General features: G+C 47.2%; 4 non-coding genes across 4 annotated transcripts; all 4 read left to right on the top strand.

The window, feature by feature from the left end:
• Positions 1-53,235: 53,235 nt before the first annotated feature.
• TRNAA-CGC (transfer RNA alanine (anticodon CGC)) lies at positions 53,236-53,307 on the top strand. Its single transcript has one exon. It is a non-coding gene; the product is annotated as a tRNA-Ala (tRNA).
• A 425-nt stretch (positions 53,308-53,732) lies between these two features.
• TRNAA-UGC (transfer RNA alanine (anticodon UGC)) lies at positions 53,733-53,804 on the top strand. Its single transcript has one exon. It is a non-coding gene; the product is annotated as a tRNA-Ala (tRNA).
• A 974-nt stretch (positions 53,805-54,778) lies between these two features.
• On the top strand, positions 54,779-54,864 carry TRNAY-GUA (transfer RNA tyrosine (anticodon GUA)). The gene is given in 2 exon segments: positions 54,779-54,815; positions 54,829-54,864. It is a non-coding gene; the product is annotated as a tRNA-Tyr (tRNA).
• A 506-nt stretch (positions 54,865-55,370) lies between these two features.
• Positions 55,371-55,442, top strand: TRNAD-GUC (transfer RNA aspartic acid (anticodon GUC)). The gene has a single exon. It is a non-coding gene; the product is annotated as a tRNA-Asp (tRNA).
• Positions 55,443-72,089: the final 16,647 nt, after the last annotated feature.

Below are 72,089 nucleotides of genomic sequence, written 5' to 3'. Positions count from 1 at the left end.
AAAATCAGACAATTAAGACAAAGTTGCTGAGATCTGTACAGACAAAGGCGTGGATTGGATGGTGGCCTTGCCGGTTGCCCTCTTTTACATGTGTATGGTAGCTCATTCCAGAACAGGCCTATCTCCTTATGGAGTATATATGTGGGGTACGCCTATGCCAAAGAAAATAACTGATGTTGACAGTAACATGCTGACAGATTACCTGGCTTCCTTGATGTCTGCACTACTCTCTTTTTCATTCACAGGTTGCTGCTGCCTTCCCTGACAACACCCAGGTCAAGGAACATGCCATAGCACCAGAGGATTCTATACTTGTGTCCGGATTTTTGATTGTTCAAGTCCCCTTGAGCCACGTTGGAAGACGCCGAAGTTGGTGGAAGGACGTAAAGGCCGAACTCACCTTCATCACTATTTGGAACTTTGGAACTTTGGAACTTTGGAACTTTTATAAAGAACACTGACCTTTGCTAGAAAATACCCCTCAGCAAGAGTATAGGTCTAGAGTAAGATCTAGTAAGTCAGACGTAGTTTAATTGTTTAAGCCCACCCGGTGGTGAATCGGTTAGACTCGATTCTGACATGCATAAGATCACATATGAGAATAGCAAGAAGAGAGATAAGAAGGAAAAGTACTGCAAGGTATTACGCAGTAGATGTATAGTTACTTTGATCATCCTTTTTATTCTGTGCATTGTTATAATTGGTGTTAGTTTATTGCTACATGTTTTCTTTCCTATTTCCTCACATATACGCTCTTCCAGTAACAGCACCGCAGAGCACACATTTAGTGACCTGCCACCTCATGAATTGTCATATCGACTTGCACTGCGTAACAATACATTTATTCGAATGTTACACCATTCTCATCAGACCAGCAATGCGACCGATTGCTGGGTATGTGGCCAAATGCCACCTTATCAAGAGACGAAGGGAGTCTTGCCCTTCTACCCTTTACCGTTCTCACACAATGGTTCGTGTGGAGCATGGTTTGCTCTAATGACATCAATAGATAGAAGGTACATAGCTTATCCAGGTGGCTGGATATATGGAAACCTGAATAAAGTAATGAATGAAGCATGCTTTCCAGACAAAGACGGATTCCCCCAAAGAAAGGGAACCGATTTAGAGAATGAAGAGTACGAACAGGGAAATGCATCTGTTAATTTTATAATGTTAAACGTTCAGCCCAAGCAAAACACAGGTCCACCGTTTATATCAGTCCTGCCAGCAAAAGGTGATTTATGTGTTAGTAAGAAAGGCTCAGTACATATGGGACACAGCAAGTGTAACACTGTAGTAGAGTTTGATGATAACGGACTATCTTCTTTCAAAACATCACGCCATACCTATTTCATTTGTGGTCAGACAGCCTATGTACATCTGCCCTTAGACTGGGGTGGGACTTGTTATATAGCATTCTTATTGCCACCCGTTTTTCTAGCCCCATCAAATTATCATAGAGATTCACGACTAGAACATGTTAGACAAAAGAGAGAGACAGATTCTGCAGGGATCGATCAGACTGAAACAGCTTGGGAGCAATATACAGATTTCAACAGAGGATTCTTTTTCTTCATAGGTCCCGTCCAAAACAGTAAACTGATACGCAGGTTAACAAGGACTCTTGAAACAGTTGTAAATGTAACTGCATCTGCCCTGGCGAACTTGACCCAGGAACAGTCTGCTATTAGACTTGTCGTTCTTCAAAACCGCCTCGTTCTAGACGTCATCTTGGTGGATAGGGGCGGAGCTTGTAGAGTCATCCGATCTAGTTGTTGCATTTTCATCCCAGATAATGCACCATCTGTGTACGAAGCAATAACAAGGCTCCACAAGATTGCTCATGCCATACATCAAGATCCAGGCACATGGACTTGGTCCAGTTGGTTCTGGGGTGTAATATCTGCTTGGGGATGGAAAGTTATGTCCTTCCTAGGAATGGCCCTACTTATGGTATTTGGTTGCTGTCTCTGTCTGCAGTGTGGTCCGGCGATTTGCGGCCTGTGTGCCACTGCCTGTGTTCCCCATCCACGTAAACAAAGAGTTAAAGATGAACAAATGATTCTGTATGATGAACTATACGGTCTCATGAATATAGATGTATCCTAAAGGGTTATGTAGGGGACAAGGAGGGAATGAGGAAAATGATATTTTGCCTGACCAAATATGTCCACTACATATACCCTATGTTACATGTGTGTGCATGTCACCCATGCATATTTCCCGTAGTGGCCTGAATCACTAGGCCTCTGCAAACATGTCCTGCAAGTCGAGTCATCAAGTCTCCCAAACGTTAAGCTAAAATGAAGGCCCATGTATTTGCATTTTGCATTGTGCTCTTTTAAATAAATATCGTACTGGTTGAGCCTGAAACCACTTTCTGAATTAATGTTTTCATGACTCTTGGCATACTGAGCTGCAGTCACGTCAGCAAGAAGTCTGCCAAGACAGTATTATGAATAACAGTTATCCGTCTGCTGTACAGAGTGGCATCCCTGCCCGGTGAGGAAAAGTAAACAGAACCCGTCCGATAGCCATTCTGTCTCCATTTAGGTGAATTACAGTGCTTGCACCCATAGAAAGCTCATGCAATGAACTAATAAATATGCCCTCTCTGTCTTTTAGTGACGAACAACCTTTTCTTCAGATAATACATCCCCTGACTCTAGATATCAGTTGTACTAGACGTGCTCAAGTCGCCTTGACACAAGAGATCTCTCTACTAGGTTGAAAGTCAGCTCTCCTCCCAGTTACACGTCAATTGCACGTCATGCTCAAAGTTGCACAAGTAGGGCAGAGTTCCAGCTGGTCATGCAAACTCCTCCTAAGTACCCACCCACCTATGACACCTACCTATCACCTACCTATGACTCATCAAAGTACACACCCTCATGTACACCCACATGTTCTTATCTCATTTACTTTCTTGCTCTGCTTAGCCTATGTACAAGAAATGTATATATACTATGTTCAGTAAATAATTGTTAGAAGACTCTTCCTGAACCTCAGAGGTGATGGAACATATTCTCCCTTTGACTCGAGTTATTGGAATAAAGCCCATTTTAACTCAGATACCACGGACTCTGCTTCTCACTTGATGCATGATACTTTGTTAATGCCTAGAAATTCTGCCAGGGTAATATTTTATTTACCACACCTCCCTTTCCGCTTGGGGTAAAATCGGGGGTACCGACGGACAGGTTAGTTTACCTGTTAGGCAGCTCGTTCTTTTTCTTCTTATCGCTTATTCCTTTCATGTTCTACTGTGAGGGGGAATAACCAGAAGGAGTTTATAGCACCCTTCAATTTTGAAAACTAGATGGTTCAGACTCTGTTGAGTTATGATACTTTGGGGACTTGAGAAATACCATATGCTGTTTACTTTAAGTGTCCCACGTACACCTGACAGTGGATTGCTCTAAGTGTAGACGTATGGGTCTCTAGCACACGTTTGTTGAGTTAGATGTGTAAAATGATTAGGTAGGACACAGTAGTTTTGAGTACTAATTGTGCTCCTCTCTTTACACCATAGAGCGGGGCCTCATGCTCCCGAGTGGTTGCCGGGTGAGGTTGCTAGAGATCGCGGGTCACCCGACCAATAATTTCGCCACTTCCGGCTTCGGGCCCATATATTTCAAATCACCATATACATTGATCGGATGATGTCACAATCTACTACCAATAATTGTGGGATTTCCTTTCGATTATTTCTAGTGTACCCGACTTACCATCCACCGTTACGGGTACCTATGACCACCATGGATCAGGGAGCTAGCTGTAAAAGGAAAGGCCATTAATTATAATGGGGCAACCCAGTGACCCTCAGAACCTGGGTAGACAATGGCAAGCAAGGATTGGTTCTGTCGGGGAATCAACAATTTCTTAGATATGGAGTCTATTCTCAAATAACTTTTCTCACTCAGTTAGAAGAAATAGAATTAGAAAATCACACACCACACATTTTTTCCAAACGAGAAAAGGATTCTTATTCATCAATCTCGTTACAGCAATTCATTTCAACACTTAAAATAACGGTTGTCCATGCAATAGATTTCAAAAAACAAAAGTACACAAGTCAGTTCAACTGGTCCTTGTTAAAAACACAGCAGAAAAATATAAATAATTGTACTGTTTGTGGACATTGACATCAGTCTTGGACCGTGACTTCTTTTAATAATCTTGTGTTGTAAAATTTGTTTCACTGTATGATACACCCCAATCACTTGTTCACGTTCAACTCACTTGTGTACTTTTGTTTTTTGAAATCTATTGCATGGACAACCGTTCTTTTAAGTGTTGAAATGAATTGCTGTAACGAGATTGATGAATAAGAATCCTTTTCTCGTTTGGAAAAAATGTGTGGTGTGTGATTTTCTAATTCTATTTCTTCTAACTGAGTGAGAAAAGTTATTTGAGAATAGACTCCATATCTAAGAAATTGTTGATTCCCCGACAGAACCAATCCTTGCTTGCCGTAAAAGGAAAGGCAGCAAAAATATACACTTCAATAAATGACCTTACTTTCATAAAATGACCACGGACAACTAGAAGTTTTATAAAGTTTTATCTAAAGTTCAATCAGTGTGAAAATCCAACTTACATTGAGCAGATAGTCAGTAAAGCAAAAACATTTGGTTTCAAGAGAAATGCGACTGGGAACCTGCTAAGCTAGTAAACTAATCATGACAGAGTGAACATGGGTGATGAAGAAATAACTAGGGCAAGTATCATTTATGCTAGGGAATGGGAAAACTTAGAAATCTAAACAGTTCGGTTAACGTGAAAAATAGGACACGCTATAACTTCAGAAAAAATCTCTTCATTCAGTTTAGAGAGAAAATTTATAGAACACATCAAACAAATTATAAACTGCAAATGGAGGAAAAATGATTTGTAAAAGGAAGGGTAACATAGGAACACGCTATGAAAATAAATGCATACGTTTCATGAGATGCAATGAGTTGCGGAAAGCATGGAAAACTTATCATATGCAAAGATATGTCTTTATTGAAGCAAAGACAGAAAAATAGAAAGGTGCAGTTTTCAAGAGATTTAGAGCGATATTTACCTAGACTGGTGTGAAAAACCAAACCCTGGCCACGGGTCAGTTAAGGACAGGAAACCCTCAAGGAAGGATACCCCTCAATTGACAGGAGGTGCAGAATGGACACCCAGGACAGGACAGGAAACCCTCAGTTAGGCTCAGGACAGGACCACCAGGGCACGACCAGCACCCGCAGTTCGGAAGCAACGCCTGCGCTCCACCCTCTCTGCAGCTATCGATCAGAACCCCGATTGGGTTAGCGAACTCCCAGCAAAGTGCTCCGCCAGCACTTTTAAGGTTTAGTAAAACCTTAGTCTATGGTCAAATTCGGACAGAGTGCTCCGCAGTACTCTGTATCAAGTCACCTATTGAGTGCGTTGGGTCAGTGACAGGTCAGCTATTCAGACAAGTCGGACAATTTCCCTAGGTGAACCTAGGCTAGATATACTGTTTTGGGACAGGGTACCACCCCCCAATGTTGCAAAGTGTCAGAATCCCCAAATTTCGATTGGTCCTAAGGTAGGATTTGGTTAACACACCAATCAGAACAGACTGTTACAAGCCCTACTTAGCATCCTAGGGTGCCGCCTAGCAAGATTGGGGTTCCCACGCGAAGTCGCAGAGAATACAATGGAAAGAACACATTTTGATACAATAGAATACAATCATGATGCTCTTGCTGGGTGAAGGTGCGCGTTCCCATGCTGGCTCTGGCATCAACCTTCTTTGGCTTGGGTTCAATGTCACCGCACCATCTAGTGATTCTGCGCAGAAATACCCTCCAAGATGGACTCCTCAGCCCCAGCACCCCTCAGTGTCGAGGATACATGAAAAGTAAGCGAAAACAAATTAATACATAGAAATAAATGAATGTATTACATGTCGTGACTTTGTACTTCAGATTTATTATCAAAAAAAATATACTATGCAATTAGACATTAGTAATATATACACTGATACGAGAGCAACTGCACGAACATCACCACGTTATCACGAAAGCTGCGTATTACGCATGCGCCCCCTTTCCCTCCAGAACTACCTCTACGTAGAGTCATGTGAGTGTGACTAACGCAGGCGCAAAAGCGAAAAGGCAAGCAGCGGCCATTTTTAGGGACAAGGATTAATCGTATTAGTAGAACACATAGGCAAGCTTCTATACTTTGCACGCGTATCCAAAATAAAGATATTAATAATAACGTACGTTTGTTATGAGGTTATGACAAGTCGAGGTTCATGAATCGAGCAAGTCGCGATGCGAAATCTTGCTCTATCAATCCCCTCTTTGATGATATTTACTATCATCACACATAAATGGAACCAGATGCCAACTTTCTTTCACACTTTGTACAACTCTATCTCTTCCAACATTCGATTTAATTTTTCCTTTTCATTTTTGGTAGGGTGAGAATTTTTCACCCTTTTGTAAATCTGATTATTCATTTCTTCCAATTCAAGTTCATCCGCACTCCGTTTCACTCCTCTCGCATTCACTTGATACTTCTTTGTGTGTTTGCGACATTTGCAACAGATGAATATGAAAAATATGATAAGACCTATAATTCCAATCGGCATCAGTACTTTGAACAATAAGCTTCTACCTAACTTAGCAAACCAATGACCTACATTGGAGAGACCATCAACTAGTCTCTTCCAAGCACTGTCAACCTCGAGTGGTTTGAGTTCCCTTTCCAAATTAGTAATGTTTTTCACATATCTTTTGAGCTGCACGCTTTTGTCCGGAATGTAAGTGCAACAATGTTGCGCCTTCAACATCCGGCAGACTCCGCCCTCTTTTGCTAATAAGGTGTCAAGAGCAAGTCTGTCCTGTAAGACCATTGATCTGATCGCAACCATTTCGGTATTGACCAGCAGAAATCCATGAGCTGTGTCAGTAGACAGCACATCCACTACTGTGGACAATTTGCAAATTCTGTGAGTGTTCAGAACCACTCCCACTCCAGGTATCAGTGCACTAAAAATACTACCCATTATTTCACCTACACTTTCTCTTTTACTACGCACTAAGCCATTAGTGTTTTCATTGCTTCCAGCAATTTCATTCACATGGTATATTTTCGGGAAAACAATGCCAAAGTAGCAGCTTCCATACCAGTGATCCGGCAATTTGAAATAAGCCTTGTCCCCACATATATAATAAATTCCAGAAAACACAGGCTCTGACCCATTTTTGAATCCCCAACCCCCAATTACCTTGTAATTGTGCTCACATTGACTGGAACCAATGAAAATGTTATTATAATAATCAGTCTTCTCGCGGTGAAGACAGAGTTTCCCTTTCTTTTCAAAATCCAGCAACAGAGCAGGCCCTGCCTCGCCAGTTGAGGTGCTTCCCATGTCCTCAGCCCATTTAGGAGTTTTCTGTCTTTTGTCATTGGCCTTTCTTTGGAAACTCTCTCTTCTCTTTTCTGCCATGTTCAAAAATATTTTCTCCTGCTCATGCAATGAACAGGTCAGGTTGTCTCTATGTGCTTCAGCTATGTCTATATTGCCTATAGTCAGAAAGTAGTCTCCCATATAGCGTATTACGTCACTTTTGGTATGTACAGGATTCAGATTTCCACCAATGGGAAGTTCAGAAAAGATCACGTTATTGTTAGAGTAATAGTACTGTAACGGTCCTCTTTTGTAAAATAAGCTTGCTAAAATACTACAGGAAATTCCATATGTCAGGGGCAAGTGATGGTATGTCACGCCTTCAGCCACAGAGGTAGGTAGCTTCATGCAGACATAGCAATCCTCTATCTCCATAGTCTCTACATAATGCACTAACAAGTTTGCGAAAACATTTGAGTGTGTCTGATTCCTAACTCCGTGGTAATGTAGTCCTTCCTCATCTGATGCATCTAAGTCTCGTTTTGTCTGTTTAAGTGCTTTCTCACGTCTTTCTACACTTCGTGTTGTCAGCTCTTCAGGGTCAGAAATCTGAGTAGGGGAAATATTAGTATTTTTACTAACCATAAAGGGAATGAACACTGTTAGTCCTATCCAAACTAACACAACTATAACTATACTACATACACATACTTTGCAGCATGTTTTGCAACCATTGCAACTAGGCCTTCCATTTGTTCTTGACTCAGACATTTTTGGCTCAGAAGAAGTTTCTCAACCCCTCTTTGGAAGTTTACACAGGTAGCTTACTCTGTGCAACCTCAGGTGAGCTCGTCTTCCTCTTCTTCAGAGTACTCAGCAACCGGTTCTCCGTCACTTTCGTCAGTGATGTCAAGTTCCTCAAAATTTTCCAAGATTAAGTAGGTCCACTCCGGATCCTGATATTTTTCGTTTTGTCTTTTTATTCGCTCACTCCTTCTCTTGGAGCTATCTTCAGGCATTTCTGCAATTCGGGGACTTCTTCTTAGATCTGCAAGTTTCTCTTGGACTGTTTTTATTCTTAATTTCAGTCTCTTAACATACCTTGGCTCAATGTGTTTCTTTTTCTTTAGTCTTTTTGTTGGCACTGTGATTGTGCTTTCTTCTAATGCTCTTTTATTTTCACTTGTCTGTGGCGCTTCGTTTTCTGTTTCTTCCCTTCCTGTCTGACTAGTCCCAGGTCTTGTATCTATTTCTTCTGCCTGGTTATTAAGCTGGCCTGGTTCAGGTGAATTTTTGTTTTTGCTTTTGAATGTCTCTATTTCTTTGTCCTGAACACGTTCTTCTAATTCTAACTGATCCTGTTCAAGCACTTCGATCCCTTGATTTTCTTCTGCTCGAACTATTACACTTTTTCTAGTCTGTCCCTTTTCAATTTCAGGAGTTAGTGGAGGTGTGTCAATCACCTGATCTGTCCCTGTCTGACCTTCTTCTTCGTCCTCAGACTTGATGTGAATCTCAATGATCTGAGGGTCTTCGCCTGTGCCTTGCTCGACCTCACTATTCCACTCTCTGTCTTCTCTTATTCGCTCTCTTGTTCTGAGTGGATCTCCAGAGAGATCGACTATGGGTATCCAATCCTCTGGCCAGATTCCCTGCAGCTCGTCATCAGCTACTTCTGGACCAGCCTCCGTTGGATGTTCAGCAGTACTGGTGCTTGGCCGCGCGTCATCAGCTACCTCCGGGCCGACGTTTACAGGACCCTCCACTGGGCTGGTGCTCGGTCGTCTTTTGTCAGCTACTTCAGGACCAACGTCTGCAGACCCCTCAGCTGGACAACCTTCTGCTCCAGGCTCCTCGTCAGGTGTCACCTTCTGGGTATGGCTGGCATGGATCCACTTGGGAACGCCGGCACACTTTACAGCAGTCGTCGTTACCAGGATTACTTGCCGCTTTTGCCCCCACCTCAGTGCTAGGCAACTTGAACGAGTGTGCTTCTTTATTTTAACCCAGTCACCAGGAACCAATTTGTGAACTGGTGTTGTCGGGTTGGCGACGGCGTCTGCCCCAATCTGGCGAGAGATAGAACGCACTTGGTCACCCAGTTGCTTGCAGTATTCAAGTACCAAATCATCAGAAATGCTTAACAGTTTGTATCCTGGTACCCATGCTTGTCTCATCACTCTTCCCATCAAGATCTCATGGGGGCTCAGGCCTGTTCTTCGATCTGGAATGCTTCTGAGTCCCATCAGGACAAGAGGCAAGGCAGCTATCCAGTTCAGGCTAGTGGAATCACATATTTTTGCCAAATCTATTCTTGATTGTGCCATTTATTTGTTCTACCACTCCAGAAGCCTCTGGATGATATGCACAGTGCAGTTTGTGTGTGATCCCAAATGCTTTGCAGAGGTGAGCCAAGATATCATTCTGAAAATGTCCGCCTCTATCTGAGTCAATAAAGACTGGAACCCCGAACCTCGGTACTAGCTCTTTCAGCAATAACTTGGCTACTGTTATGGCGTCGCATTGTGTGGCAGGGTAAGCTTCCACCCACTTTGGAAATAGGCAGACAATGACAAGGACATATCGTTTTCCCTCACAACGGGGCATGGTAATGAAATCTATTTATATTCTCACAAAGGGACCTCCTGATCTCCCAATTTTCATCAGCTCAACTTCTGTTCTCTTGCCAGCGTTGAACTGCTGACATGGCAAGCACCTCTGGCAAAGGGACTCTGCTACCTTCCTGAACTTCTTGTTGTACCAAGTCTGTTGAAATACCAGAACCATGGCATCCCTACCAATGTGTGATCCTTCATGTATCAATCTGGCCATTGGGGCAAGTAGTTGTCTGGGTAACACAGCCATACCATTCGGGCCCACAATGACACCATCCTCACGTCTCGGTCTACAACCTTCTTCCTTCCACTTCTCTTTTTCCTCCCAGGGCGTCACATGCTGCCATTCTCTCACTTCATCCCATGTAGGCACTTCTTCAAACATCCTAAGTTGGCAGCTGTTTCCAGTCCCACCCTGCTTCGGATTTATTCGCTTCTGCTCTATGGCGCATTGTTTTGCCACTCGATCAGCAAAATCGTTTCCCATAGATACAGGGTCAAGGCCCTTCTTATGAGCAATACACTTGACCACTGCCAATTCTTTTGGTAATTGGATTGCCTCTAAAAGGTCTTGAACCACTTTTCCATTTCGAATGGGGGTACCTGATGAAGTCAGGAATTCTCTTTGTAGCCATAACTGGCCAAAGTCATGCACCACCCCATAACAGTATACACTGTATACTGTCAGTATACACTGTTATTCTTTTGTCTTTTCCCAATTTGCAAGCTCTAATCAGAGCGATCAATTCGGCTACTTGTGCAGACTTTACTCCAAATAAATAGGACGCTTCTTCAATTTTTGTTAACGATACCACAGCATAGGCAGCACTTAGGCCCCCTAGTTCATGCCTCAGGCACGAACCATCCACAAACCATTCCTCATCATGCACAGGCAAAGGAGTTTCTTTAATGTCTGGGCGAGGTTTAGTACTGAACTCTGTCAGATCAATACAGTCATGCTCATCATCTCCCTTACCTTCTATTACCATTGATTCAGGGAGTAGAGTGGCAGGGTTTAAAATATTGCACCTGGTGATGACAATGTTTGCAGCACCCATGAGAATCCTCTCATATTTAGTCAGCCGACTAGGGGTGAGATACTGAGTTTTTGTTCGGGTCAATAGGATCACAACTGCATGTGGAACATACACAGTTACAGGATGTCCCATGATAATGGACTCACTCTGTTCTAAACTGGTGCATGTTGCAGCTACTGCTTTCAGACATCCAGGTAATCCCGCAGCCACTGGATCCAATGTGGCAGAGAAATATGCCACAGGCCTTCTGGTCGTGCCATGTTCCTGAGTCAGGACTGACAATGCACAGTTGTCACGAGTGTCACAGAATAGGCCAAACTCCTTGGAGTAGTCAGGCATCCCCAGAGCAGGAGCTGTACATAGACAATTACGCAACTTTGTGAAAGCGGTCAAGCTCTCGTCATTCCATTCCACTGGGTCTTTTGCTCCTCTCTTTGTCATTTGAATCAAGGGCTTCGCAAGAACTGCGAATCCCACAATCCATTGCCTGCAGTAACCTACAACTCCCAGGAACATTCTGATTTCTTTCTGAGTACGGGGTAACTGCATATTTTGAATTATTCTGACTCTCTCTGAGGTAACTTTTCTGATGCCTTTTTCTATCTGGTGTCCCAAATATTTCACTGATTTTGAACAGAATTGTAATTTCTCAGGGGTCACTTTATGTCCCTTTTCACTCAGGTGATTCAGTAGGGCAATGGTGTCAACCACGCAGTCCCTATGACTTTTAGACGCCACCAATAGGTCGTCAATGTACTGGACCAAAACGGACTTTCCAGGTAAGACTAGAGTTTCAAGACATTTTTTCAAGATCTGATTAAAGATAGAGGGGCTCTCTGTGTACCCCTGGGGGACCCTATTCCAGACATACACGTGACTGTTGAAAGCAAATGAGAAAAGAAATTTGCTGTCTGGATGCAAAGGGATCGAAAAAAATGCATGACATAGGTCTATCACAGTGAACCATTCAGCATCCCAGGGAATCTGATACAGGATCACTGCTGGGTTCGGGACAATAGGGCAGCAAGGAACCACTATCTTGTTTACCTTTCTTAGGTCTTGAACTACTCTGTACTTGCCATTAGGCTTTTTGATGCCCATAATCGGTGAGTTACACGGGCTACTCATCACTTCCTGTATTATGTTTGCTTCTAGCAATTTCTGTATCTCAATGGCAACACCTGCTCTCACTTCTGCACTCATGCGGTAAGGCTTGGTATTGGGGTACACTGCATTTTCTCTCATGGCTATTTGTATGGGGTCTACGTTTTTCATTAATCCCACATCCTTTCCTGTAAAGTCCCACACTTCTGGTTTCACTGTCTGCTGGAGTTCTTCAGGTAAGTCCTGTATAGTCAGTCGTTTTATTTCTGAGTCAGGTCTAATTAACATTAGCTTGTAGATACCGTCTTCGTCTGGAGTTTGAATTTCGACGCCCTTTGGTGTGCAAAAGATGGGACAATTAATTTTGCACAGCAAATCACGTCTCAGTAAGTTTACCGGACTGGTATCACAGACAACAAATCTGTGCATTTGTTTGAAATTTCCAATTGAGATCTCCATGGGCTCGGTAACAGGTGTACTAATTAGTTGATTAGATACACCCACTACTTGGATGGCTTCTCCCGAGTGGGGTAGGTTTGGAACGTCCACTGTTCTTACAGTAGAACGGGTAGCACCAGTGTCCAACAGAAAGGTGACATCATTTCCATCAACCTTTCCTTCAATGTATGGTCCTGACTGGTCTACCGGCAAGGAGGCGCCAAGTACGCACTCCTCGTCCTCCCCTCTCAGGCCCCGTCAGTACTGGTCGTCACAGAAGAAAGTGTCGTTCAACAAATACTGCGAAGTTGCTGCATTTCTATTTTCATTCCCTCCCCAGATTTCTACGTCATCACCCTGTGGTGATTTTCCCTTAAAAATAGGTTTTGGCGCTCTGGGCACTTGGATCGTTTTTACCTGCTGCTGGGTCTTTCTTTGTTTTTCATTCTGCGTCTGTGGAATTAAATCAGGTGTTTGGGCATTATCATCTTGTAAATAGGGACACTCGTCTCTCCAGTGTCCAATTTCCCTGCACTGATGGCAAGGAAACTTCTTCTTAGCTTCCTCTCTACTCATTTTCGGTCTAGGCTTTCCTCCACCCCCACCCCCAGTGCTTTGGTTCGGGGTAGTTTTGTTCATTTTGTTTAACTGCTTTTCCTGTTGTTCTGCGAGCTTTACTTGAGCCCACATAACCTTCTCCTTGAGAGCATTTTTCTTTTCTGCCATCTCGTCCTCACAGTACTTTGCGTACCGTAGGACCTCATCTATCTTTTTTGTATGCCAACAGATTTTATTATCCTTTATCCATTGACAGATTTCGGGCCTTAAACCGTTTACAAACCTGCAAATGAAGTGTGTCATATCCTTCATCTCGATGTTATCTATACCACTGTATGTTTTGAACACCTGCAACAGCCTTTCATAAAAGGAATGCACTGTCTCGTCTCTTTCTTGCGTGGTTCTATCTATCTTGGTCCAATCAGTTTCCTTTGCGGGCACCTTTTCTTTGAGATATTGAATTACCTGTTCATATTTTCTCATTACTTCCTTCGATGGTTCTCCTGTTTTTTCATCTCTCGCGTATTCCTCACTAGGCCAAGCTATGGCTATTTTACACTCGGTCCATAGATCTACAGGGACCACTATGTCGAAGAACCCATCCAGGTCCTTCCACAGGCATTTTTGCACTTTTACGAATCTTTCTACCTGCCTATACCAATCCACGGGCTTTTCTCGTAATTTCGGAAAATCATTAGTAAAGGATACAATATCCTGTCTGGACCATGGAACATGTACATATTTTCCACCTGGTACTTCGCGCATAGGGCATAGCTGTTCTGGTTTGTCAGCTTCTTTTAGGACAAATTCGGGAGTTGCCTGCCTAGACCTGGCCTCATCCTTTTTCTTGGCCCATCTGGCTTTCCATCTTTCCACATCTCCCCATTTTTGTAATACTGTCAATAGTTCTTTGACCTGTGTTTTCTTCCCTGAAACATTCAAGTTTTCCAAATCCTTGTCTGAGAAATCTGCCCTATATGGTTTCTGCAGAGGTTTCGATTTTGAAATATCTATTCCCATGCTAGCAGCAGTGTCTGTCAGTTTTTCATGAAGTACTCGGGTATTTCGGGTGAGACTCTTGCATATAAATAGCATTTCGTCTTCGGAGTAGGTATTTAATCTGTCTAATCCTACGTTTCCTGCCATCCATTCTTCTATTTCTATTCTCAGCTTGTAGAGATCTAAAGGTTTCGTTGGGGATGCTGGTTTTTCAAATTCTTGACTCCATCTTTCGATTTCTTCAGGAGTCACCAATGTGACACTCTTAGTACCCGAGGTCGATTCCACTTGAATTTCCCTCGTATTAAAAGGATTATGTCTTTTCTGCATCCTTTTTCCTGTATTTCTAACGGGCAGATCTAGCAGCGAGACCTCCGACTCATACTCACTTGTCTGGTCATCTACAATTAAGGGTTCTGGTCTGGTCGGTGCAATGACAGGAGTAATTACTGGAGTTTTCGGAGTCCCTTGACGGTCCCCGTACAATGGAACAACTGGTCCAATAGTTACTGGGATCGTTAAGGCCTCAGGACTTGTATTTAGCTGTGACATTTTCTGTATTATCTCAGCTCTCTGCTTTGCTAGTGCTTCTCGCTCTTTCTCTTCTAATAACCTGTCCAAAGATTGGTCATGTAATACCTGTGGGGTTAGAGTGGGAGCATAACTCGGGGCAGTAGGATGTGTCTCACTCGGTCCTCCGCCATAATTAGGTTTCTGAAACAAACTTCCTGTGCCCAGAATTCTCGGATCTTCCTCATCCTGTGGCTTTAATAACGGCATTCCTGAACCTAAGGACCTCACCTCACCTCCGTAGGGAGGACGAGAACAAAAATCTCGCTCACGGGAATATCCTGTCTCCCCACTAGCTGGCATTCTGGGGTAAATACTTCTTGTTTCTACGGGTCCTAGACTCTCAGTATAAGGAGGAATTAGATAATTTCTTCCTACACTCGCGGACCCGACCTCTTCCCTTTGTAGAGGTCTCCGGGGAATATCTCCTGCACTCGAAGGTCGGTGTCCTTCATTATAAGGAGGCGGACTTCTCATGCATATGTCATCTAACAATTCGTCATCCGATTCTCCGAGGGGCCCCCAGTGTTTGGATTTCTCTGTCCTTTCCCCCCCCCCCAGGAGGATCTTCTGCTGGCATCATGGGAAACAGTCCCTCAACAATCATATTCTGTCTCCACTGTTTCATCTTTTTGGCTCGGGCTTCCTGCTTTAATTTTGGGTAAAACTTAGTTAACCCTTTATCCATTCTGGGCTTGTCCCTCTCGAAAGCCTCGATTTCCCATTCCTCTAGTGCTTCGTACTGCGTTAATCTAGGTCTGGGATGTAAATCATTCATTCGGGTTCTCAGATTAAATAGAATCCTGCTGTTAAATGTTCCGTCTAACGGAAACGCCAATACTCCGTCATCTTTCGTGTATTCCGCCCAATTTTCCAACCATACACAGGTATTGTACCCTTTATCGAACATCATAAAAGATGCGGGAGTATTCGGCGGCGGAATGACAACACCTTCTCTAGTTTTAATTTGCTTATCTTTCTTGAAATAATTCTTTACCTTTTTTACAAGGGACAACTTTCTCTTATTTCCATACATAATGTTGTATCTATTAGTCTTCCACTGATCTCTTCCAAACCCTAGATATCTGGGATCGGGTCTAGTCTCCGGAGTATACGTGTGCCACATACGATTTCTGCAAGCGGCTTTGTTTACAAGTCACTCCCAATCCGAATGCGTCTTTTATTTTCGTGCGGCCAATAAAATGCACGAGTTCAAATAATTTCGACCAATGGGTGCGCGGCCCCTTCGTGAGACAGTTCCCACGCTCCGGCGCTCACCCCTCCCTTAAAATTCCAGCTCCGCTACCAGCCCGCTGCGTCTACCAATCCCAGCGCGGCACAGAGTGACGTCAGAGAAGCTTCGCGACTGACTCCCTCCTTCTCAAGGTAACGGAAACTTTCTTTCTTTCTAAAGTGCTTAGTGCTCAGTTATTTAACAACGAATACACATTCGCCACTGTGCCCAAGTGTCTAGACAGGAAAGATTTGTTTTACTGCAAGTAAACTACTTCCATTTACTTTTCTCTCACTACGAGTAGATCTCTTCTGCCTACCCTTCACACTAGCATTGGAGAACCTGTTACTCCCCTAGACTCATCCACTTTACCGGGATATATCCAAGACTAGGGTTTCCCCAGCGAGCCCCTTTGCTTTCATTCGAGCTCCGAAGAACCTGCTACTCTTCCGGTGCGACCCTTACTAGGTTATGCCACAGTAAGAATTTTGCCAATGAACCTCGTCACTAACATTTATTCAATCATATATTCAGAAAACCCTAGTTAGTGCTTCCAGTTCTTCCTAACCTGCACCAACCTTCCTTGGGCCAGTGACCTCAAAGCAAATGGATTCTATTCACCACTCGCTATTCAATTCCCCGGGGATTCCAAACAACATATAACAATTTACGAACGAATGGGTTAATACATATATCAATATAGCAATAAGAAAAACAGTTTAAAACATTTCATAATTTTTCAAAGCAAACATTTCAAGTGGGTGATCAGTCCTCCCGAAGTGCCTACTCTTGTAGCAGCATCAATACATTAGCAGCTTCCGACCTAGCTAGACTAACTAGTCCTGCCTAACCTTTAACTATTCCCTAACCATCCTCGATGCTACCAGAAAATTACTGCTAGAGATCGCGGGTCACCCGACCAATAATTTCGCCACTTCCGGCTTCGGGCCCATATATTTCAAATCACCATATACATTGATCGGATGACGTCACAATCTACTACCAATAATTGTGGGATTTCCTTTCGATTATTTCTAGTGTACCCGACTTACCATCCACCGTTACGGGTACCTATGACCACCATGGATCAGGGAGCTAGCTGTAAAAGGAAAGGCAGCAAAAATATACACTTCAATAAATGACCTTACTTTCATAAAATGACCACGGACAACTAGAAGTTTTATAAAGTTTTATCTAAAGTTCAATCAGTGTGAAAATCCAACTTACATTGAGCAGATAGTCAGTAAAGCAAAAACATTTGGTTTCAAGAGAAATGCGACTGGGAACCTGCTAAGCTAGTAAACTAATCATGACAGAGTGAACATGGGTGATGAAGAAATAACTAGGGCAAGTATCATTTATGCTAGGGAATGGGAAAACTTAGAAATCTAAACAGTTCGGTTAACGTGAAAAATAGGACACGCTATAACTTCAGAAAAAATCTCTTCATTCAGTTTAGAGAGAAAATTTATAGAACACATCAAACAAATTATAAACTGCAAATGGAGGAAAAATGATTTGTAAAAGGAAGGGTAACATAGGAACACGCTATGAAAATAAATGCATACATTTCATGAGATGCAATGAGTTGCGGAAAGCATGGAAAACTTATCATATGCAAAGATATGTCTTTATTGAAGCAAAGACAGAAAAATAGAAAGGTGCAGTTTTCAAGAGATTTAGAGCGATATTTACCTAGACTGGTGTGAAAAACCAAACCCTGGCCACGGGTCAGTTAAGGACAGGAAACCCTCAAGGAAGGATACCCCTCAATGGACAGGAGGTGCAGAATGGACACCCAGGACAGGACAGGAAACCCTCAGTTAGGCTCAGGACAGGACCACCAGGGCACGACCAGCACCCGCAGTTCGGAAGCAACGCCTGCGCTCCACCCTCTCTGCAGCTATCGATCAGAACCCCGATTGGGTTAGCGAACTCCCAGCAAAGTGCTCCGCCAGCACTTTTAAGGTTTAGTAAAACCTTAGTCTATGGTCAAATTCGGACAGAGTGCTCCACAGTACTCTGTATCAAGTCACCTATTGAGTGCGTTGGGTCAGTGACAGGTCAGCTATTCAGACAAGTCGGACAATTTCCCTAGGTGAACCTAGGCTAGATATACTGTTTTGGGACAGGGTACCACCCCCCAATGTTGCAAAGTGTCAGAATCCCCAAATTTCGATTGGTCCTAAGGTAGGATTTGGTTAACACACCAATCAGAACAGACTGTTACAAGCCCTACTTAGCATCCTAGGGTGCAGCCTAGCAAGATTGGGGTTCCCACGAGAAGTCGCAGAGAATACAATGGAAAGAACACATTTTGATACAATAGAATACAATCATGATGCTCTTGCTGGGTGAAGGTGCGCGTTCCCATGCTGGCTCTGGCATCAACCTTCTTTGGCTTGGGTTCAATGTCACCGCACCATCTAGTGATTCTGCGCAGAAATACCCTCCAAGATGGACTCCCCAGCCCCAGCACCCCTCAGTGTCGAGGATACATGAAAAGTAAGCGAAAACAAATTAATACATAGAAATAAATGAATGTATTACATGTCGTGACTTTGTACTTCAGATTTATCATCAAAAAAAATATACTATGCAATTAGACATTAGTAATATATACGAGAGCAACTGCACGAACATCACCACGTTATCACGAAAGCTGCGTATTACGCATGCGCCCCCTTTCCCTCCAGAACTACCTCTACGTAGAGTCACGTGAGTGTGACTAACGCATGCGCAAAAGCGAAAAGGCAAGCAGCGGCCATTTTTAGGGACAAGGATTAATCGTATTAGTAGAACACATAGGCAAGCTTCTATACTTTGCACGCGTATCCAAAATAAAGATATTAATAATAACGTACGTTTGTTATGAGGTTATGACAAGTCGAGGTTCATGAATCGAGCAAGTCGCGATGCGAAATCTTGCTCTATCAAGGTGAGGTCTTCACCCACATAAAGCTGGGTGAGTATCACGGGGAGGAAATGTGCTTCCTTTTATAATGCAGAATTCAAATTATTCATGCAGTTGTCTTTCCATGTGTTTTTCTGTGTATCCATGTGATGGTGCGTGTGTAACTTAGGGCTGTTGTAAAACAATTTGTTTTTCTTTTATTGTTAGGAAGAAGACATGCTTCTTTCCTTCCAGTGGACTCATAATATCTCAAGTTCCTGGTAGATATGTAACTTGGTTCAGTGCATCCTGTCATTTCTTACTGTATACATTCTTTCAGTTGCAGTAGGTATTGTTTATATCCAAGGTCCTGAAGAAAGCCAGGGTAACTCCCTAATGGGCTGAAACATGTCGACCGTCCAACATAGCGCCAGTGGGCAGTTTCTCCACTTTGGCGCATTTTTAACTTTTGTCACATAGACTTTGATTGGCACTTATGTCCAAGTCTGAGTAGTCAATTTTAATTCTCATTAATTCTCACAATTACGGTAGCACAGCACTGTATCCAGATTACTTTAAGATGAACTTCATAGCTATAGGACTGACATTCATCCCTATACCGGCACGACTGAGTCGGAAAGGGCTTTGACTGATCAGCTACAACCCCCAAATGACGCAAACTCCAGCAAATGGCTGGTCTGATGGGTTTGGTTTATAGCCTATGTATTTCAGCAGTATCTGTTTACACATGCGCCTACCTGGTTCACAGTTATCCCCATGGGTAGACACCATCCCAAGACCTGGTCTGCTCTGTTATGTATTTCGCTATTTCATTGTAGACAGGCGTTTTTTGATGAACTGTTATTTGGGATTCAAGAGGTACAAGGTCCATGGCTTTGTTGCATTGCCCTTCTTTTCGCACTGCAGAGTCTTCAAAGGTGATGAGTCTCTCAGTTTGAACCTTTTGGATAGTAGCCAGATTCGGGCGTCTGCTACATCTTTGGAGTCCACTTGGCCTACTACTTATGATCGGCCAATTGATCTGGTTTGACCAGGTCAATGGACATGAACCTGTTCTCCTTTTTACCAGCAAGGGGCGGCAGTATTACTGTTCTTGATCCATGGATTGCTAGAACAGGTACTGGTTGTCTGTAGGAAGGCCCAAATTCCTTCTCGTCCGCGATCTTTTCTCTGACTAGATCCCCAATCTTTGGAATCCAGGCAGGCCTTGCTGGGACGGGTGGTTTCTCTTCAGTGGTCGTTGGCTTCAATAAAACGTTGCTTTGGTCTTTTCTTATTTCATTTAAGTCCTGCAAAACAGCCAAATGATCTTTGATATCAAAGGGTTTTTGTTCTACCACTGAAGTGTAACGATCGAGGTCCTGAACAATCATTCTAGTTCCAAAAAGGATTTCATATGAAGTTATACCCCCTAGAGAACTTCTTGGCAGATTGTTATGACTCCGTTGGACACTTATTAGATGTTTGACCCACCTGTCACCCGAGCCTAATACCTTAGCTGTTATAGATTGCTTTATGTCTCGTTTTTGTCTCTCCACTACCGAATTTCCCTCAGGATGGAATGGACTAGAATACCGCAATGCAATTCCCAGATTGGCCATGGCCTCCTTGTAAGCTCGAGAGCTAAACGCAGGACCCTGGTCAGAATGTAGCGTGCCGACTGCGTATGTGCCGATAAAGACTCGCAAATATTTTATAACAGTTTGTTGCTCAGTCGAGCGCTGAGGCCACATCCAAATGAATCTTGAGCATGAATCCACTGCGACCATGATATATTTATAGTTACCATCCCTCTGTAAGGGACAGCAGTGGTCCAGGTAAACGCAAGCTAATGGTTTATCTGAAATTAACAGGGGTGTCTGCGCAGTACGTTTCACTGTAGATACTTTCATTTTCTGGCAGATTTCACATTCCAAAACATAGTTTCTGGTCTGTTTCCTCATGCGCGGCCACCAGTATCTCTGTTTTAATAATGACACTGTGGTGGAAACACCTGCGTGTGCATAGGCAAGCCCTTCATGTGCTGCTAAGATTAGTCCTAATTTATGTTCCATGTTTGGAATTACCCTATCCCCCACTCCAGGGATTTGAGCAAACGGAACATTATTTGTATCAGTTATGTATGAGTATTTGAGTGGAAAGCCTTTTGGTAATGTTTTACCACTGTCTTTGCTTGAAGCACTGACAGCTTGCATTATTTCGCCGTCTATTTTTGTTTTTGAACAAGTGATTGCAGCTAAGGAAGCCGTGTGCAGAGCTGCCTTCGCGGCTTCATCAGCCAATGAATTCCCTGCAACGTGAACGCCATCACGCTGATGACTCAGTGTATGGATCACGTGAGTCTTTTGTAGTTCTTTCTGAAAAAGAACTACTTGTTCCCAAAGCAACTTATGCTTGATTGTGCCACCTTTTGCATCTTTGAAACCGTTTTGAATCCAGTTCTGCAAGTATTCATTGTAAGATTGGACGCAATAATAGGAATCGCATACAATTAGTGTGGGGAATTCGCGATCAGTATTTTCAAGCGCCATCTTGAATGCTTGTAGTTCAGTTCGCTGAGCTGTACAGTCTCCTAGATATTGTGTTTTAGTGACCATATGTCGGAATTTGCCATCTCGCCAGCGACCTTTAACAATTGCGCACGCAGCACTATAAGCTTGTTTACCCCCAATTGCGGGTTGTGCTGATCCGTCAGTATAAATTATACATTCATATTTTTCTAGAGGCAGAATCTCAGTAGGCAGAGGACATTCTTGTTCGTATTGTAGAACTTCTTGTGTTTTCAAATAAGGGTCAAAAACGTATTCAACATCTGTTGCAGCAAGAGAATTAACCCATTGTATCCATCTAGGATGTAAAGCCTTTGCATTTGGAATGCTCGCTTTTGTCACTGCCTCTAAGGCAGGTACAGGAGTAACGACCATTATTCGCTTACCCTGTGCAAGGGCTCTCTCTTTTGCTACTGCAGTTTGAACCACTGTCAGAATTTTCTCTGAAGAGGTGAATTTCATTTCTGCTTGTGTGTACAAGTGTGATTTATAAGCTATGGGTACTTTTTCTCCTTCATTAAAGGTTGAGTACGTGAATCCGCATCTTCCTGGAATGATTCGGATCACTAGGTTGCGTACGTTTACACGTGTTTGTAAATGTGTTGTTGCTAACATGTCTGTTTGCACTGAATGCAACATTTCTGTGTGTTTTTGAGTCCAATAAATTATTTTGAAATCTGGTTTGATTAATTTGTAGAGAGGTTTAACCCTTTCTGCATAATTTAGAATGTATGTTCTTCCGAAATTTAGGAAACCTAGAATCGACTGTAAGTTTTTCAGCGTTTTCGGAGGTTGGAGCAGCGCACATTTCTCTAGAAAGCTTGCTACCAGGCTTTTGCCTTCACTTGATAACTCGTATCCTAGAAAAAGGACGTTGAGGTGGGCAATTCTTGATTTCTTAAATTGAATTTATAACCCTCAGAGGCGAAGCCAAGTATAATGGTATTCACTCTGTTCAAGTGCCTGTCCAAGTCATCGTCTGTTAGATAGATGTCATCGACATAAGATAATGCCTCATCATCATACGTTTGTAGTAACTCTGTTACTCTGGCTGAAAGTAACCCTGGACTATTCTTGAATCCCCGGGGGAGACGACAGAAGTGAGCCTGTGTCCCCATAATTGAGAAAGCGTCAAGTACCTACTTTCTGGTGCGATTTTTTGACAGAAGAAACCGTTAGAAATATCTAATATGGTTTTATATTTTTTACGCACAATGTTATTCATTAGTGCTGCACTGTGTGCATTTTGTACTGCAAAAGTTTTGCAACAAGACTTCAGATGTCTTTAATCCAAAACTAGACGATATGTATTGTCTGGTTTCGAGACAGGAAACAAAGGATTGTTCATGGACGAGGTGCATGTTTCAATCACCCCTTGGTATTCAAGTTGATCTAATATCTCCCTGACCATTTTTTTAGCTTGTTGCTTAACTGGATACTGCATTTGCGTAGTTGGTCGAGTTTTCAATTGGATTTTATGGCAATGAGAATCCTCATACCATCCTACATGATTTTTGTATAATGCAGGAGCCTGGGCTACAGCCCATTTCCTGGCATAGGTAAAGTTTTTTATGAATTGGAATATGATTTGAGAAAGCTGGCATAATTATGTCTTTTGCAAAAAACACAGTTGATGGACAGAATGTAGAACAATGTCATACATTCACCCCAGTACAAGGATCTGGGCCTAAATCCATCGTTTTTTTGCACTCCACACCACCCTGGGTTAGACACTGGCTATATTCAAATCAGCTCTGACCCTGTGCCTCATGGGAACAGTCCAGTCCGAACTACCAAGCCATGTCTTTCCCAGACCGGAATAAGCATCCAAGGACCGGTTTCTGGCTATCAGCCTTCATTCAGTCTGGATAGCTTTACTCCAGTGGTGTAGAGAGCCTGGGACTCACGTCTGAGCATACCCAGCCCACTCGGAGTGAAAATTGCAAAAAACATAGTTGATGGACAGAATGTAGAACAATGTCATACATTCACCCCAGTACAAGGATCTGGGCCTAAATCCATCGTTTATTTGCACTCCACACCACCCTGGGTTCGACACTGGCTATATGCAAATCAGCTCTGACCCTGTGCCTCATGGGAACAGTCCAGTCCGAACTACCAAGCCATGTCTTTCCCAGACCGGAATCAAGCATCCAAGGACCGGTTTCTGGCTATCAGCCTTCATCAGCCTGGATAGCTTGACTCCAGTGGTGTGGAGAGCCTGGGACTCACGTCTGAGCATACCCAGCCCACTCAGGGCGAAAATTGCAAAAAACACAGTTGATGGACAGAATGTAGAACAATGTCATACATTCACCCCAGTACAAGGATCTGGGCCTAAATTCGGACTGGACTGTTCCCATGAGGCACAGGGTCAGAGCTGATTTGCATATAGCCAGTGTCTAACCCAGGGTGGTGTGGAGTGCAAAAAAACAATGGATTTAGGCCCAGATCCTTGTACTGGGGTGAATGTATGACATTGTTCTACATTCTGTCCATCAACTGTGTTTTTTGCAATTTTCACCCTGAGTGGGCTGGTTATGCTCAGACGTGAGTCCCAGGCTCTCCACACCACTGGAGTCAAGCTATTCAGGCTGATGAAGGCTGATAGCCAGAAACCGGTCCTTGGATGCTTGATTCCGGTCTGGGAAAGACATGGCTTGGTAGTTTGGACTGGACTGTTCCCATGAGGCACAGGGTCAGAGCTGATTTGCATATAGCCAGTGTCTAACCCAGGGTGGTGTGGAGTGCAAAAAAACGATGGATTTAGGCCCAGATCCTTGTACTGGGGTGAATGTATGACATTGTTCTACATTCTGTCCATCAACTGTGTTTTTTGCAATTTTTTTTATAATTATGTCTTTGCCATGTGGTCACTCCCTGACAAATTCAGGTCGCCAGTCTTTTTCAGCTAGAAGAATGTCATAACCCTGTGAGAGCTTCTCCCAAAAGAATGCTCTTATTTTTCTAGTTATGTCCCCCTCCATCCGGAGTGTTACTTCATATAACTTGTGTGGAACACTAACCCTGGTATCTGCAGTTTCAACTTGGATGTACTCATTCAAGTCCACTGTCTCCAGATGATCCTTCAAGATCTTGCGAGCTATGGTGACTTCTGCTCCGCTGTCCAACATTGTCTGAGCCCACTCCCCGTTCTTGAGTTGTGTCCTCAAGATCCTCGGCATGTCTGATTTTTAGACCTGCTACCTTCTTTTTGGTGAATTGGGTTTTCTTATTTTTTGGAACGTGTTGATCGTCTTTGGACTTCACACGTTCTTCCTTGTGTTCTGACCCTCCTCTTCTTTCGGATTTCTGTGATGAAGTCTGAAAGGTACAAGAGGAACGTGTATCAGTATCTTGATATCTATCAGGTTTTTTCAAATTATCCCTATTCCTGAGGTTATACCTCCTTTCAGAGGGCTCCTTTTGAGGAGACCTACTTCTGGAATGAGATCGCTTCTCTTTAGAAGTTTGTTTAGTGTTCTCCCACTTCTTTTTAGGAAGAGTAAGTGTGTTTTTAATAAAGACCTTTTCAGGACTTTCAGTCAGTTGGGGTTTCACTGGTTTACCACCCAAACTGTCTTTATCTAGTTCTTCATAGGATTTTTCAATTATTCTGGCCAGTTCTTGTGGTTGCTCAGTTACATAAAATTCTCTTAACTTTTGATGGATCGCCACGGATGCTGCTTCACCTTTAATATTAGCTAATATTATTGCTGAGACCTGTTTGAAATCTTTCAGTAATTTCATACCTAGATTTAAAGCAGGCTCTGCCCCGTATTCATTTTGAATCTGTTTCAGGACGTCTGGTATTACCACCATAGACGGAACACCATGTGTTTTGGTGTAGATTGCAGCAAAGACTGTACCCCAGGTGTCGCGGTAAACAGATTGTTAGAATTCTGTGTTTCTCATGAGGGGTAGTATCAGGAAATACTGCCTCGATTTGAGTAATTTTTTGAGATATCCAGAATGGAATTTGTTCCCGTTTTGCGGGCAATTTACCAACGACTGATTGTATAGTCTGTGGTGTAATTTTATTTGTGTTCCCCTGGTAAGGGGTCTTTTGTGGAATCCTTATTGGAGGTTGGACTGTTAGAGTCCGCATGACATATTGAACCAAGTGTCTATGGATTTTGATTAGTTGTTTTAGTTGAACTAATAGTTCTGCACCTGTCATTTCCTAAATGGCAGGATGTGGTGTACAGCTGGATAATACCGGCCATGTTGCTCCTGGTCTACCTAGTGGACCGAGCCTGGTAATGTGATTTTGATGTTTTAGGGCGCCTTTAAACCAGAGCGCGTGCTTTTGGTAAGTTAGTGGAATTTCAATGTCCTCGAAAGGAATGTATTCCGTTGGAGGTTCCTCTTCTTTGTAGAAGTGAAACACATGTGTTACTGGATTCGCTTCAGGGAAGATAATCCATGAATAGAATACCTCTGTCTGACGATATTCATGTGCCTTTATCACAAAAATTACCCTACCACCTCTTGATGATAGGCCATTTGTTTTTGGTTATATAGTGATGGCTTTCATTAAATGTTCTGGGATGATTATAGCATCCGCATCGGTATCTCAGAAACCTGTAATGTCGAATGCTGCAATGGCATTATTGCCTGTAGCTCCACCGTTCTTGGTGTCGCTATCCGACATTTTGTTGACTGAAAGTTTGCAGAGCAAGTTTCAAAGAAACAAAGATAAGGTGCACAATATTTTGGAACACTGTATCCTTCAACGTTGAACAAAACCAATAACTAATACATAAGATTTTCATCCTACTCAGTTATGGCGGATATTGTATCCTTTTACCCACTCCAGACGTCTATTGGAGTATTTACGGGAAAAAGGGGTCTCTGAGAAAAGCACGACTGAGTTACTTTAGTATCTAGCGTTAAATTTGTGCCTTACCAAATGCGCCATGTAGGGAATTTCCTGGCGGTACGTCTACTGGTCATCCATGACTGGTTCAATGGGGGCTGGTCAGACCCAGCCTACAGGCTTGAATTGAGTGAACTGGAGCTCACGGACATCCAGGCCATGATATATGGGGGCCTCATTCCGACCCGATTGCCGGACGTGACACGCTCAGTGTTGTTGGCCTGGCGGGCATCGCTCCAGCACACCGGATGGAAGGGGAAATTGACCTAACGTACTCCCCTCTGGCAGGGGGCTTGGCTCCGGGAAGTCAGTGAATTGCGGGGGTTCAGAACCTGGGACCTTATTGGCATCTCCCAGCTAGGGGACGTATGGGCAAGGGGCCATATGCTGTCATTCCAGGAACTCCGAACTCGCTATTCTCTACACTCATCCCAATTCTATAAATACTTGCAACTGAGACATGCCCTCCACATGCATATCACGGACGACATGAGACTCCCCGAATACAGCCCCACTGAGGCTCAAACGATGTTGGGAGACTTGGGTAGGGGGGTGTTTCCCCCATTTACCGCACCCTCATTAACAACACTCCCACATCTCTAGACAAATTACGGGATCAATGGGTGGATTGGGTGGGCCCCCTTGACGAGGTGGACTGGTGTGATGGCATTATGGCCCCCAGAATAGTCACCGTTTCTGCCAAACTCAACCTGGTTCAGCTCTACTATTTATATGCTGCGTACCTCACTCCCTTTCGCCTGCACAGAGCGGGTTTGCGCCCAGACGCGTCATGTGCTAGATGTAGCTATGCCCCGGCCGATTTCCTCCACATGGTATGCTTGTGCCCCCACTTAGGACAGTTCTGGGGATCCATTGAGGTGGAGTTAACGGAGGCGTTGGGCTGGGAGGTTCCTCATGAATCACGTCATTCCTGGCTGGGGGGGCTGGATGGGTCCAGGAATGATAAGTTATTTTTCAACACAGCTATGATGGTGGCCAAGTGGGACATTGCGGCGGCCTGCTTATGCCCTGACCCACCCACCCTGGACAGGTGGCGAAGAGGGGTAGACTGGTGTGCGACCCAAGAGAAAGCTCTTTATAAAGCTACAGGGTGCGTTAAGAAATACTGCAGAGTGTGGGGGAAGTGGTTGGGGAATGTGGGGGGTCCTGCTTAACCTGGTTCCAAATTCTACCTATGTTTATCATGGGGAACGTGATTGGGGGGTACTGTGCTTGTGCGAATGAACTCATACTTGTGATTTCTGTGTATTGGCTGATTTGTTCCTGTGCTTCAAAATCAATAAAAATGTGTTTATCAAAAAAAGGTCCCAAAGACGAGACCTATTGGCAATGCCAATGCTTGTTCTTACTCCATTTGTAGCAGTATGAAATCAGGATGTTCAGTACACCCTCGTGACGGCAAAGATATGATGCAAAAGTGGCCCATTTTCCTTTCAATGACAGGCAGGAGTTAAAAAGGTGCCTTTATCAATTTTATTATGTTCTGAGAAAAGAAGTGGTCAGACATTTGCATTGTAGAGACGAAATCCGAATAGAAAGCACAATGGTCCTCTCATGCTCAGGGTCCCATGTTAGCTTCGATTCCGAGCTGTTTACGCTAAGTGACTTTACATGGGAAGCACTGTTTTCCTACGATTCACTGTTAAGATAAGTTAGCAAATCAAATGTTATTACTGCTGAAATCCCAAATTGAATCATTTGTTGAATATAGTCAATTAAATGTAAATTTAAAACTAATTTAGTCGTGCTGTCTGCCTAAAACAACCCATTTGATCAAAGTAATGGCATCATAATCATATTTTTGAAAAAATGAAATGCTAGTCTAATTTGCATTGGGGCCACTTCATTGATTCTTGTCTGCTATTTTAATTGCAGCCTGTTTCATATTTGGGAGTTAAGTGCTGATTTTATGATATGCCCTATAATGCTATGTATTCACTGTAGGAACAAGTTTATATATGCTAATGCTTACATTCTGGGCCATAATAACCCAAACCTGCAAACTTGGCCGTTGAGGATGACTTCAGTGCATTTAGATTTACATCAATTGAGCAATGGCCATGCCTACTTACCCATATGGTGGAGCTTAAGTATTGGTTTTGTAAAACCTGTACTGGTGTATGTAATGTTCAGAAGTAGCATGCTGAACAGGGAACAGTGAGCAGCGTAGCTGCTGTTTGTATGTGGTATCTGTTTAGAGACAGAATGAGCAGAGATGTGGGCTCAAGAAGACACATGGGTTCATTTTGTGATATCCGGTATGCGGTCTATTTTGACTAATATACAGGTTACCTTCAAAGACGGAGGAGCAACAGGAAGAAACATGTGGTTATTGTAAGCTTTTTCATACTGCATCAACTGAAGGGTACAATTTCTAATAGAGGAATTCTGTTTACCCGATACTAACATCCCAGTGCCTTCATCTTACTCGAGCAATGGTATCCTGAGTTTCCTACCAGGAGAATCCTCAAGTAATTAATACATTGCACATTCATAAGCAATGGCTTTTGGACATGGTTATTACCAATGGAGGGAGATTTACATACCTTATCAGGGCGAGCTTTGGGGGCTATGATGATCAAACTGTGTTTCAAGTTAAGTGTGCAAAAATTGAATATCAGCAATGTAAAGATGTTGAACTGTGGGAAAGACTCTTTGTGAGATGAGGAATTTCATGAGGAGGCCTTTGTAAAGGGGAAGCTGTTGTAAATCTGGAGAGGTGTTGGGGACAATTAAGTCTACAATTATGGAACTGTCAAACCTTTATCTGAGCCAATTAAATGTTATACTAGAATATATGTATGTATTATGCGGCACAGTATCGGGACCTAACCAACTAAATAACAAAGCAAAGAAAGTAGGAGGGAAAAAAACTCGCTAGTGATGCGCGCACGCAGCAGCACAAAAAAGTTGAAGTGATTGCGCTGAAAGGGAGGCAGATGGCGGCTGCGCAAGTGCAAACACGCATGAACGCAAGCGCTAGGCCACCAGGCAGCACTTTGAAAACGTCAATACTAAATGTCTCGGAGCAGCGCATGCGCTGGCTCAGCAAGACCTAAAAAAACGGTCATGCAAGTACAAAACTGGCCAGGTGGTAACCCTAACTACAAGTCCCAGAAAGACATTGAAATAAAATAATTGTCTAGCATCACACAATTTGGTAAAGGCAGAAGCTGGTATTGCTCTCAAGTTTTCCAGTTGCATCTTGTATATATATATATTTTTTTTTTATTCTTTTTATTAACTCACACAATATGAAAACCAAAAACACAAACAATAAGGTTACACTGGGAGGCATCGGAACATACAGTAGTTGTTGTCACATCTTCCAAGTTAAAGAATACAATGCAAATAATACCCAACGGGTTCAGGGATCCTCCGACACAACATGATCTTCCCGTGTGGCGGGGGAGCACAGATATCTCCTTTGTAACCGTTCCAAGCCCCCCAAATTTCCCCCCACTTCCTGGGCCTACCCCTGGCCACGTACACAGATCGCTCTCTAAACATGCACGAGTCCAGGTCCTCCATCCATTTCCCGATATGTGGGGGCTGATTAGCCCCCCATAGTTGAGATGCCAGCGTGACCCATATCTTTCCGTGAGATGCAAGATCAGTTGGTTCCCAGACATTCAAGAGACAACTGCGTGCCTCCAACTCAAGGCCGACTCCCCACACCTCACGTATCTTGTCATGAACTGTGGTCCAATACCTCCGGATGACAGTACAGTCCCATAACATATGCATAAACGTTCCAGCCTCACCACATCCCCTTCGACACTCACCACTCGTAGCTAAACCCATTCACACCAAACGTAGGCCGGTAACATAGCAACGATGAAGGACCTTCAATTGCACCAAACAGAGTCTCATTTGTATAGCATCACCCTTGGGGAAGATACAGCCTCCCTCCAGTTTTCATCATCTAGGATCAGCCCGTCCGCGTTCCATTGTTCCCTAAGAGCCACGAGCGGATTGTCCGTGTGATTAACAAGCTTTTTATAGATCAGGGAGATCGTTTTCATCAGAAGATGACCGTCCAACACCCGATCTTCCAATGGGGAAGCCTCCGGGGGCATAACTCCCCGGGGAATACCAGCCAGCAACGCATGTCTAATCTGTATGTAACGAAACCGCTCGCTCTCCTGCAATTGATGCCGTTCCTGAGGAGCCTCAAACGTAAGGATCCCGTCCTTGCCCCACATATCTCCCACCTGGGAAATCCCAATGAGGTCCCACTTGTCAAAACCTTTAGTGGTCCATAAACTACCCAGGCGTTCAGCATTCCATAATGGCATGGCCAAAGTTATTTTCCCATCCCATTTAAGGGAACGATTAGCCTCATGCCACACCTGAACAGCTACTGCCACAGGCCCAACCAAGGGAAAGCGCCCCTGTCTGGCATACAGTGCCCTAGAGTACTCGCCACCAGGTATCTGGCCGCGATCCATAGCATATCCAGGGTCAAGCGGCTATCCGTAAATTGCATGATTGATTGCCGCCAGCTGAGACGCCCAGTAGTACTTCCGGATATTTGGTAGGCCAATCCCCCCATCATACCACGGCAGTGTTAGCTTAGAAAACGCAATTCTCGGCCTACCATCCCAAAGGAGCTGCCTCTGGAGAGACTCAATCTCCTTAAAGTAAGACGGGGGAACCAGGTCCATGGAGTTTTGGAGTGCGTACAAGAAGCGGGGAAGAGCCATCATTTTGTACAGGACGGCACGTCCCAGCAGGGAGAGCGGCAGCGACTTCCATCGCACCACGTCCCTCTGGAATCTAGCCAGCGGTGGCAATAAGTTATTGTTATACCTACTCTAGGGATCTAATGACACGAAAATGCCAAGATACCAAAACCCCTCCAACTCCAACCTGACCGGGCAGCCCGCGGGGACATCAGGGGGATCTCCGCTTAAAACAAAGAGAACATACTTCGCCCAATTAATGGCAAAGCCGGAATATCTCCCAAATACCACCAGGACGTCCAGAAACACAATCAGAGAAGTTCGGGGGGTGGACAAGTATAATAGAATGTCATCCGCGTAAAGTGATATCTTGTCCTCCCACTCGGATGTCCACCTAAGCCCCCTGATCGACCTGTCCCAGCGGACCCACTCCGCATGCGGCTCAAGCGCCAGTGCAAATAACAACGGGGAGAGAGGACATCCCTGTCTGGTGCCCCTCCTCAGGGAAAAGTCAGCAGATCTATGATTATTTACTACAACTCTAGCCAGGGGATCGGAATATAAAAGGCGGACCCAAGTCGCAAACTCCGGACCAATGCCCAACTTACTCAAGACGGCAGAGAGATAAGGCCACTCGACTCTATCAAAAGCCATAGTGGCATCCAGGGATAATAGAACTGTCGGCTCGTGTATTTTCGATGCGCCACCCAGGACCCCGTGCAACCGGCGCAAGTTAAGGGCAGTATTGCGGCGGGGCATAAAGCCGGACTGATCCGGATGGATCATAGTCGTAATGATGTAAAAAAGTTCAATCGGGTCGGGGACAATCGATATTTGCCCGGCGGTATTGCCTCTGTGACCCTCTAGTTATTTAAATCAATGAAGAGGCAGGCGCTGGAGACTGGAAAGCAGGAAACAAGGTTTTTTATTCTCTCCGGAGGAGAACACAACGAAACGGACAGAAGGTATCGTTCTGAGGTGCTCTAACTGCATCCCGGAGGCCTGGCCTCTTATACACAAGTTTATCTCTTTATTACATGTAACACATTCTCGTTGATACTTTGATGTACGGAAAGACATCCTCAGAATCCCCCCTTCCCAGCCCGTTCCCATGCAAGGCTACAGTGGAAGTCCCCGCCCCGTTCACAACAGGTGATGATCATTGCGCAGCTGGGTATTCCGCCGATTCACGGAGTGTGCGGGTTTCGATCGGATCTCGTGGGATGGGGGGGGCTTTGATCATCTCGGGGGTCCTTTGAGGAGGGAAGCTTCCTATTGTATGGGGAGGGGCAAGAGATTGGTATCGGCAGAGCTAGGTGTCGGCCTGGGAACGGGGAAGACAAACGGGCACACGGGGAAAAGGGGTTTGCATCAAAAGGGCCGGAGGTCATGACGGGGAAGCAGGGAGGTGTCGCGCTGGGAACAGGATGAGGGCCTGGGGCAGAGCAGCGCCGGAGAGGGGTTTATGACTCAAGGCAGGTGCAAGCAGGGGGGTGGTCAGCGTGCGGGCTTAGCGAAGGCAAAGGGCTATGTCAGGGGCCAGCGGCATGCAAAAGGGTTTGTTCTGATCGGGGCATCTTAAAAGGGCGGGCGCGCACGACAAAAGTGTGGCATCAGGGAAGAGGCAAGATGGCGCAGATAATGTTCACCAAAAAGCACTAATTTTCCACAGTCCTCCCTTTAACATATTCAAGACATCTTGCTGGTTCATTTTCTATTCGGTTCTACTGTGGTGAGCATGAGAAAGAAAACGGTAGGAACCCTAGATGGAAAAGAGTTGTAAACAATACATTTTGTGGTTTCTAGTTTTTTTTTTTTAGGAGGTGCACCTATTTGATAAAGCAGGAAAGTCATAGGAATGAAATACAAAAACGGCGAGCAGCAAGTACATATCATAACGTGAACTGGCAGGTTAATACATGTTTCAGATTCGGATTGGAGCAGGATCAATACAATGGCGGCTGGGAGAGAAATGAGGCGTAGCAAAACGGTGGTTGAGGATGTCGAATGTTCGAAGTTTTATGAGTTCTCATTGTTCTTTGTGGTCTTTCGTTGGCGCTGTTGAGCACCGGCGGTGGAGCTACAAGTCCAGCTCTGTTCTAAGTTCTGCGTTGCAGGGCACGACCCTTTCCTCGCGTTTCTGGTCGGAAAGGTCCTTTTCGCCCTGTGTCCTTTGAGGTGATTGTCAGAAAGTTCTGATGGAAGAAGAGCGTTCAAAACAGTCCATAGGGTAGGTCAGAGGAAAAAGGGGGATGGAGCAAGGCCAAATTGGGAACAAACTAGGGGAACGAGAGACTTCAAATGGGCGGGCGTGCGACGGAATTCAGAGAGCGGGGACTTGTCGAAAGGCACTGGACGTCGAGCAGGGGCATCAGGTCGACCCTTTCTTTTCATGCTGTCGAAAACAGTGCCTCGTCCTGCAGCTCCTTTCAGTCGTGGTCTCGCCTTGGCTAATGTCGCAGGTGTCCCTTAGTCTGCAGTCGGGCCTCGTGCTCCCACATCCGGTCCTTCTCTCCTCCAACAGCAGTACCCTTAAACAAGTTTGAAAAGACAGTCTTTAGAAAATTTGCAGATGAAGATAATCAAAAAGTCTATTTCTCTCCCAGCTCCAGGCAAAGAATGAAAATGTCCGTTATATTTAACGTTCACAACTGGCATATGAATGACCGGTGGCGGACCTGTTGGATTTACTATGACTTTCCTTCATAATCATTTATTACAGGCATGACAGTTCATCTGATGGTAACCCACCTTCGGGAGACAAATCTGGCAAAGATATGCCGTTCTCTAGAGTTTCACATTTACAAAAGGGTACAGTGAGTCGTCAACATGGTACTACACAGGTATTTTGCTGAGAGACGAACATGGCTAAACATTTCCTTTCTATCGGTGCATCCTGTTTTTCAACTACTGCGGGGTTCATTTTGATGATTTCTTTACCTTGGTCTAGTCTGTTAACCTTGTAAAACATCATTCTGGGTCCTACGTAACCTTTTACAGCCCGGTTACTTAACTAGGAAGGACAGGGGTTTTATGGGAAACAACCAGGGACATAGACAGGGGAGGTAACGGGGGTGATCGTTTTTCTGGTTTGGGTATTGCGACGATTCGGGGAGGGGAGGGTCGCGTATTCTGAGGTCCTTGTTTTATACTATAGGAGCCGTTGACATGTAGTTCCCTTATTTCGGGCCAGATTAGGGAACCTCTGTCGTCTTACCTGTCCTTTCCCTTACGGCCCAACCTGGGTTCATTGACTTCTAGCGGAAAAGGAGAGGTAATGACGCGGCCTCAGGGTGATTGTATTAAAGACAAGCGTTTGTGCAAATACTGACGGTATTTGAAGCCAATTAGGTGGTGTGCTAGGGGTGGCAATCTGCCAATTTCGGGGCTAACCACTCGGAAGAGTGGTAGTGCAAAAATAGAGAGAGAGAGAGAGAGAGAGAGTGAGTAGAGAGAGAGAGAGAGAGAGAGAGAGAGAGGAGAGAGAGAGAGAGAGAGAGAGAGAGAGTGCAACGGCAGGCTAAATAGTACACGTGCAACAGAGAGGGCGGCAGTGCATTCAAGAAAGGCTATTTAGTGCATTACACAGTAAAGGGTATTCACGAGTCCGCGTTAGAATCTTGTAATCATGCAGTTTGAGCATTAGACAGGGTAGAGGGGACGTGCTTTGAGAAAAGGAAAGAAGAAAAAAGGAGGTACCATTTTGTCGCACTTTCTCGCATTCTCGGTCCTTTGACCAGTTGGGTCAACGCCTCAGTCACACACACACACATTCCCTCACAGTTTCGCATCATACGTGACATGGGTTCATTCGTCCGGTCTGGTTTAAGGGTGATCACTTTTTATCAGGTTGTGCTAATTTTTCGGGTTTGTTCGATACGTGAGTAGTTTGCAGGCGTGCTTAGACACCACCCTGCGGCGCTAGTCCGTTTCGTGTATTTAGACATGGCAAGGTCTCAGATCTTCGCCACACCTTGGCTGTAATCTCTGATGTAACCTGCAGAGGGAGGAAAAAAGGGGGGGGGGTGGGGGAGACAGCATTCGCGCGCATTCAAATACATGGATTCATAAGTCCTTTACTTACCTCTTACTCGTCTTTCCTCCTTGGGGCAGGGTCCCCGGGGATATAGTTTTCGGAGTCGAGGGGGGGGTAGTGTGTTCATGTAGGGCGTGTGCGGGGAAACATAAAAAGGAAACCAGAGGTGCCTAGTGCGAGGTATCTAGTCAAAGGATATATCTCACTATCGGGATCCTAAAACCTCTTTCAACGCCGTGGCGTTCTAAAGTTCTTCGGTTCTTGGGTCCCTGCTACTTTGGAACGTTGTACTTTACAATATTTACATTATTTCATTTCACCCTCCTTTTACATTCCCTCATTTACACCATTCGTTTTACCCATCCTTGGAAGTCACGGTCTTCCTCTACGCGAGAGTTCATGAGTCAGTCGCGTACTTTTAAGACGGAGTGTCGTGTTGTCGATCCGATCCGTCCTCCAGGGCTGGGCAACCATCTTCCTTTAACCTTAAAGAGAGAGCAGAGTAGGGTGCACAGAAAAAGAACTTTCCTACCCATCCCATATTGTTTTAAAATAAAGCATGCAATACCCGTCCATAGTTTCAAAGACTTTATTTTGCAAATTCATTTCAGCATATGGATTAGGAGGGTGTGGTCGTATTTGGTCGGTCGTGGCAATGGCTAAAGTGCGTACAGTGGGGGGTGTCGTTTGCAACAATAAAAACATCGGAAAGTTTTACTCATTCATTTGTAAGAGACTAAAACGTCTATTAATTGGCTGGGGGTTCGGGGGCATATATTTTCATAATTTAGAAGCATAATCATAACAGTTGTAATCAGATTTCCTATATGCATACCGTACGTGTGCGTCGTAAATGAGGTTTACATCAGTTATAAAAATATAATACATTGTACATTCGTAATCAACATTTGTAACGGGGATCTTTTCACACTATTCGTCGAGTGAGTTCTCTTCGTCTTTTCTAGCCAAGTGTACAAAGGATCATATAAAATCTCAGAACATCAAGTTTATATTAGTGCGAAGGAACACCACGAGGTGTTCGTAAGTTCCGATCGATACCAGCGCCATTTTGGGCGGGGCCGGCACAGTCCGGAAGCAGCATCAGGGGGAAATGTTTCCATTACTGGCAGTTTGGACCAGAGTCCTTTTCGGCAGTTCTAGAATTCACGCTAACAGAAGGTGTGGCAATGTCATGTTTGTTTCGTTGGCGATCAAGGCAGCCGTCCCTTACCGGAAACCTGCAAAGGCCGAAGGTTCCGCCGGGGACCTTTGTATGATCTTCAAGGCTGCGGAGATGCTGTCGGAGATGGGGGCTCGTGCTCCATGGGACAAATGTTCGAGTTGTATGGCTGGCCAAAGTTACTCTAGTGGCCGGGGCCCGCCTTCCAGCGGATCCAGACGCCATTTTGAGGCCCTACAGGGGCCACTCTCGTCGAGTTTGCAAGAATGGAAGAGACCCTTCGGAGTGAAAGGAAGAGGTCCCTGTTTTGTGAGAGCGGGACGTTCAGCTGGGGTGCAGCTGTGATGCCCCCACCTGGGGGGCGAGGGAGACTCGTTCACATCGTCTCCTTCTCCCGGTGCACTCCATGCCGCTCCTTTTCATCGCCCCGCATGAAGGCCTCTCCACATCCGGTGTTCCCCAAGCGCCACCATTGTACGTTCGGTGCTGCGCAAATACTGGGGTGCCACCATTGTACGTTCGGTGCTGCGCAAGTACTGGGGTACCACCATGGTGTGTTCGGTGCTGTGGAAGTATGGGCACCATCGCCTGACTGGGGTTGTTCGGCGTCGGGCTGGGGGCTGGGAAACCTCCTACCGGTGGAGGTGGGAGAGGCTCGTCCGCGTCGCCTCTCCCTCCCAGCCCAACTTGGACAAATTGTTGTGGAGGTACGTGCAGGACATCCCGCCGTCCAGGACTGCTGCGGCTGTGACGGAAGAGAAAAGGAAGAGGTGCCTTGTTCTCCTCTTGGACATGTGGCGGGACTACCTTAGTCTTTCCAGGCCGTTGCGGCCGGCCAAGGAGACATGTGGCGGGACTACCTGCAAATGCCCAGGCTGCGGGCTCCTGCCTCTCCTCCGGCTCCCCCATACGTTAAGATTTCCTGACCAAGAGTTGGCGGCGGGGCTCGCCTTATATGGGTTGCCGTTGGTTGGGCGTAGCCGTAACCCTGCCCTACTTTGGAAGGTTCCAGAATGGGGGGGGGGCGAATGTTCTGTTTGACTTTCATTTTCTACAGTTTATCGTTATTATTCCTTGTTTGTTGTGTTAAATTAAAAGTTCAAGTTTATTAATGGTCTACGGATTTTGTTTTACCATTTCTTTCTTTCCAGGTTGCTTTGATGCTAGGTTTCTGCTAACAGAGGTCGAGTAACACGGAAACACGTGTGGAGGGATGACGCAGATTTGTACATTACATACACACAAACTCAGACGGGGGACAGTACAAGTACGACATACAAAGACCCAAGACAAATATAAAAACAGTTATTGGTCATAATTATCTCTTTCCGTCTGTGAATTTTAAACGAGGCTGGGTTCCCGTCTTGACATTGCCCGACCTAGGAGAACTTGATCATGCCGCTGAGATTTTCCTGGCGAAATCTGTGCCATCGGGCATAATCAAACGCGGTGGTTCTGTCTGGTCTGTCTATGTAAGTCGGGTTCTTCTCTGTCTCGCGCCTTTTCTCGTACTGTCGGTCTGTCGTTCTTGTCGGCCCTTTGCCTTTACTCACGCTCAGTAGAGTCGGGCATTGGGCTTTCCAGTGTCCGACATACCTACAAAAAGCGCATTGGTCTGACCCTAAGTCTGGTCGTCCTTTGCATAGTGTCGGGGGATAAGTTGTGGGTAGCGGTGTCCTGGGGTTGTCCTGTCGGTATATTTCCCTACTTGGTTTATCCTCGTCTTTTCTCTGTCGTTTCGTAGCCTCTCTGCGCCACATGCCGAGACTGTCGAGCATAATTGGCGTCGTCTTATTATTTCGAAAGGCTATTTCTAACGTTTCTATTTTATCAAGGTCAAAGGATCCTGCCAGTGGCCACTGTTTGTCTTGGCTATCTTCGGTATACCTGTGCCATAATTTATTATAAGCTATGGTGACTAACCCATAGTTTATGAACATGTCCTTATTAGGGGTGCCTTCTAGTGGAGCTATATGGTCCACCTCTAACACCCGGTCCGGGCTAAACAGGCTATTTATCAGTGGGGAGAAGACAGACATGACGGCTCGTAACGAGGGACTAAAAAGTCAGCACTGCCTATCTTATCACTAGGTGCAAAGACTAGACAGAATATTTCTATTCTACGTTGTTTGCAGGTAGTGAATACCTCATGGATCAAAAAAAATATATAAAACCAAACGACCAATAAATAACAATGGGGAGAATGAGTAGGTCCGCAAAGATCTGCGTTACCTACCCTTTTCACTATCTGCAAAAAGGGTGGTCTCTTCCCTGCTTGCAGACAGGGAATCTCCAGGAAACAATAGTTTTGTGAACAACAGTTCAGTTTCAAGCAATTATTGAGGGGGGGAGAAAAAAGAACAAGCACGGCTGCTACCCTACCTATCCTCCACTGCTTGCAAAGGGAGAGAGAGCCTGTTGTTTCTCCGTTTGCAGACAGTGAATCTCCAAATAAAAATAATCAGAGCAATACTAGTATTTTGAACAATCAAGCAATCAAAACAAATTTTTTTTTTTTTGCAACTTGTCGTGGCAACACGACCTTACCCGGACCATGTGGACAGTTTCTTGTCTTCCGAATCCAGCGCCCGATCGTCCTCTTTTTCTCTTATTTCTCACGGCACTCCTGATGGTTCCCAGTCAGGACCGTAGATCACTCGAGAGAGGTCTGTTCGGAACTAGTGAAGTTCGGATGATCGGCTGCCAGACGAGGGTCTATTGGGCAAGAGCTCTCCCGATCGTTGCAGTTGTTCACTCTGTCGTCGGGACCTCTCCCACTGGATCCACGAGTCGCTGATGGGCCCCACGCTTGGGACGCCAATTGTAAAAAAGTTCAATCGGGTCGGGGACAATCGATATTTGCCCGGCGGTATTGCCTCTGTGACCCTCTAGTTATTTAAATCAATGAAGAGGCAGGCGCTGGAGACTGGAAAGCAGGAAACAAGGTTTTTTATTCTCTCCGGAGGAGAACACAACGAAACGGACAGAAGGTATCGTTCTGAGGTGCTCTAACTGCATCCCGGAGGCCTGGCCTCTTATACACAAGTTTATCTCTTTATTACATGTAACACATTCTCGTTGATACTTTGATGTACGGAAAGACATCCTCAGAATCCCCCCTTCCCAGCCCGTTCCCATGCAAGGCTACAGTGGAAGTCCCCGCCCCGTTCACAACAGGTGATGATCATTGCGCAGCTGGGTATTCCGCCGATTCACGGAGTGTGCGGGTTTCGATCGGATCTCGTGGGATGGGGGGGGCTTTGATCATCTCGGGGGTCCTTTGAGGAGGGAAGCTTCCTATTGTATGGGGAGGGGCAAGAGATTGGTATCGGCAGAGCTAGGTGTCGGCCTGGGAACGGGGAAGACAAACGGGCACACGGGGAAAAGGGGTTTGCATCAAAAGGGCCGGAGGTCATGACGGGGAAGCAGGGAGGTGTCGCGCTGGGAACAGGATGAGGGCCTGGGGCAGAGCAGCGCCGGAGAGGGGTTTATGACTCAAGGCAGGTGCAAGCAGGGGGGTGGTCAGCGTGCGGGCTTAGCGAAGGCAAAGGGCTATGTCAGGGGCCAGCGGCATGCAAAAGGGTTTGTTCTGATCGGGGCATCTTAAAAGGGCGGGCGCGCACGACAAAAGTGTGGCATCAGGGAAGAGGCAAGATGGCGCAGATAATGTTCACCAAAAAGCACTAATTTTCCACAATGACCTTAATCAATTTTGCTAAAACCTTCAGTTCGGCATTCAGGAGGGAGATCGGCCGGTATGAGGAACATACCGTCTTCGGTGTGCAGGACTACAATATTTGCGACTCGCTGATTGTACGGAAGCCGGCCCCTCTCCCTGCTCTCAATGAACATATCCCTAACAAAGGGAGCCAATTTGTTTGCATTCACTTTATAGAGCTCTAAGGGAAGCCCATTAGGGCCAGAGGCCTTTCCAGAGTGAACCCCTCTGATGGCCTGCGCCACTTCGTCATTCGTGAATGGGGAGTCTTGGTAGTCCCTGTCCGCATCGGAGAGGGTGGGCATTGGAATATCACAAATCATCTCTGCATTTTCAGACTCAGTGTACCTGCTTTCGTCCGCATACACTGCCGTGTAGTAGCCAGCAAATTCGTCCGCAATCTGCTTCGGATCCGTTATTTTATCCGAGCCGACGGTCTGCAACACCAGTGCCAATCGTGACGGCCATTCCCCTTTTCCCAGCCATGTTATTAACTTCCCAGCCTTATCACCATGTTCATACACCCTGCTCTGGGTATCCGCAAGCTGTGTCTTCGCCCTATCCCGAGCAAGACTCCTATACTCATCCCTGAGGAGGCGGAGGCGGTGCATTCCCTCCGAGGTGGCGTCAAGCGACATCTCCCGTTCTAATGCCAGTAAGTCTGCTTCCACCCTGTCAACCTCAGCACGGCCCTCTCTCTTCTTCTCCAAAATAATCGACAGCAATTCCCCTCTAATGACAGTTTTGTAAGCTTCTCACAGGGAACACTTTGAGTCAACCGTACCCACATTATCCTGAAAATAACTGTCGGCGACCCGCACAATTTCCTTCTTAATAGCGGGGTCCCTTAATCGCCAAGCGCTGATGGGGGGAACCCTTGCCACGTCGCGCCCGCCAAGGTCCAAACCAATCCAGACCGGCGAGTGATCAGAGACCCCCCTAGCCAAGTGCCGCACATCCCGGATCCATACTGCCTGCGCCGCCGGCACCAATACATAATCTATCCTTGAAAGGGAACTGTGTGCCGCCGAAGCGTGTGTATATTGGAGTTCACTGGGAATTTTTAGCCTCCACCCATCAATCAGGCCAGTAGTCTCCACAAAGTCACTCAGCCACCTCTGGGACGGCAACAAAGCCCGAGCCGGGTGCCTATCTGTCACACCATTCATAACTGCATTAAAGTCACCACCAACAATCAGCACCCCAACAGGCAACGTTAAAAAGATCTTACACAAGTCACGAAAAGTATCAGTCTGAAGAGCTGGTGGGACATAGACGGACAAGAAGGTGACAGTTCTCCCCTCCCATAGCCCCGAAATCCCAACATATCTACCCCTATTATCGGCCCATGTGGCCTGGACTGCCAGTGGAAAGGAGTTCTTGACAAGGATCCCCACCCCTCTCGACCCAGTAGTAAAACCAGCATGAGCGACCAGTTTGTATCCCCCTTTGTGTAGTGCCATGCATCGCTTTCCCATGAGATGAGTCTCCTGCAATAGTTCCATGTCTGGGGAGCGCCCCCGGATCAACTGGCCGACGATACCTCTCTTGATCTTGTCCCCCAGCCCATTCATATTCCAACTTAGTGTGGAAATCCCAGCCACCCTTCTATCGGAAAACATTACAATACCATGACTTTACAGGATCGGCTGACGACACCCAATGTGAAATAAAACAATAAAACAACATACAATAAAAACAAAACAGACCCCATACATATACCTCCCTCCCCCTTCCCTGCACCCCTGCATACAGCTTGCGCTCATCCCCAACTAGCAGTGTGCCTGTCGCCCCCAACTAATCTACAAAAATCTAAAAGTAGAAAACAGAGGAGGACCTACGAGGGTGCCCACCACCCGACCCCCCAACTCTATGTGGATATTCCCGCACAACAAAGTGCCTCAAGAAACAATATGAACACCTATCTGCAGGAAATCCTATCGCTTGCCCCCGTTGAGCAGTCTCCCAAACCACTGTCTACAGTCCCCTGCTGACCTCGTAATAAACAAAGTCATTGTTCATCTGCTTCCCCTTGGTCACGGAACTCCTGACCTGGCCGCTGAACACCCTCCAACCAGTCTGCAGCCACCTCAGGATTATCGAAAAAACAGGCTTTCCCGTCAAGTTCCACTCGAAGGCGGGCCGGAAACATCACAGCGTACCTCATACCTTAGTCTCTCAGTTTCTTTTTGATCGCCAAGAACCTCTGCCTTTGCTTCTGCACCGCCTGGGTAAAATCCGTAAAGAACAAGAGCGTCGCATTCTCGAACTCCAGGGGATCCGCGGCTCGAGCCGCCTGCAGGATAGCATCCTGGTCTCGAAAATTAAGGACTTGAGCAATGATTGGTCTTGGGTTCGCTTCAACACGAGGCCTACCACCCGGGACCCTGTGGGCGCGTTCCACCGTGAAAAACTTACTGAGGCCCTTAGGTTTAAGATGGTTGAGGATGAGATTTTCTACAAACAGATCCGTAGCCTGCCCCTCCGCCTTCTCCGGCACTCCCAGTATGCGGACATTGTTGCGCCGAGCCGCCCTTCGTACTCATCAAGCCGTCGGTCAGTAGACTCCCTGGAGGACTTAAGATCACGCACCTCCTGCTGCAGCTGGTTCACATCGTCAATAAGGCTTGTTCTTTTAACTTCCAGCGACTTGACTTTCTCGTTCACCTTCGAAAGGTCCGCCCTAATCAGCCCCATTTCTATCGAAACAGTGTCCAGCTTGCTGTCGAGAGTCTCCGTTTTCTGGCCCAGGGATGTCCGGACCCCCGTGATGGCCGCCATGAGATCCTTTAACGTCGGTTCCTCCCCCGCAGGACGGTCTTCGGAGCCTCCACCCGGGCCCTTCTTCGAGTCGATCGGAGACCCCTTAGGTAGAGTGTACCTGTCCAACTTATTGGACTGGACTTGCCTGGCTCCCCTGGCGGTTTTGGCCAATGACTTCTCCGACTCTGTCTTCGTCGCCATCTCGCCCCCTCACAATGTGTCCGCCGTCGCGCTCCCTGGGTCAACACCGTGGCGTACCCACCAACTCGCGGATCCCAGCAGGGGGACACAGCTTCCCCTCCGCCCTCACACGGAGCAAATGCGATCCGGGGACCCAGTCCGAGTCGCACGTCAACTGCAACAGACGGGGTAGGTGTCGATACAAGTCCATATAGTGCCCACTTGCGTCAAATCCACCAGCCGGCCCCCACTGTAGGGTGGAGGTAGCAAACCACCCCGTGGCCCCGCCAGCCGGGAACCCAGAATGAAGAGAGCCCGCCAGGGGGCCCAGGTAATCAGAAACAGGAAGCTGCACACAATCCGGGCCCCACCTCATCCATAAGGGACCAGCGTGGTCATCCCGAGCCCCTTCAGAACCTGTGGGATTGCCTCGTTAACGATGCCTCACACTTTCAGGGATGTAAAGCAGACCGGTGGGGACAGGCCTCACTCCGTCCCTCCTCCGGAGGTGAGTTCAGCCAGGCCGCCGTGTGTGGGCGTCGGTAGGAGCCTCCAGGATGGCCCCTTTAGACAGGAGCACTGCCGGGCACCTTGCCCCAGCCCCAGTAGCCCAGAAGCAGGCCAACAGCAACCGGAGATCCGGCTCCTCAGGCTCCAAAACAGGCACCAAGCCACTTCGGGGCACCTCCACACGCCCCCCCCCCGCAGTCAATGGGAGGCCAGGGCATCCAGAGAGGTACCCACTGCAATTGCGGCCCGCGACCCCCGCCACCTCCGGCCGGGCCGACCAGAGTCAGACTCGGCGGCCCTTGTTGTTGAGTTGCGGCCGGGAGCCGCAGGCACTCGAGGCCCCGGCTTCCAGCAGCTGCAGGCCACAATCTTACGAGCGGCGCAGCGCGGTAGCCGGGGCACCAAAAAAGTCCAGGGCCACTCCCACGGGCACCGCTTCAGCTCCCCCACCCGTAGGATGGGTCGGGGGGCAGGATAGGAGTCAGGATGGCGAGTAGGGCGAGCGAGGTCGGCCGGAGCCGATCTTCAAGCGGCCATCTTGGACGCTGGCCCGGCTCCTAAATGCATATTGTATATTTAAGCCACTAGATTAATATATCTTTCTCTCTCCCATTTCACATCAAATGTTAATGCTTTGTAGTCAATTTGAGGAGCACGCAGGTCAGCTTAAAAGTTATAACAGCAGAAGCAACACATTTTTGCAATTAGTTATAAAGTGCACACTTACATTCCAAAACATGGAGGCATAGGAAACTAAGAATGTGGACCTGCCAACAATTGGAGCACCTAAAATGAAGGTTTAGAGTAGAGACATATTTAAGAGGAAGACATTTTTTAAAAAAATCATTTTTTGGTAGAAAAAATGAGGAGTCTTCTGTCAGAGTCAGAAAGTCTGTAATGTACGAGATTTAGAAAGCGAAATTGAGGAATTTTAATCCTCCCATTGAAGTCTATGGAAGTGGAGAATTATCTAAGTGGGAGGCTTATAAAATGCAGAATTTTCCTCCACTGAATCCTGAGTGTTGGCACATATGCACACAAAGGTCACAGACACATTGCTATAGAAGCAATATATTTGATATCATTTGCCTTCTCAAGTCTCTCAGCCTGCATTGTCGTCTGTAATGAACAAAAACTTGACGTGTGGAGGCCCACCATACCTCGATGTGAGACACAAAGCTTACACCTCAAATACAGAACTATCTTGAAAAAATCTGGATGAATGACTGTTTTGGACTGATGCAGCTACAAGAATGGAGATGAAAAAAAGGAAGGAACCGAGAGAGGGAATGAGGTAAGCCTAATAACATCCCCCCCGTTTGGAGGTGCTGTAGCATTTACTGCGCCCATGTCAATGAGACTATGGTTTTCATGTTTTCAAATGAGCATACCACTCTCTTGATCCTCCGATGGAACTTGTTTTGTGCCAAGAGTGGTTGGCTATAAGAGAGCCAGCAGTCATCCATTGAGGACCAGGAATTGGATAACTGAACTACAAATTAGAAATTAAGGTCACGTAGATTACTCTTAATGAGCGCTGGGTTAGCCTGCTCCTACCAATCCTGGAGCTGTTCTCAACATGGGAGCAGCTCCAGGATTGGTTGTATTGGTATCCACTGAGGAGGAAGGAAGTCCTTCCCTTTCCTGCTGCTCGTGGACGCTAATCCAGGTGCACACCCGGGAGAGCAGTATATGGTGAGTTTGGTGCCTTAGCACCCCACCATATTTTTATAGTTGTAGCTGCCACTTCTTAAAGTCACATTGAAGTACCAGCCCCATACTGTTGCATGAGCATGCGTCCCTGATTGGCTGTTCAAGTCAAGTCATACTGCCAGTCCTTCCCTCTCTACTTGCAGCCTCACGGGTCCATCTTCCTCTTCCAATCCAACACAGGTCTCATTCTGTATCTTCTCTTCTGTGATGTGCTGTATGTAAAATTTTCTGAGCGATTATTTTGAAGCGTAGCCTGAAAGAGATATTGTACACAACAAGAGGCTTTCAGCTTGCTCATTGCTCATTTGTTGGCATTATTTTCACTCTTATTTGCTGCCTTCTAATTGGCCAGTGTGTGCTGGCTTTACTTTCTCTTCTTTCGTCTAGAACATGGACCAAAGACCGATTGCTTCAACATTATTGCTGTCCTTCCGCTGATTGCGCTATGATTGAGGTACTCCTCTAATTTTTCTTCTCCCATGTCACCGTTGTTGAATCTCTTGCCCTTTGCAGCTACGTTGTGTGCCACACACTCTTCAAAGAAGCCCTTTAGTCCTTTGAAATTGATGTTTATTGTGACAACAGATGTTATATGCTTTTATTGTGAAGACAGATGTAATCCACTTCCAAATGTGTTTTTGCTAAGACATGTAGAAAAAAATACAATATCCCAACAGGTAATATTTCATAGACAATTACATATGTATGCCAAAAGCATTACAAATGCAGAAATAAAGGAGACTGATATTCAATTGGGTTTGTGTTATTATTCATCCTATATTTCAGAAGAATTATTGTGCGGGGTCATATTTATACAGTTAAAGCAGTACTGTAATAGAGAGAATCATATGACAACCAGGTACGCACTTGGTGCTCAAATATGTACTAGTGACAATAGTGGTGACGCAAGTGACAAGGTGAAACAGCGTGAGCGGCGCAAAATGAACAGTGGTGAAAGTATTATACAGTGGGTTGTAAACAAATAAGGTGACTTTCGAGGTTAATTCACGATTCGTATTTAGCCAAGGTATAAGCTACGCCTAATATTGTGCTGTGGAGTCGACGGCGTTTCGATCCTCCGTGGTTTGGGATCGTCTTCAGGACAAGGTTGTCTTATTTGGAAGTGCTGAAGGCTGAAGGCGGAAGGAGCCGGTGGGCCGTGGTATGGCTTAGAATTGGTCCAGTCGGGTGGGGCGCCGAAGCGTCAACACGGGGGGCAGTTAAGGCATGAAGAATCGGGTGCCGTGGCCTGGCGTCTCCGTCTTCGGACGGCTCAATCACTAGGCACGTCTGGGCCGGTATACGAGACCTGGAGAAATCACGGTCTCGGTAGGGAATACAAAATTTTCTAGCTATCGCGACAAGAATTTTAGATTCTATTAAGGACACGGAGGCGAGGATTATGCTTTCTCATTTCTTTACTGCACAAACAGCAGCCAATGAAAGTAAAACTACAATTGTGAAAAACAACATTTCCCATGAGGCTTTGAACCACGCCTCCTATAACAATAACCAATCACAGTAGTCATAAGCATATAAGATATAGAGACACTAATCTGGCCTCCTCTTTCTTTGCGCGAACAGTCTCGTCATAAGGTAACATAGTCTTTAACTCTCAACGGAGAGAACAGTTCCTTAGTAATTCTCAACGGAGAAAAAATCCAAAACCAGGAGGTATCCTCTTCCACCAGGAAGGCAGGGCAGCACCATCCACAGAAGGCAATTAACTTTTGTTGGAGTCATTTCCTGAAACAGAAAAAAAAGGTTTGAGAAAAGAACCCACGAACTACATTACACAGAGGGTGGGTACAAAGTTGTTAAACAACATCATTTCCAAACAACTTTACAGTTATCGAAACTGTCCCAATGGGTGGGATAATCCTCGCCTCCGTGTCCTTAATAGAATCTACAATTCTTGTTGTGATAGCTAGAAAAGTTTGTATTCTATGGCAGGACCGGAGGCTTCTGATTATGCTGGTTCAAAGCTCATAATTAAGCCCATCAATCACAGCATCAGAAACATGAGGAATAGGTTTATAGTAAAACACTTAAAACATTGAATCCGAAGACCAATCAGCTGCCTTCAGGATATCTTCCAAACGGGAACCCAATAAATAGGCTTTAGAAGCCATCGCACCTCTAGCTGAGTGAGCACCATATGCAGATATATCAATGCCTGCTTCAGACATGAGCCATCGAACCCATCTGGCTAAAGTAGCAGCAGCGACTGGCTTGAAGGGTTTTTGAACACTGATCAACAGCTGACCTAAAGGATCAACCCTGTGTGCAATAGTACGTTCTTCATAACATTTGAGACACTGCAACACACACAATTTGCTGTTATGAGGAAAAGCGGGATACTCAACCGAACGTGACACGGTCTTAGTCCGTCGTGTGATAACAAAGGAGACCCCCTGAGGAGAAAACATCCTACCAGCTAAATCCAAAGCCCTAACATCAGAAACTCTGCGGCATGAAATGAGGCACAATAGCATAGTGAGCTTAGCAGAGAGCTGTTTTAGAGACAAATCACCATTGCTGGGCCAGGTTTCCAACAAATTAAGCACCTTTGTAACATCCCACATTGTGGAATACCTGGGCCGAGGAGGGTTGGCCACACGCACACCTTTAAGCAACTTACAAACCAGGGGATGCATCCCCACCGGCTTACCGTCAATATGGTCGTGACCAGCAGAAATTGCAGACCTGAAATTATTAACCGACCTGTAAGCCAGGCCTGAGGCTGCACTTTCCGACCGAAAATTCAGTACATCAGTCACATTTGATCCCACGGGATCCACCTGCTTTGAAAGGCACCAACCCACCCACTTCTTCCAAGATGCAGAATATCGTTTCCGGGTGGAAGGAGCCCACGCCTGTCGCATAAAGCCGGAAGCCTCTCGTGAAAGGCCTACAAGGCATTCATGTCTCCGGAGAGCGTCCACACCATTAAGGTCAACTGGTTCTGCAGGATCAAGGGATGGCAAGCTCCCACTGGGTCCTGCAGAAGCGTCGGGAAGACCGGGAGCCGGAAGGGGAGATCCACAGACAACTCCAACAGTGTGGGAAACCACGACTGAGTCGACCAGAACGGAGTCACCAACACTATTGTCGCCCTCTGTCGGCGTACCAACGCCGCCACTCTCGGAATCAGGGCAAATGGAGGAAAAGCATAATTCCTCTGCTGCCCCCAATGGTGAAGGAACGCATCCGTCCACATCGCCATTGGATCCGGTCTCCAACTGTAAAAGAGAGGAAGTTGGGCATTGAAGCGAGAGGCAAACAGGTCTACTTGGCAGGGGCCTCGCATAGTCATGATCTGAGAGAACAGCGATGGATGAAGTCTCCAATCGCTGAAGTCTCGGAGAAATCGGGAGTTCCAATCTGCCACCTGATTGAGTTTCCCCGGAAGGTATTCCGCCACCACAGCGATCTTGCGATCCAGGCAGAAATGCCAAAATTCTTTTGCAATGTGGACCAGCAATCGGGACTTCGTCCCCCCCAGTCGGTTGATGTATCTCACCGCTGAGACATTGTCCATCCGAAGGAGAATACAACAATTGCTCTTCAGCAGTGAGATAGACCTGATGGCAAAAGACCCTGCCAGCAACTCTAGGCAGTTGATGTGTAGTGAGAGTTCGTCTGCTGACCACCGTCCTCCTGTGGTAAATTCTCCACAGCGAGCGCCCCAGCCCCATTGACTGGCGTCCGATTCGACTACCACATCTGGGGTCGCGCCGAAGATTGCTCGGCCATTCCAGGCCGACATGTGATCCAGCCACCACTGCAGCTCCTCCCGGGCCTCGGGGGAAAGAGGGATTAAGTGATCATAGTGAAACTTCCTCTGAAGATAAAAGATCTTCAGTCTCTGCAAGGCCCTGTAGTGTAAGGGGCCGGGAAAGATGGCTTGGATCGACGAGGCCAGAAGGCCCACAATTCGCGCCAGCACACGCAAGGAAATCTTTTCCTTGGTCAAGGTGGATTTTATCTCTCTCTTGATGGACCTGATCTTGTGAAGGGGAAGGAGCAGTTGCGCTGAAATAGAGTCTATCAGGAAACCCAGGAATTCCATCTGCTGATTCGGTATCAGCACCGATTTCTTGGTATTGATCACTAATCCCAGATTCTGCAGCAAGGACGTCGTCCACTCCAGATGAGTGAGAAGAAGGGACCGGTCCTGGGCCAGGAGGAGTATGTCGTCTAGATAAACAACGAGACGCACTCCCATCTCTCGAAGGCGAGAGATCACAGGTTTGAGAACCTTGGTGAACACCCAAGGGGCTGAAGACAGACCGAAGGGAAGCACTTTGTAGCGAAACCAACGCCCTTTCCAAGGGAACTGCAAAAATCTTTGATGAGATGGGCAGATGGGGACTGTCAGATAGGCGTCCTTTAGGTCTAAACGGACCATCCAGTCGCCCTCCAACAGAAGATCTCGTAGAAGATGGATACCCTCCATCTTGAAGTGGCGGTAAGTAACAAAGGGATTGAAATCTCTCAGATTCAGGACAAGGCGTTGACCGCCTCCCTTCTTTTGTACAAGAAAGACGTTGCTGCAGAAGCCCTCTGGAATGAAGGGTCCTACAGCAATGGCCTGTTTTGTCAAAAGTTCGTCCAGCTCTGAGTCTATAAAACTCTGTTCGAGACGGGAAAAAAGGAGAGGTTGCGGGGGAAAAGGTTGCAAGGGGCATTCCACCATCTCTATCACGTAACCCTGGACGGTCTGAAGAACCCAAGTATCTGCAGTGAGGTTCGACCAATTCATGACAAAATGACGCAACCTTCCCCCTAGCAGGAGCAAAGGAAACAATTGACTTACCAGAGGACTGATTATCGAAGTTTTTGTAGCCTCTGTTGACCCCTCGATTATAGCGGCCCCGGAAGCCGCGGGATCTAGACGGGTAAAAACCGGCTTGGTCCGGCTCCTGCGTGTATCCTCTGCCACGCCTGGGGGCGTACCCTCTTTGAGGACTGGACTGAGAATAGCGGCCGGCCGAGCGTCCTCTGCCACGTCCGGCCCTATTAGAGACCTGATGCAACACCCTCTTCAAGGAGGTCTGAGACTTATCCAGGGATGCAAACGTATTGACAAATATCGCAATGTCCTTCACAAAATTGTCCCCAAACAATTGTCCCTCCGCCAAAGGACCCGGCTCTGAGGAAGCCAACTCTACCAATTGAGGATCGATCCGGAGCAGGACTGATTTCCGTCTTTCTGAAGCAAGAGCGCAGTTTGCGTTTCCCAGCATGCAAATGGCTCGCTGCGCCCAACCCGCTAGGACTTCCGGGTGGATGGCATCACCAGTCTCTTGGGCCTGAAGGGCCAACTCAAGGATCTTGGCCAAAGGTCCCGAAAGGTCAAGGACCTTATCCTGGCACGCTCTGAACGCGCGATCAATCCCTTTTTTGGGGTCTTTCTTATATTTCTTTAGAAATGTGGTCATGGAGGTGTCGATGTCCGGGGTAACTGCCACCTTGTGAGGTAAATCTGGACGGGGACACTCGGACTTAAGGCGAGATCTTACCTCTTTATCAAAACCTTTACGGAGGTGGGCCTCCAGGTATTCCGCCACAGCAGGGGGGGTACCCAACCTGAGGACCTAGGGTGGACAATGTCCGTAGGGTCGAAGGAGAAAGGAGATGGAGTGACCGGAGAGGCATGCTTACGCTTCTTAGTGCGTTTGCGGGGAGCGGCATCTGAGGAGTCCGTATCGGTGCCAGTATCAGTAGTGGTGTCATTAGGAGGGGGGGAGGGAGAAGGGCGGGAAGGCAAAGCTTTGTCAGCAGAAGAAGATTCCTTAGCTTTATAAACCTTTTCATAAGATTTAGCGTGGGGCCAGGCCGGGTCAAAGGCCATCTTCTTAGGGGGGGGCGAGAAGAGTCCTTGTTGGGAAGGGGAAGAGGCTTATCAGGGACTAAAAGTTCTAATTTCTTGGCCAAGGGAAGGAGGGCCGAGGAAAGGGCTTTATCCAATTTAGCGTCCAATTTTTTATCAATAATATCTTCCATGGATTCCTCCTCATAGAATTCCTCATTGCCCTGATAATCACACGCAGCACCCTCCTCATCGCAGTACTCAGTACTTGCCATATTTACAAGGAACCTGCAAATTCCAATTCAAGTCCCCAGAGGGAAGCTCAGTCACCAGCCCAGGCAAAGGCGTCGAAATTGGGGAGTGCCAGGCGCAGGAGCCGGTAATACCAGGTAAGTAGGACGCACAAAGTCCAATCTAGGACTAATGGAGGGAATAACCCCTTTCTGCAGTCCAGAGAGGGGATCCAAAAATTATGCCTGCCTCCTCACTCACTGGGAGGCAAAGGGTTAATGCTGGGAAGCTCCGGTGCAAAACGCGGTGGAAAAACGCTGCCAATAGGTGTTAGAAATCGCCCTCGGCTCCTGGCCAATGCTGCGTAGATCCCCACTTCAGCCGGGGGCAGAGCGTCAAGCAGGCACCTTCAAGGTCTGCGCGCGCACACTGACGCGCGCGAGACCTCAAAGACGCACGCAGGGCCTCTCGGGCTCCGACGTGCGCCTCCCTCCCCGAGGGGGGGGCTAAACCCCTCACCAGCGCGGACCACGATCCAAGCGGCCGCCGGCAGCAGCGAGACAGAGGGAGAGATCGGGGCCTACGGGCGCAACACGCGCCGCCAAAGGAGTCGGGACGCGGAGCGGGGAAGCTCCGGTCACGAGGCTAAAAGGTCAGAAGGGGGCAACAAAGAATAACTCGAAGCATTAAATAGTCCGCGATCGCGGCATAGTGCATAAAGCAAGCAAAAGAACGTGCATGTAAACAACAGCAATAACAGTGAAATATCACGCGCCAAGGCAATTCAATAGGCATAGGCCTGACTCAGCAAATAAAGCATATAAGGTATAGAGCACTTATCTGGGCTGCGGAGCAGCAAAGAAAGAGGAGGCCAGATTAGTGTCTCTATATTTTATATGCTTATGACTACTGTGATTGGTTATTGTTATAGGAGGCGTGGTTCAAAGCCTCATGGGAAATGTTGTTTTTCACAATTGTAGTTTTACTTTCATTGGCTGCTGTTTGTGCAGTAAAGAAATGAGAAAGCATAATCAGAAGCCTCCGGTCCTGCCACAGAATCAATCCTGAGTGAGGCTCCGGCTGTTCCTCGAGCTGGATCGAACTTCCTACTTTGCTAAGTCATGGACACGGATGCAATTCCTTTCTTTATGTGTTAGGATTTTTTGCCAATCGCTATATTTTTTATATCGTTTTCACACATAGGGAGATTACTGATTTGCTTAGAATCACAGGGGTGTTGTGTCAAGACCTAGTAAGCAATGACAAAGTCAATAGCTATCGCCTTTGACTCGACTGGCCTTCCCATTGCCTTTTGTTCGTGCTGTACAGCATGGGCAATGCTGACCTTGACTGTGATTTCTAGTTATGCTGTATAGTAGTGTGACTGCTGGGCAGCATGGCTAAAACAAATAATAAATAAAAAAAGACTCTGATGCATTCAGCGCTGATGCACTTAAAAAGAAGTTCATTAGCCCTGGCTGCATCTGAGCACTTTCTTAAATTCGTTTTAGCAGACTGCAAGGCATCTGCATTGCTGTAAAGCATGGCACAAAACATTGTTGAAGCCACTAAGTAGCTCTCATAGGCGAGACCTATCGGCTTTGCCAATGTTTGTTCTTCTTGATGGCCTGTCTCATCTTCCTGTGTAGGCATTAATGTTAAAGGCCGTGTGATGTCACTTCCTGTGGTGTTTTCAAACATCGTTGTGTTGCATTTTTTCAGAGCTTTGTCATTGCGTGGTGACGTCATCTCAACATTACCCTGGTAGACAGAAGAGCAAGTCTCACGTGTGCCAGGGCCCTGTTCTAATTGAATGGGTTCGTGTAAGGAAATGTGTCATGTTACAAGTTAACATGGAGGCATGGCCACGAATACAGAGAGTGGCAAGAGCTGCAGCTTTACAAGTCAGGATCCAGGACACCTCATCTCTGCAAACATTCCTCCTCTGTAGGAAGCAGGAACACAGTCAGACATAAGGCATAGAGAAATACACCCTTCACTGTAGTTTGAAAGTATCATCACTGTTGCAAACATCTCTACATACTATGGGTGACACTCCACAGCGGATCAATGCTTTAATACATACTGTCTAAGATCTCTCCCTATGGGGGGATGTAGCTCAGTGGTAGAGCGCATGCTTCGCATGTATGAGGCCCCGGGTTCAATCCCCGGCATCTCCACTTCTTTTCGTGATATAATTTTTTATTAGTATTTCATGTAAAAAAACTAAACTTGTTTTTCTTTCTTTCACACGTGCGTCTTTCTTTTTGCATCTAGTGTGCTGAGGCCAAGTAATATGCTATTTACAAGTGCCCCCAGACTGAAGATTAGAATGCTCTTCGGTCCTGGCACCGCATATTACAGTGGAGGTGAGAAATGGGGGTTTTGGGGATTGTACAGATATACCGTCTAGACTGCACTTCCCCAACCGCCCTGTGAGGAGAATGATGAGGAAAAGGCCAAAAACCCGGATACACTCAGCTCTTTCCAAGTAGATTAAAAACGCATGAGAGGAAGGGAAATTGCCAGACAGAACACATTCTGTCACCACAGGGCTTTCTGCAGCAGGAAATGGCAGAAGACGTGAGAACTATATTAATAGCAAGGGGATGTAGCTCAGTGGTAGAGCGCATGCTTTGCATGTATGAGGCCCCGGGTTCAATCCCCGGCATCTCCAGTGAAATACTTTTTTTTTGCTACAAAGTTGATTCATAGATTGCAGTTTTCTTCTCCACATGCACGAGAGAAGCAAGCACCCCTCAACTCAGCCATAGTGTTACACTCTGACCTCACAGCGCCAGACAGGGGTGCTGCGCATGCGCCTTATACTCCTGCCAACAGACTGAAGCACCCATGGGCTCAGCAGGAAGCAGCCATGGGCTCAGCAGCAGGGCCACGGGCGGCTGTGGGAGTTGGCAGAAATGGAAATACAGAACTCCTCTCCGGCATACGGTTCAATGTTTGTTTTCAGGTATAAAAAGGCTTTATTGTTAAGATTATCTGAGGGCGCAGACCTCTCTCTCGGGCTATAAATGAGTACTCCCACTGATTTCTGGGATTTGCAGTGTGTTGCAACTCAGCTGATCCAATATAATTAACAAACCTGAAATCGATCATTTGAAACAACACAGGGCATTTTGTCTTTAGTTCTATCGGTGGAGTCACCCGGCAAATTTATTCACGTACAGTTAGCTCTCAATGCTGTGATAAGTCAATTGCTAACATCACAGAGCTTTCACATGGTGAGAAAACAGGGCATTTTGCACAAGGACCAGCCCCTGTACTTTAAGTAAGACCAACACCTGGTGTCACTTAGGGTCTGACTGTGTTCCTCAAGACAGGGACTCGCTGACTATGGTAACCTCCACTAACTCAATTCCCTTTGCCAACATTACAGAGCAAAAACATAAAATGTAACTATCACCTGATGAAGTTTAACATTATATTAATTAATAAGACAGCAATGAACCCCAGAATACATGAATACCATTTTTATAATTAAAATGTACTCACCAAATTTCCCAACAAATTAAAATATCTGTCGGGTTTTCAGCTTTATTAAGTATTTACACAACAAACGCTGTTTAGATACAACAAACGCTGTTTAGATAGATAGGCTCTCAGCCCACTTCTGATCTCTACAAACTTGAGCCTTCGATAGCTCAGTTGGTAGAGCGGAGGACTGTAGTGGAGTGTCTGTCATCCTTAGGTCGCTGGTTCAAATCCGGCTCGAAGGACTTTTGCAAACTACACTTTTTTCTTCTGCTTCACAATAGAAAGCGCCTCTTTCTCAGACCCTCACACGCCGGGGCTTTTCCTGCCTCCTCTCTTCACCTTTACAGCCCAGCTCTCTCCTCCGGCTGGGGCGGGAGGCTTGTGGGAGAGTCGAATCGCCCCCCTCCCTGTGTGCAGCCCCCGCTGCAATGCCCCCTCATCAGACAGAGCCAGGGGCCCCTGGGCTGAAGAGCCAGGCCGGGCCCCGTCTGGAGCAGCCCTGGGAGCTGGTTGTGGTGACTCTGGCAGCAGGTGATGCTGCTGAGAGCGTCTGCTGGGAGGCCAGAGGGTTGCTGTGAGGTGTGTGGGAGGGAGTGTGTGTGTGTGTGTGTGTGTGTGTGTGTTTGTGGAGCCCGTGGCCCCCTGCGTTGGTGTGAAGGAGCTGGAAATGAGAGAGATCAATTACAGGCAGGACAGGGCGGATTGAAGCCTCGACAAGGAGCTGCTCAGAAACAATGCAGACAGCAGATCCTCGTTAGTATAGTGGTCAGTATCCCCGCCTGTCACGCGGGAGACCGGGGTTCAATTCCCCGACGGGGAGGATAAACATTTTTTTATTTTTATTTTTATTAAACAAAGCAGAGTAAGTGATCAGTTGACAAGGATAAACATTTAAAAAAAAAAAGTCAACTCTCTTCAAAAACGGAATAGGTTTTTAGACTGTGAAACATACTACAGACTCAAGAGGTTTTCTACATTTTTGGTACGAATTCTATGGCAGGACGGAGGCTCCGATTATGCTTTCTCAATTTCTTTACTGAAAAACACAGCAGCCAATCAGTACGCAGTAAAGAAATAACAAACTACATTACCCATAAACCCTGGGTAACCATAGAGTATGTGAGAGTATATAAAGGGTCATAGAGGTGAACACTTCCTCTTTCTTTGCTGCTTCGCAGCCAGTTAAGTGCCTTTATCTTCTTACATTAATGTTTATGCATTGCTACTTGATATTTGCTAAGCTTACTTGTCACTGACTTGTTCTTCGTTTTCGCGCTGTGTGCGCTCTTCTCGCCGCTCGGCTTGTTGGTTCGAGGTCGCTGACCTCGTTTGCCGTTTGGGTTTGAGGTCGCTGACCTCGTTTGCCTTTTGCGCCGCTTTCTGGAGCGTGAGTCACCTCCTGTTTCTATTCAACGCGTCTTTCGCGCTGTCTTTGCCGGTGTGAGTGGGAGTTGGAGCTGGCTGAGACGCGCTTCCTCGCTCGTCTCTCCCTATTTGGCAGCGGCTTTTTGTGCATGCGCGAAGGCTTTGTTTACACGCCCGACAAAGGCGTGTGTTTTCCCTCAGCCGTCAGCTTTGCCTCAGACGGAGGGAACATCTAGTGTGCTTATCGACGCCTGCCCTGTTGGTGCTGCGGCTTGAGCTCCCTGACGCCCTCTATCAATATTAACTTGAGGGTTGTATAAATTATAGCATAGGCTCTGCCTAGAGTGGCTGAATTTTGCTGGTTTTCAGTGCGAGTCCTCACTCCACGATATATTGTATTTTGTTGGTCAGGTTTTCCTGAGTTTTGACAAGACTTGCACTAGGGGTACCACTCCCCCAAATTGGCTTTGCCTTCTATAAGTTCTGAAAACTTATCACTTTTCCTTCCTGTGGGCATTATTTGGTGGTCTTTTTCACCATGGCGAATTATTATGATGAGGAAGGTGAAGATTATTATGAGGAGGATGAGCCTTCTGCGTCCCTTGATGATTATATGGGCCAGGCATTGTTTCAGGCGATTGCGCCACTAAAAAAGCATCTTTCTGATTATGCAGCCCAACAGGGTTGGGTGCCTCCTACCTCTAGTCATAGCAAGAAATCGCCAAAGAACCCTCACAAATCCAAGTTTGCTAAATTGGCCAAAACCCTCTCTGCTCCTTCATCGAGGAAACGTGCTGCGCCTGCCCGTTCGGACCCACCGTCCGACTCAGATGATGGGTCTTCTTCTTCTTCTTCGTCCTCTGAGTCTGCTAAGCCTCCCCCATCCAAGAAATCTCGGAAAGAACACTATTTAGATGCGCCATCTTCACCTAAGGTTTTGACATTTAATCCTGCAGACATCATTCATCCCAATTCCTCTGCTTGGTTGCCATCCCCCGAGGTGGCAGACTATGTCCAATCCCACATCCGTTCCCCTTTTGAAAAGGATGTGCGAGCTCGTTTACGCTCGGAATGCCCTCGCCCTGACATTTCAGACAAGCTAGCTTCCACGCCCGATGTAGACCCTACCATGGTCATATATATGCGCAAGTACTCTAAGGATCCTACTAAGGATTTGGATAGGTCAGGGCATTCGGGCCAGGACAAACTTCTTGATTTGTTGGGCCCACTCACGAAGGTGCTGGACTTGGGTTACAGGGCAAAGGAGTCTGGCGCTCGGATTGACCCTGACGAGTTAATTGGTTGGTCCCAGCGAGCAGTCTGTTTTCTGGGTAATGCTAACTGTGCCTTGTCCATTTTGATGAAGCTCGATCCACGCCTCACTGATTTAGCAACTTCGGAATCTGGCTCCCAGGCTCAAGGTTTACTCTTCGGAGCTCCTTTTCTCAAGGAACTTACTAAGTTTGTTTCGACCTTCAGTGGGCTAGATAAAGCTCAAGCGAACCTGAGACGGGCCTTCCGCCCGGTTTTCGGCAGGGCCGGACGAAGGGGACGTTCGTCCGGCCGTGGGTCAGACCAACCCGCTCAACGGGGGAATAAGTCCCACAGAGGAGGTCAAGGATCCTTCTCCAACAAATCTTCATTCTACCCTTCCAGAAAAGGCAGAGGGCAGTATGGCAAAGGCAGTTACAACGGTAACCAAGGAGGATGTCCGGATTCTTCCGCATCAGGTGAGCTTGATTCTCGCTTCCAATGTGATTTTGGGGGGAAGGATTCAGTTTTTTCTGCACAATTGGCGTTTGATCTCAAACGATGCCTGGGTGCTGGAGACGGTGCAAGGGTACAAGATAGAATTTTACTCTCGCCCTCACCAACATCTCCGGCCACGCCCTCTTGTTTTTTCCCGACCAGATCAGGAGGTTATCTCCACAGAAATCTCTTCCCTGTTGGCCAAAGGGGCCATTGTTCTGACGTCTCCTCATCCCCAGGGTTTCGTAAGCAACGTTTTTCTCGTGGAGAAAAAAGGGGGAGGGTCTCGTTTAGTACTCAACTTAAAAGACTTCAACGGTGGCGTAGTCTATCGTCATTTCAAGATGGAGGGTATCCATCTTCTCAGAGATCTTCTTCAGGAGGGCGATTGAATGGTTCGACTGGATCTAAAGGATGCCTATCTCTCAGTTCCAGTTTAGGCTCCTCATCGTCGTTACCTTCAGTTCCAATGGATGGGCAGTTGGTACGAGTACAGGGTCCTTCCTTTCGGCCTTTCTTCCGCTCCGTGGTGCTTCACGAAGCTCCTTCATCCAGTGATGGAATCTTTGAGATCACGCGGAGTTCGGTTAATTGTCTACCTAGACGATATTCTCCTCTTGGCTCAGTGTCCTGTTCTTCTTCATTCTCATTTGCAATGGTCCGTGGATCTTTTACAGTCTTTGGGTTTTCTAGTGAATCCCCTAAATTCAAACTTTTCTCCATCTCAAACTATGGATTTTCTGGGCTTTCAAATAGATTCAATCTCATGTCAGTTACTTCTGCCACGTCAAAAGATCAGATCCATCAAGAGGGACTTGAGGTTGCTTCTCGCTCAAGAGACAGTCTCTTTGCGCTCAGTGGCTCGGATTGTGGGTCTTCTATCATAATCCATCCAGGCGATTTTTCCGGGTCCATTACATTATCATGCGCTTCAGCACCTCCAGATCCGCCGATCCTCCATCTCCAGAAGGGTCTTCGGTACTCAGATCACATCCCTCTTTCGGAGGAAGCCCGGACAGAGATGTTGTGGTGGCTGGACCACATGGAATCCTGGAACGGCCGTGCGCTCTTCGGGAGGACTCCCGATGTTGTGATAGAGTCAGATGCCAGCCTCTGGGGTTGGGGAGCCCGCTGCGGCTCAGTGTCAACAGGGGGTCGTTGGTCTCCGGAGGAACTGTCTCTCCACATCAATTGCCTGGAGCTTCTGGCGGGATCTTTCGCGATTCGATGTCTATCTCCTCTCCAAACGAATTGTTGCATTCTTCTCAGAATGGACAATGTCTCGGCAGTTCGTTATGTGAACAAACTGGGGGGTACCAGATCCAGACTACTCTCAGAAATTGCGAAGGATTTCTGGCACCTTTGCTTGAACTGCAAGATCACTGTTATTGCCGAATACCTGCCGGGCTCCCGCAATCTAATTGCGGACTGGAACTCTCGCCATCTGCGGGATTTCAGTGATTGGAGGCTTCATCCTCGGGTATTTCGCAGGTTGTCCCAATTTTGGGGAACTTGTCATCTGGACCTTTTTGCCTCCCGACTCAACACCCAGGTTCCCCAGTTTTACAGTTGGAGGCCAGATCCGGAGGCTCTAGCCACGGATGCATTTCTTCAGGTCTGGCCTCCTCTGCTTTGCTATGCATTCCCGCCGTTCCTCAAGATTCCCCGAGTTCTAGCCCGGACCCGTCTATTCTCTTCGGAGCTCATTCTAATAACCCCTCTTTGGAGGGCTCAAGCGTGGTTTCCAGTTCTTCTGGAGATGAGTTGCTCGACACCGCTTCTCCTTCCACAGGTATGTAACCTGTTGCTGGACCCTCTACGGGAACCACATCCTCTTGTAATGTCGGGCCAGCTCCTGCTAGTAGCGTGAGAATTTCGGGGAACGCTGGAAAATCCAAGGCTTATCGGGAGACGCTACAAAATTCATCAATGAGGCTTGGGCCCCTAACACACATAAGCGCTATAAATCAAGTTGGAAGCGTTGGTGTGATTGGTGCTCACAGCGGTCGGTGGATCCCGTTTCAGCGGATCTTACTTTGATCATTAACCTTTTGGCTTCTATGGCATTCTCCGGGCTAGCTTACAGAACGGTTAATAATTTTTGTTCTGCGATTTCTGCAGGTCATATTCTTGTGGATGGTAAACCAGCGGGGGAACATCCCTTAATCTCGAAATTGTTGCGGGGCATCAGGATGGTAAAACCTCCTTGCCCCAAGTATGTTGCCCTTTGGGATGTTTCTATTGTTTTACGTTTTCTGTCTGATTGGCCTTCCAATAATCTCTTATCCCGCAAACAACTCTCAGCTAAGCTGACTATGCTCCTGTGTTTGGTTTCGTGTAAAAGAGTGTCTGATGTGCGGGCTTTGGATCTCGCGGGTCGTACCTTCTCGCCTGAAGGTGTCTCTTTTGTCATTTCAAAACAAACTAAATGTAATACAGCTGCGGTTTCTTATCCTTGCTTTCCTCACAACCCTCAGTTGTGTGTGGTCCAATGCCTAAAGGATTACGAGGTAAGCACTGCACCTTTTCGTTCTGATCCACAGGGTCAATTGCTTATCGCTTTACAGAAGCCTTTCAAGCCTGTTTTCTCCAGCTACGTTGGCACGTTGGTTACGTTGGCACATGCAGGAAGCGGGCATTGATATCTCCCTCTTTGGGGCCCATTCTGCAAGAGGAGCAATGGCCTCCAAGGCTTTTTCCATGGGTACTAGTCTTCATGATATCATGAGGGCTGCGGATTGGTCATCTGAGTCTGTTTTCAAAACTTTTTATTTTAAACCAATTGTAGATGTTGCATCTGTTGTGGTGGCAAAGCTTTAAACAAGCATAATCGGAGCCTCCGTCCTGCCATAGAATTAAAAATGTGCTAACATTCGTGCCAAGAATTTTCAATTCTATTAAGGACAGGAGGCGAGGATTATCCCACCCTTTCATTTATTGTATTTATATTATGCTTACTGCATTTATGCTGTACCATACTGTTTACTGTTTATGAAATGTTCCCCACCCTGTCCTGAATACTATGTTCAACTCTTTTGGGGAACAGTTTTTACGGCTTCTATTTCACTTCTTCCAGGCTCCGACCTTAACTGAAGTGTGCCGCGACTTTCTTCTCCTGGTTGGTCTGTTGCTGTTCCTGTGGCTCTGGGAGGTTCCTTCCCCTCTTCAGCCGGACGCTGACCTCTCCGGGGGACGCCTTTGATGAATTGTTTGAGTTTCCGTTTGATCTTTTACTAACTGACTTTGGACAAAGAAAGAGGAAGTGTTCACCTCTATGACCCTTTATATACTCTCTGGTTACCCAGGGTTTATGGGTAATGTAGTTTGTTATTTCTTTACTGCGTACTGATTGGCTGCTGTGTTTTTCAGTAATGAAATTGAGAAAGCATAATACTCGCCTCCTGTCCTTAATAGAATTGAAAATTCTTGGCACGAATGTTAGCACATTTTTAATTCCTGGGTTTTAATTTTAAGCTAGTGTGCACGTTCTTGAAAATGAAAACGTGAAATGGAGGGTTATTATGTAGATACAAAGAAACATGATACTTAAAATGCATTTAAGATAGACATTTTTTCAGGCTAAATAAATTGAATGTTGGGGCAGACTCAGAATGTGGTATAGTTTTATACGAAAGTAAAACTTTCCATCTTCATTTAAGTGTAATGGTTTAGAATTTTCGGGCACATTGTGTCCCGGAGCTTGAGTGCTATAGAGAAGAACTGAAGATTGTGATGGCCTGTCCGGGTGCAGGAAGGATTAAGTGGCTATCATTTATAAGGGGGCAGGCGTCTAGGATTGGCATGGAGAATCTCTGGTCTAATCCGGAGGTCGCGTGCCAAGCCAACTCGAGGCGAACCCTGGCAGAGACCATAAGACATCATAACTTACACGAAGTTCTCCGATCAGCCAGGCCCTCTAGCCTTACTGATAGCTTTCTAGATTCCAAGAATGTTTACAGCTTTGAGCAGGAACTAGACACTATAGAACCGGTCTTAGCAAAGAAACTGTACTTACAGTTCAGATACGGCACACTACCCCTGCACTCTTACACAGATAAATGGAAAGTGGGTCAAGCCCGCTTCTGTCCAGGTTGTGAGGACCCAAATGAGTCGTTAACGCATGTGATTTTGTTCTGTCCTGCTTACTCCGCTAGCAGAAAGAAATGGATTATACAGCTATGTGTGAACCTAGGAGTTAGGAACTACTTAGAGTTTTTTAGAATTTTAAAATCTGATACTAATGCACTAATAGTTACCGCCATTGCCAAATTTCTGTTTTCCATGTGGTTAACAAGACGGAGAATGGTTCGGAAGCAACAAGGCACCCTGGTTGTAGTTAGATAACCAGTCTCAGGAAAACTTGGGCTTCCAATGCGTTCTAAATTTTTAACTTGTGTATGTATAAATTATTGTCTTAGTATTTTAATTGCTATTCAATAACCATATGTTAACCTATTTACTGTATATATCCAATCAATCAATCATAGGCATTTATAGAGCGCTCTACTTACCCGGAGGGTCTCAAGGCGCTAGGGGGGGGGGGTGCTGCTACTGCCCGAACAGCCAGGTCTTGAGCTTCTTCCTGAAGGCGAGGTGGTCTTGGGTCAGGCGCAGGTGGGTCGGGAGGGAGTTCCAGGTCTTGGCGGCCAGGTAGGAGAAGGACCTTCCTCCTGTTGTCGTTCTTCGGATGCGGGGGACGGCGGCGAGGGCGTGACTGGCTGATCGGAGGTGTAGTTTGGGAGCGTAGAAGTTGATGCGGTTGTTGAGGTAGCTCGGGCCTTGATCGTGAAGAGCTTTGTGTGCGTGGGTAAGGAGACGGAAGGTGATTCTCTTGTTGACCGGGAGCCAGTGCAGGTCTCTTAGGTGTCCGGAGATGTGGCTGTGTCGTGGGATGTCGAGGATGAGTCTGGCTGAGGCGTTCTGGATCCGTTGGAGTCTCTTCTGGAGCTTGGCGGTGGTTCCGGCGTAGAGGGCGTTGCCGTAGTCCAGTCGGCTGGTGACGAGTGCCTGGGTGACAGTCTTCCTGGTCTCGGTGGGGATCCACCGGAAGATCTTCCGTAGCATGCGCAGGGTGTTGAAGCATGACGAGGAGACGGCGTTGACTTGCTTGGTCATGGAGAGGGAGGAGTCCAGGATGAAGCCCAGGTTGCGTGCGTGGTCTGTCGGTTTGGGTGCGGTGCCCAGGGCGGGGGGCCACCAGGAGTCGTCCCAGGCGGAGGGCGAGGATCCCAGGATGAAGACTTCCGTCTTGTCCGAGTTCAGCTTCAGGCGGCTGGTCGACATCCACTCGGCTACCTCTTTCATTCCTTCGTGAAGGTTGGCTCTGGCGGCGGCGGGGTTGTTGGTCAGGGAGAGGATCAGCTGGGTATCGTCGGCGTAGGAGATGATGTTGAGGTTGTGTTGGCGTGCGATGGCCGCGAGGGGGCTCATGTAGACGTTGAAGAGGGTTGGGCTCAGCGAGGATCCTTGAGGGACGCCGCAGATGACTTCGGTGGCCTCTGACTTGTACGGTGGTAGACGGACTCTCTGTGTTCTTCCGTCGAGGAAGGAGATGATCCATTCCAGCGCCTTCTCCTGGATTCCGACGTTGCTGAGGCGATGCACTAGGGTGCGGTGGCAGACGGTGTCGAAGGCCGCGGAGAGGTCTAGTAGGATGAGGGCCGCTGTTTCTCCGTTGTCCATCAGGGTTCGGATGTCATCGGTGGCAGCGATGAGGGCGGTCTCGGTGCTGTGGTTGGCTCGGAAGCCAGACTGTGAGGGGTCGAGGGATCCGTTCGTCTCGAGGAAGGCGGCCAGCTGCTTGTTGACGGTCTTCTCGATGACTTTGGCTGGGAACGGGAGCAGCGAGATGGGGCGGTAATTCTTGAGCTCGGTGGGGTCCGCTGTTGGTTTCTTGAGTAGAGCGCTGAGTTCGGCATGCTTCCAGCTCTCAGGGAAGGTGGCGGTGGTGAAGGAGGTGTTGATGATGTCACGCAGGTGGGGTGCGATGACGGCGTCGGCCTTGTTGAAGACGTGGTGAGGGCAGGGGTCGGTCGGAGATCCGGAGTGGATGGAGTTCATCATGCGGACGGTTTCTTCGGTGCAGATCGGAGTCCAGGCGCGGAGGGTGGTGGTGGGGGGGCGGTGGTTCGGTCGAGTTGGACGTGGCGTTCGTCGGTTGGGTGTTGAAGCTGTTGTGTATGTCCGCGATCTTGTTGTGGAAGTAGGAGGCGAGGGAGTTGCAGAGTTCTTGCGATGGGGTGATGTCATTGTTTCCGGCGTTGGGGTTGGAGAGCTCTTTCCCGATGTTGAAGAGTTCCTTGCTGTTGTGTGCGTTGTTATCCAGCCGGTCCTTGAATGCGGTTTTCTTGGTGTCGCGGATCAGTTGGTGATGCTTCCGGGTGGCAAGCTTGAGGGTGGTCATGTTGTCCGGTGTTGGCTCCCTTCTCCAGGCTTTCTCGAGGGCTCGGCAGTTCTTCTTGGAGCTCTTGAGTTCGTCGGTGAACCACCTCTATGAAATGAGATGTAACTTGTGTATTAGTTTACTCTTTCAAACGTATTTTTCTTTTTGTTGTACTTTTATGGTTCATAAACAACCGAAATAAAGTTTAAAACGAACGAACGAAATCAAAATAACCACTGCCCCGGTCGTGTGTATATATATATATATATATATATATATATATATATATATATATATATATATATATATATTCAAAAGAACCATTCACCCGGAAGTACACGCCTCACCATTCTCATCAGAGCTGTTATATTTCTTAGGTCGAGAAACAGTACCTAATCTAGGTCAGGTTTTTACGCTGCATTGTGGAACTTGTAGTCCTATGTATACCATTACAAAATGGGACTGCAGGTCCCAGCATCCACAGTAGAACTCTGTCCAGAGGGAGCTGCTCGAGCCCCTGAGAAACTTGAGAGCTGCCCTCCTTTAGGGAGCCCTGAGAAGTTCCGCCCCCCATTTGATTGTGCTTATTTTTCTTGATCGTGAATTGGATAACTGATGGTTTTCCTCTCCGGCTTGTAATGTGTTATGAGGGTCTCCTACCTCTACCTCGCCTGGAAACTCTCAACAGGTTTCAGTCTATGTAAGGAGCAGTAGATTCCTTTCTTCATGGTCTGCCTGAGTGCGGTATGTTTTCTGTGTCGGTTGATATTTTACTTTCTTTAGTAAACAGTGGCCTGAGTGTTACAATGATGTGTTTATATATCTATTTTGATCTATTGACAAAAGTAGTAACAGAAACATGTGTCCTCATGTAATGCAACTAGTGCTATGTAAAGCTCTCTGATACCCGATTTGGGTCAAGTTCGCGCTATAAAAAAATATGAAAAAAACACACTTTTCCCCACATACTGCAGGGATCCTGTGCAGGGTCAGACTGGGAACCAAAACCGGCCCTGGCAAAGTGCTCGCCCCTCCCCCGCAGGGGTTGGGGGTGCCACCGAGCTCTTTGCCAGGGCCGGTTTTCTGCCGATTTTGCTACAGGGACGATTTTGCAGCTATGCTGCGAAAACGTCCCTGTAACAAAAACAGCCACCAGGGGCCCAAAACCGGCCCACATGCATGCGGCGCACCGAGGGATTGCCCGGTGCCCGCTACGGCCAGTCCGGGCCTGATCCTGTGTCTTGTAACACGAGCTTAGAAGCCCTAGCGCCTCTCCTATATTTTATGTACGGATTTGAACTTCCCTGTGCAGAGAACGCCGCCCAGGTAGCTATAAGGTTTTGTTGGAGGGACAAGGGGAAGTGGTTAAAAAATGGGGAATCATTAGTAAAAATTGGTGGATTTTAGGTAAATTAAATGAGGGATTCAGGCAGGGTCGTGCTAATACAAAACAACCACAAAAGAGCAAGACAATTGCTAATCACAAAATACAGTTTTATTTCTGCTACAGTTCTATTACAGACAGAATAATCACAAATGTACTCTGATGCACACACTAACATACTGACGGCAGTTGCAGCTGCTGCCTGGATGCAGCAGTGGGAGGATCACAATAAAAAAAATATATACTTACCTCCTGGCCGGCCAGCTGGCCAGCCACGCCACCGCCACCTCTCCTGCATCCTCTTCCTGGCTTCTTGTAAGAAGCAGGAAGCACTAGGGCTCCCGTGCTCCCTGCCGCCAATCACAACGCTGCAATGCAGTGTTGTGATTGGTCTGAGCACCATGACACAGCACTCAGCCAGGGGCTGTAGGGGTTGGCTTTTTCTCCATGCAAGCTGAAATGCAGCCTGCATGGAGAAGGGGGAAAGTGTGCATGACTGGTTTGGGTGGCCCGAGAGCACCAACCAATCAGTCATTGCACACTTTGGACGGTTGTACCCTCCTCCCCTGCTTTTTAACCCCGCCCGCCCCCTCATGCCAGCTGTTTCAGCAGGAGGCAAAATAATACGCAATATTGAAACCGGTGCGGCCTCCTTGATAAGGGCCAAGATCCATGGTTCTGAAAAGGCAGTCCGCCTGGGTGTGTCCCGATCTGATGCTTTTTTGTAACGAACAACACGGGCTCAACAGAGCTGGCTCGCACCACGCGCATCACAGGACACGGCTATAGGACGAGCTGCTCTCCTCGCCGTCGCATCAACCACGATCGCCCTGAAGAAGTTCATTGCTAAATGAACGAAACGAGTTGGCTGGAACTTTGTATTGTCGGATGACATTGAAAATAAAAGATTGATTTTGATACAACCCAAACAAGTCAGACCCCCCAGGATATAGCGGCATGGATTGGCAAATTTAGCGGCACAAAAATGAAAATTTAGCGGCACAAAAATGGAAATTTAGCGGCATTTAGCGGCATTTTATTTTGGTTTTTTTTTTACAACAAACACAGATATCTTATTGTTTGAGTTATTTTAGAACATGGAGCTATGTACATTTTTTTTATTTACAATTCAGCCCATTTGTTTTGGTTAAAAGGCATGTTAATCTTGACCATGTACGTTCAGTTCCTCCGAGCACTCCAAATCTAGACCAGTATTGTGCTGCTGGTTATAATGTAAAAACAATAATGCCCGGATCGATTGCTCTGAAAGGGACCGTCGTCTGGATGAGAGAATAATTTTGTAGATGCTGTTGCTCCTTTCAGCATCTGCAGAACTGGTCACACAGTCCTTGTATACAGCTGCAAGTTGGGAAAGAGCTGGAATGCGGTCAGCCAGCCCACGCCAAAAGAGGTCAGTGTCAATCACTCCAGAAACAGATGCCTGCACTGCTTCTGGGCCTACATTTTCAAAATAGAGGCAAAGCTCCTGATCGGGAACTTCGCTCAAACCAGGGATGGCTGAATAGGCACTCTTCTCATTAGGCAGGATGCAGAGTCGCGCAGGATAAAAAATGCGCAATTGTTTCAAGAATTGTATGCCTGGCTGGGCCTCCCCCATGTATTTGGCCACCTTTTCTAGTGAATGTTCAAAAGCGTCATTAAGCTGGGCAGTTATCCTTTTTTTCTGTGCCAGTCTTAATTTTGCCCCTGCAGTGGTCTGTAGAAATGGCTGTAGTGACTCCACAGTGAGGACTGAATTGTTAGTTAGGTTCATGTGGAGGTCCTCCAAATAATCATATACCTTCATGGTCACTGGTGTCTGACTCTGGAATAACTCCATCAGGTTTAAAATGGTTTGGCATTTTTCTGCCACAATGTCCAATTGGACTTTGATGCACTCCCTTTGGTCGCTGTGAAAAATCTTCTGTAGATTTTCAAGGGAATCTGGGGGCGACTTGCTGATGTGCATCTCAGACTCCACAAACCCAGCGTAGGCCTCAAAGTGCTTGCAGTGGTACTGGACAGCTGCAAACCAAGAATTCCAGCGGGTACTGCAAGGGTCAGGTGCCACCCGTGCCTTCATCCCATGGTTCTCAGCAAGATGGTGCAGGTACCTTCTCTTTCTGCTACCGGCTATGTAAAAAATGCGGGAGAAGTACAGAAGGAAAGCATTTAGCTCCACAAAAGGCTTCCTAAATGCCTCTCCAACAAGATTCATGATGTGTGCCAAGCAGGTGATGTGTATGGAGTTTGTATACAGATTCCTCAACACCGTGTTGTAGGCCTTGAGCATGTATGCCGCGTTGTCAGTGTTAAAGGAAATAACGTTCTGGAAGTCTATGCTGTACTCTGTGAGCACCTTTACAACAGCTTGCGCTACAGTCCCATGGTTGCACTGTGATAGGAAGACTGTGTCCACCAGGTGGGTATGGATCTGATGGGCACCCTGCGGAGAGACTACTGCAACTAGCACATTCAAAACACACCGCCCTTCGACATCTGGTGTTTCATCAAAGATGACACTGATCATCTGACCTTTCAATAGCTCTTTCAGCTCGTTCTTGGCACTTATATATCTCTCAGGGAGATAACGTTCTTGCAGCTGATGACTCCCAGGTATCGCTCCACCATTCCGTACTCGCTCGTGTAGGAACTTTGCTCAGCGGAATGTTCAAAGCGGTGCAGACGTTAACCCACTCACTTATCATTTCATGGTTTGCGGCACCGGCAGCAGTACTCTTTGTGAATAGCGAGTTCACAGTCATCTGGCGTGCACGTTTTGGCGAGGATTGAAGGTCAGGATCATCTGAACAGCGCTTCAAGGGTTTTTGGGACCGCACATGCATATCCACAGTGTGTTTCCGGATGTGGTCCACCGCCACATTGCACACACTGCAAAACAGCACCCCACCGTCAGCGTGCATCACGGTGCTGTAGTCTCTGGCCCGATCTGCTGCTGTTATCTGGGTGGGCAGATGTGATCTGTGCTTCACACCCTTTGCAGCCTGCAGAAACTTCTCCATTCTGCTTTTCTTCTTGTGGCGCAGTCAGTTAACTCACCTACAAAGATAGTCGGTATTACTAATGCATCTCAAAGGGGGGAAAGGCAATTGTTGAATGGGAAGTTCAGAAAGCGCCGGTGCTCAATGATAAGAAATGCATGCAACCGTGAAGCACAAGTAAAGTGACAAACTTGTTGGGCCATAACTGCAATGGTAAATGCCAGTCCCCGAACGGCGTTGAGCAAACAAACAGACAAATTGGACCAAAACGTGCCGGGTCAGCCACGTCCAAAGAAAGTGAAAGAATTGCCCAGAACCAAAACAAACAATTATGAAATTCCCCGCAGGTGCCCACAACCCCAAACTTACCAGTGCGCTGCGGCAGCTGGCCCAATTGGCTCTTGCAACAGCAGATTCTTCCCTGTGATGCTCTGCAAAAGAACCAAAATAAAGAGTTAGGAAACTCACCAGAGGGGCTCAGAACCCCAAACTTACCAGTGCGCAGCGGCACCTGTCCCAATGGCAAGTAAAAATTCATGCCAAAGGGTCAAGATTCAGGACAAAAATTCAGTACAGTGACAGTAAAAATTCAGGCCAAAGGGTCAAGATTCAGGACAAAAATTCAGTACAGTGCCCCTTGTGCGGCGGGCCCCCACAAAATGCGGGCCCCCACAGTAAAGTAACTAAAAGAATTATGGCCCCCGGGGGCCCGCCGCGTGCCCCTTGTGCGGCGGGCCCCCACAACAAAGTACAAAAAAAAAAATGCGTGCCCCATGTGCGGCGGGCCACCACAAAATGCGGCAGGACCCGAGGCAAAGCAGTTTTTAAAAAAAAATATGGCCCCCGGGCCCGCCGCGTGCCCCATGTGTGTGTGGACCCGGGCCCGCCGCACACAGGGCACGCGGCGGGACCCGAGGCAAAGCAGTTTTATTTTTTAAAATATGGCCCCCGGGGCCCGCCGCGTGTCCCATGTGCGGCGGGCCCCCACAGAATGTGGCCCCGGGCCCGCCGCACACAGGGCACGCGGCGGGACCCGAGGCAAAGCAGTTTTTAAAAAAATATGGCTCCCGGGGCCCGCCGCGTGCCCCATGTGCGGCGGGCCCCCACAGAATGTGGCCCCGGGCCCGCCGCACACAGGGCACGCGGCGGGACCCGAGGCAAAGCAGTTTTAAAAAAAAATATGGCTCCCGGGGCCCGCCGCGTGCCCCATGTGCGGCGGACACCCACAGAATGTGGCCCCGGGCCCGCCGCACACAGGGCACGCGGCGGGACCCGAGGCAAAGCAGTTTTAAAAAAAAAATATGGCCCCCGGGGCCGGCCGCGTGCCCCATGTGTGGCGGGCCCCCACAGACAGCGGCACCTGTCCCAATGGCAAGTAAAAATTCATGCCAAAGGGTCAAGATTCAGGACAAAAATTCAGTACAGTGACAGTAAAAATTCAGGCCAAAGGGTCAAGATTCAGGACAAAAATTCAGTACAGTGCCCCTTGTGCGGCGGGCCCCCACAAAAAAGTTAAAAAAATAAATTTTGCCCGCCCGGGGCCCGCCGCGTGCCCCGTGTGCGGCGGGCCCCCACAGTAAAGTAACTAAAAGAATTATGGCCCCCGGGGGCCCGCCGCGTGCCCCTTGTGCGGCGGGCCCCCACAACAAAGTAAAAAAAAAAAAATGCGTGCCCCATGTGCGGCGGGCCACCACAAAATGCGGCAGGACCCGAGGCAAAGCAGTTTTTTTTTTAAAATATGGCCCCCGGGCCCGCCGCGTGCCCCATGTGTGTGTGGACCCGGGCCCGCCGCACACAGGGCACGCGGCGGGACCCGAGGCAAAGCAGTTTTATTTTTTAAAATATGGCCCCCGGGGCCCGCCGCGTGTCCCATGTGCGGCGGGCCCCCACAGAATGTGGCCCCGGGCCCGCCGCACACAGGGCACGCGGCGGGACCCGAGGCAAAGCAGTTTTAAAAAAAATATGGCTCCCGGGGCCCGCCGCGTGCCCCATGTGCGGCGGGCCCCCACAGAATGTGGCCCCGAGCCCGCCGCACACAGGGCACGCGGCGGGACCCGAGGCAAAGCAGTTTTATTTTTTTAAATATGGCCCCCGGGGCCCGCCGCGTGTCCCATGTGCGGCGGGCCCCCAAGGAATGTGGCCCCGGGCCCGCCGCACACAGGGCACGCGGCGGGACCCGAGGCAAAACAATTTTTTTTTTTAATATGGCCCCCGGGGCCCGCCGCGTGCCCCATGTGCGGCGGGCCCCCACAGAATGTGGCCCCGGGCCCGCCGCACACAGGGCACGCGGCGGGACCCGAGGCAAAGCAGTTTTTAAAAAAATATGGCTCCCGGGGCCCGCCGCGTGCCCCATGTGCGGCGGACACCCACAGAATGTGGCCCCGGGCCCGCCGCACACAGGGCACGCGGCGGGACCCGAGGCAAAGCAGTTTTAAAAAAAAATATGGCCCCCGGGGCCCGCCGCGTGCCCCATGTGTGGCGGGCCCCCACAGAATGTGGCCCCGGGCCCGCCGCACACCGGCGGGACCCGAGGCAAAGCTATTTTTTTTTTAAATATGGCCCCCGGGGCCCGCCGCGTGCCCCATGTGTGGCGGGCCCCCACATCGAAACTTGCTTCACCCTGGCTTGATTGATAATTCACCCACCCTGCTGACCAAGAGCCGAGCCGACGAGAGGAGGAGAGCCAGCCCCGCGATGCAAAATCCTGGGAGGGAGGCGACGCAGCAGCCAGAGGAGCAGCAGGAGCAGCAGGTGAGAGGTGAGGGGGGGTAATGCAGGCTGCAGGCGCACGGGATGAGACCCTTTGACCTGACCCCTGACCCTTTCTATTGGCTCTGTGGTGATGAGACCATGGAGCCAATAGAAAGTGCCGGATTTCGCGGGCAGTTTTGTAAAAATCGCGGCATTTTTACAAAACTGCAGATTTTGCGATTTTTTTGCAAATCGCGATATCCTGGAGGGTCTGACAAGTGAACATATTTATTGAACTGACCATCTGGATAGTGCACCACTCCATATTTTGGTGTAGTTCTCTCTCTGCTTGTCAGTTGGCATCCAACAACGGCAGGTGCATGAGTTTTATGTGCACCCCAACTTGAACTATCTTTAGATTTACCATACAGGAAATATAGCAGGGAAGTGCGGCTATCCGGGTCCGCCGTTGTTCGACTTGTTCCAGGTCTTACAATGTTGTGCAGCAGGCTGTCACAGCACTTTTTATCTGATGAGACAGCAGGGACTGAGAGGACTGTGCAAAGCAACAATGCAGGAAGGGGCCTGTGGGATGCGGCAAAGCAACAGAGCCGGAGGCAATTCGATTTACATGGAAGTACCTTTTAATGTCTGGTTGGTCTAAGGTACCTGAGGATCAGTGTTTAGTTTGAGCCACTAGTTTCCAGTGCTCAGCACCAGCACTTAATCATCAACACCGCACTTTTCAAGGAAACCAGTTACGGAAACATTCATTTACGGTAGGCACGGGGAGATTGAGTGATTTGCCCAGAATTACAGGATGTTGAGCCCACGCTAAGACTCTAACCTGGTTTCCCAGCTCCGAAGTCTGCTGCTCTTGCCATTACACTGCAT

The sequence above is a fragment of the Lissotriton helveticus genome, chromosome 1_2 (assembly GCF_964261635.1).
Source record: "Lissotriton helveticus chromosome 1_2, aLisHel1.1, whole genome shotgun sequence".
Taxonomy (NCBI): domain Eukaryota; kingdom Metazoa; phylum Chordata; class Amphibia; order Caudata; family Salamandridae; genus Lissotriton; species Lissotriton helveticus.
Note: the sequence above shows the minus strand (reverse complement) of the source record. Positions and strands in the feature narration are given on the sequence as shown.